This window comes from Lampris incognitus, chromosome 7, assembly GCF_029633865.1.
Source record: "Lampris incognitus isolate fLamInc1 chromosome 7, fLamInc1.hap2, whole genome shotgun sequence".
Taxonomy (NCBI): domain Eukaryota; kingdom Metazoa; phylum Chordata; class Actinopteri; order Lampriformes; family Lampridae; genus Lampris; species Lampris incognitus.
The window spans coordinates 59722767-59794855 of NC_079217.1; the positions used below are offsets into that span (position 1 = coordinate 59722767).

General features: G+C 45.4%; 1 protein-coding gene across 1 annotated transcript; it reads right to left on the minus strand.

Moving 5' to 3' along the window:
• Positions 1-2932: 2932 nt before the first annotated feature.
• LOC130115295 (uncharacterized) lies at positions 2933-36906 on the minus strand. Its single transcript, XM_056282904.1, has 9 exons — positions 36403-36906; positions 27278-27342; positions 25474-25568; positions 22992-23211; positions 20514-20638; positions 18306-18417; positions 6373-6574; positions 5237-5575; positions 2933-3071 (listed from the first exon to the last, which is right to left on the minus strand). Exons 1-9 carry the CDS (start codon positions 36516-36518, stop codon positions 2933-2935), a joined length of 1413 nt encoding a protein of 470 aa, XP_056138879.1. The 5' UTR covers positions 36519-36906.
• Between the last annotated feature and the right edge of the window lie 35183 nt (positions 36907-72089).

Here is a 72089-nt window from a genome sequence, read left to right on the forward strand (position 1 = left end):
GGCCACCATCTTTTCCAAAGTGGATTTGGTGCGGGGCTACCACCAGGAACCGGTCCACCCTCGGGATGTGCCCACGATAGCAGTCATCCCGCCGTTTCGACTCTTCGAGTTCCTGCGGATGCCCTTCGGCCTCAAGGGGGCAGCGCAGACGTTCCAGCGGCTGCTGGACTCTGTGCTACAGGATATGCTGTTCTCGTTTGTTTACTTTGACGACATTCTCGTGGCCAGCGCGTCAGCGGAGGAGCACCTGACGCACCTCCGGCAGCTGTTCGAGCGGCTCAGTGCACATGGACTCATAGTCAGCCCAGCCAAGTGCCAGTTCGGCCTGTCGTCCATCGACTTCCTCGGCCACCGCGTCTCCCCACAGGGAGCCGTTCCGCTTCCCGCCAGAGTGGACGCCGTCGCCAGTTTCCCACGCCCCCGCACTGTGAAGTCCCTGCAGGAGTTCTTGGGCATGGTGAACTTTTATAACAGGTTCATTCCCCGCGCAGCTCACCGCATGCGGCCCTTGTACAAGGCCCTTCGGGGCAAGAAAGTCAAGGGCAAGATAGACTGCTCCCTGGGGATGGACGAAGCTTTGGACGACGCCAAGGCTGCGCTGGCCAACACCGCTTGCTGGTGCACCCGTCCCCCACCGCCGCGGTTGCCCTCACGACTGACGCCTCTGACTATGTGGTCGGGGCAGTGTGCGAGCAGTGGGTGGGCGGTGCTTGGCAGCCCCTTGCCTTCTTTAGCAAACAGCTTAAAGAGAACGAGAGGAAGTACAGCACTTTCGACCGGGAGCTCCTGGGTCTCTTCCTCGCCACCCGACACTTCAGGTTCTTGTTGGAAGGCTGCCGTTCTACCGCCTTTGTCGACCACAAGCCGCTGACATTTGCCATAGCCAAGACCCCCGAGCTATGGTCCGGGCGCCAACAGCGTCAGCTCTCTGCCATCTCGGAGTTTAACACGAACATCCGACATGTGGCTGGCAAGGACAACTTGGTCGCCCACTGCCTCTCCCGTGCGGTGGCAGCGTCCATTCACTTGGGACTCAATTACGCTGCCATAGCTGCAGACCAAGCCACTGACGTGGATATCCAGGCCTATCGGACGGCCCCTACGGGGCTGCGGTTGGAGGATGTGGTATTTGACAGCGCCAATGCCACACTCCTCTGCGACGTTTCCACAGGCCAGCCCGCCCCATGGTGCCCACCAGCTGGCGGCTCCATGTTTTGGATGTTATCCATGGCCTTTCCCACCTGGGTGTGAAGGCGTCCACTAAGCTGGTGGGGACGAAGTTCATCTGGCCCGGCCTCAGGAAGGACATCAAGACCTGGGCTGACTCCTGCGTGGCGTACCAGTGTTCCAAGGTACACCGTCATACCAAAGCCCCCTTGGCCCCATTTCTGGTGCCCGAGAGGCGTTTCGACCATGTGAATGTGGACCCGGTCCCCCTCCCACCGGTTCATTCACCTTCTCACCATGGTGGACAGGACCACCAGGTGGCCTGAAGCTGTTCCCCTGCCATCGACCACGTCTATTGAGGTGGCCCGAGCGTTCATCGGGTCCTGGGTGGCCCGTTTTGGCACTCCGGCTGACCTCACCTCCAACAGGGGCCCGCATTTCACATCCGAGCTCTGAACTGCAGTCGCGGAGGGGCTGGGGGTGAAGCTCCACCACACCACGGCGTACAACCCGTAGGGCAACAGACTTTGTGAGCAGTTTCATTGGTCTATGAAGGCCGCTCTTCATGCCAGCCTCACAGACAGCAACTGGGCTGACCGCCTCCCGTGGGTCATGCTCGGCCTTCGCTCCACCCCCAAGGAAGACTTACAGTCCTCGTCTGCTGAGCTGGTTTACGGCCAGCCGCTGCGTGTCCCGGGGGAGTTTCTCCAGGACGCCGTGGCCTCCTGGTCTGCAACTTCTCATCAGGCTGTGGCTCAGGATGGTGCCAACGCTTTCACTCCAATCCCTAAATCTCACCACTGCCTCACTCAGTCCTATGTCCCCAAGAATCTGCTGTCGGCCAGGTACATCTTCATCCACCACGACAGCCATGTACCCCCCTGCAGCCCCCCTACGACAGGCCCTTCCGCATCCTGGAAGGGGGGCCTAAGAACTTTGTGGTGGACATGGGGGCAAGCTGAAGCGGGTCTCGGGGACTATCTCAGGCCTGTCCATTTGGACTTGGGTGGGCCGGTCGAACTGGCCCTGCCCCCACAGGGTGGACGCCCCCCCCTTTTCGGGCCCTCGGCCCAGCCTCGGCCCCTGCCCCCGCCCCCATACCCTTTCAGCGCAGCTGTTTTGGCCGCCTGGTCCGCCCCCGAGATGTTGACTGTTTCACTGGGGACTGTTCGCCTGTTGGCTGTTTGTGTTTCATTAAGAACTGTTGTGTTACATTACTGTTTTGCATTTTTTTGTGATGGTGAATCCTGGCGGGGCCTGTGTGGTGATACACAATGGAGGATAGATTGACCAGGGGCTGCTGCTCCTTTAAGGAAAACGTTCAGAGTTATGACGTAGGCACGGTTTAGCGTTTCCCAGGAGGTGGAACCATGTTTTCGAGAGCCTAGCCATTAGCTTGTTGCCACAAAAGACTGTGCTGTATCTGTGTTGTTTTGTGTGGCGAGTAAACGGAATTAACTCGACTCAATCTCTCCGTCTCCTCATTCCTGCACTCCCACAATATATATATACATAAGTGTATATATATATATATATATACACAATATTTTATCATATTATAATCTAGTTTCTTCAAGTGCAATCCCTTTGGGATGTAGGAATGTATTAAGAGAGACACAAACACACACACACAAAGCTATAAGTCCAATTTCCTCCCCTTGATTGGGAAGTTCGTCTTACAACACACACACACACACACACACACACACATACACACACGCTTTCTCTCACAAAATCACTCCCCCACACACACAGACCCTTCCAGCTATTCTGTATCATCTTCCTGAACGAGTCCTGTCTCTTCGAGGACAGTGTTGACCGCAAGGATCAGGCGGTCACTGTAACCAAGCAGTCGGCTATCATACATGAGCTGGTCTGGAGTCAGCTTGGTCTCCATCGGTGTTCTGGAAAGGAGGGAAATAAAGCTTGATTACTGCACTGCGATATGTATGCACTGAGTGTACCAAACATTGGGACCAGTACAGCCGTTTGTACTGTTGTATTTGGAACACTGCCCCCACAGGTAGAACAATGTAAATGCAAGAGAAATTCACTACCTTCAACAGATTGGTAGTTCTAGAAACACAAATCGCAGTCTATTATGATACAAACAACGAGATAACACTTTCATCATTCATAAACTTTACTACCTACTTGATGTGATTGTAGAGTGATCTGAATTAACTTACTTACATATCTACCAAAACCATTACTTGATCATGCAGATTCAGTTTGCTACAGCACCAATCATCTAGTTGTAGAAGTTGGACATCCACTGTATTTCATTTAGTGAGTGCTTTTATTTTTTTGGACCCCCCCCCCTTTTCTCCCCAATTGTACCCGACCAAATTACCCTACACTTCGTAGCCGTCCTGGTCGCTGCTCCACCCCCTATGCCAATCCGGGCAGCCAATGTTTTTTTCCTAGGATGAATCCCGAAACTTCCCGCCCTCAGGCGCTGGGATTGGCCAGATCTACCTGTCAGTCAACTTTCTGGATTCATCCTAGGAAAAAAATATTCGCTTACCGTACACACACACACACACACACACACACACACACACACACACACACACACAGTTAAGTTGGCAGTTAGCTTGGTTGCAAACGTGGCTAATGGCTAATGTAATCGGGTGAAATATGTCCACACTGAAAGCGATAAATATGTTCACACTGAAATCGATTAGTTAGGACTGCATCAGTTTTCAATTGCTCATGTCTGAGGAGATGTAACTAGAGGGCGCGCTGGGGGCTCTCGTCATTAATACAGTTGATGAAGAGCCAGCAGCTGTCCTGTATTCATTTCTACCCCTGTTCCAGGTAAGGAGGAAAACGGTGTGTAGTTGTTAATATGTCGAGGTGTGTTTTGTTGAGCAGTGTTTGGAAGTGTCTATTACTGGCGCCGAGTGCATGACGTGTGCTTGACATGAGCACGTGATCGTGGCATGCTGCTGGTGCAGAATACATGGTGTGTGCATGACGTTGGTGCATGATCGAGGCATACACAGTGTGCGCATCTTCACTCCTGCCGCGTGTGTGCACGCGTGTGAATGTATTCTTGTGTGCACGTCTGAATTTATGTGTTATATTTGCAGGCGCAGTAGCTAAATAGCATTGTTTTAGGTTGGGATTTGTATTTTGGGTCATTAATATGATTAATACAGTTGATGAAGAGCCAGCAGCTGTCCTGTATTCATTTCTTCCCCTGTTTCAGGGGCATTACACTAACAGTTAGCTAGCAAACGTGGCTAGGGTTAGGGTTAGGGTTAGGGTTAGGGTTAGGGTTGTTGCACGTCGCATCGGCCTTGACTGACAGGCAGATCTGACCAATCCTAGCGCCTGAGGGTGGGAACTTTCCGGATTCATCCTAGGCAAAAAAGATTTGCATTCGGGCAGGGCTGCGGGCTACCACATGGCTCCTCCGATACATGTGGAGTCACCAGCCGCTTCTTTTTACCTGACAGTGAGGAGTTTCCCCAGAGGGACGTAGCGTGTGGGAGGATCACGCTATTCCCACCAGTCCGCCCCCCCCCCCGCGAACAGGCGCCCCGACTGACCAGAGGAGGTGCTAGTGCAGCAACCAGAACACAGACCCGCATCCGGCTTCCCACCCGCAGACACAACCATTTGTGTTTGTAGGGACATACGACTAAGCCGGAGGTAACACGGGGATTCGAACCGCCGATCCCCATGTTGGTAGGCAATGGAATAGACTGCTACGCTTCCCGGACGCCTTGGTGAGTGCTTTTATGCAAGACACGTTAGATGCTTAATTATGGTGGGTGGCCCTATCAGAAAGGAAGCCCTAACCCTAGCCATGCGAGTGCCATATATATATGACCAGTTCATCCACGGAAACCTCCTTGATGGGTCATTGTCTAACTTTCCATAAAGTGTTAGTAAGTCGTTGTCGTTCCTGTTGTAAAATTTAGTGTGCAGCATTAAATAGAATGGAAAGTGACTAAATGAACGGATGAAACCTTTATTGCGCTGGAGGGAATTTGTCTTGCGTGCGCACACACACACACACACACACACACACACACACACACACACACACTTCCAATACCTTGTATGGTACATGTGTGCAATGTCGCCGCTAACCCAAACGTGGCCCTTCTGTGAGCTCAGCAGGCCATGGACAGTGGGGCGGAACACAGCTCGGGGGTTGATTATCATCTTAAAGTTGCTGTGAGTCCACTGGTTGACGGGTTCGTGGTGCAGGTGTGCCAGGATGTTCACGCCGGGCACATCCTTCCAGGCGGGGCAGCAGCCATGCGGGAGATTGGGGGACAGCGAGGACGGGGGAGGAGGGAGGCTGGCGGTGACAGGAAAAACGCTGTTCTTGAACAAGTAACCGAAGTCGGAGCCAAGCTTTTGCTCCAGAAGAGGAAGCAGCTCCCCCCAGCTGGAAGAATAAAGATGTCATCCCAATTACCTGAAATACTCATTTAACTCGTGATATACCTGTTGTGTTTGTCTTTCTGACTGTCTCTCGACCCCCCCCCCCCACACACACACAGCCGGCCCAAGACTTTTTGAGGCCCTAAAAAAAATGTAATTTTCAGTCAGATTGAAAATCAGTCAAATGACCCTTTAAATCAAGCTAACAGGGCGTCCGGGTAGCGTAGTGGTCTATTCCGTTGCCTACCTACATGGGGATGTCTGTGAATGTTCTCATACATGGGGATCACCGGTTCGAATCCCCATGTTACCTCTGGCTTGGTCGGGCATCCCTACAGATACAATTGGCCGTGTCTGCGGGTGGGAAGCCGGATGTGGGTATGTGTCCGGCTTCCCACCCGCAGACACGGCCAGTTGTGTCTGTAGGGATGCAAGACCAAGCCAGACGTAACACGGGGATCTCGACAGTTCGAATCCCCGTGTTGGTAGGTAACAGACTAGACCGCCACGCCACCCGGACGCCCCGACATTAATAGATTTTAAGTAAATATTGGCAAAATTGTAAATAGCAAAAATCTAAAGATAAATTGCCTACTCTAGCTTTAAGGGAATGTGTTGAACCAACATCTGACAATCAGTTCAAACAACCCGAGTTACACTCAGGTTGGTGGCCATGGGGCCCGAAGCCGCCACTTCCTTAACTTATGTCTTGATTCGGCCCTGCAAACGCGCGCACACACACACACACAAAACACGCACACGCACACACACGCACACGCACACACATATACAGAAGACTACCTGTCCACCGTTTGTGGCAGTATGAGCTCATCCATATCGTGGAGGGCCAGGTATTTGGAGCGGTACATGTATCTGTAGACGCAGTCAGTCAGGGCAGGGATCTGACCATAGTAGTGCATCTGACCGGGGCTGTACTGAGGCTGCCAACCCCTAGACACATTCATCAGGCTGGACAAGTGCCATGGAATCACCTCCACAAGACCTGGTAGCATGTAACCACACAAAAAAACACAAAAAACAAAACAGAGAAACATCAGCAAAACAAATAGTACTTTTCTTGGAGAGAATGTGTGGAATAACTGAAAGCATTGGAAAGGTGTTTACTACAGACATGTGAAAAGCCAATCCTGAGACCTAACATTACATTTTAATGGCAAAAACTCACAGCGAGAAGATTTTGTGTTGATTTCTATACAGGCCATTCCATATGCAGAAATAACCAAGTAGCATACAAGTAAAACTTACTGGTTAATAGATGAGTAAAATAGGGTCTTTTCTATATCTCTGGTTTGTTTCCTTGTCATTATAATGTGATGTTAAATATAATCCACATCAAACACTGTATGGGATACATACACACGTCACATTGTACCAAACAGTGTTGTGAATCCTTTGTATCACAGGGTAAATAGTAATTATGTGTTAAACTGGAATATAAGGTCAATGTTGGACATCCTGCTGAGTAACATAACCACAGTAAATATAATACTACATCTGTTTAAGTACATAAAACCCTGAACGTTGTTTCACATGTGCATACTTCAACACCGATTAGAAAGACCAGTTAAGACAAAGGAACAGCTGATCACGTGACTATATTCCCACTTCATATTTTTTGTTTGTCAACGGAGTTTCCATGAACCATTTGGTTCAACAACTCAAACGCAAAAACCACCTCAAGTGAGCGTTAAGAATGTTTTGCAATAGGACATCCAGGCAGCGTGGCGGTCTACTCTGTTTGTAGCTAACCCAATTCTAAGTTTAATTCTAAAGAGATTTCCCTGACGAACAACCACTTATTCATATTATTGCAGGTCTAATGTTTTAAATATGTATTACAGTATTTCCTGTTTTGTTTGCTTTGAGTGACTTTTATTCTGAAATTACGAATTGATTCTTAGTATTTCCTATTGCGAACGAAAGAAGGAACATTAACGGTGAAATGAAATCTCATTAAGTCAAATTTTATTGTATTAGCACCCTCCGAAGAGGCACAAGGTTAGTGCTCTTTGTATTGTATTGTTGTGTTTTTGTGCTTTGATGTAATTTTGAAGCCTTAAGGAACTTCATAGCTCCTCTAAGTCGAGTATCTGTTAACAGATGTGAGCTAATGTTAAGCTAGGGTAACGCTTGAAGCTACATGACTAGGTAGTTAATGTATTTCTGTTTGTGCTATATATTTAGCTCTTACGGTGGTTTGGAGTTTTTAAATTAATGAAAAATCATCAGTTGAAGTGTTGGCCATCATGTGGTGGGGCTGCTACAGTAAGAGCTTGACCTGCACCTGCTACATCACGCTGCCTATGTAATACAAGGACCGCACGGCACAGCACACAAAGCGCAGTGGGTTGCAGCACGTTGTGTGATGGTCAAGGGAGACGGTAAGGACAGCATACAGCTACACGCAACTGGATGACAGTACGGAACAGATAAATAAGCTACAAACGGAAATACAAGAAAGTGGAAATTTACTGCACCAAGGGGAATGTGAAGACATGTTTAGACAGGAATTAAAGGAGATAAATGAAAGCAAGGAAAACCGACTGGGTGAGCTTCAGCATGAAATGGATAATGATGACCTAACTTTACCAAGACGTTCAGAACGTCCTCCCAAGCTCACGGAGAAAATGCTAGCTTACCAAAGGGAGGAACTAAGTAAAAAGGAAAAAAGACTGCTTAGCCCGTATGAACAATGGAAAATTCAAATCAGAGCGTCCAAAGAAAATTTAAAGAAAGACATATCAGAACGTGAATTGGCTACCATGGCAGACACCATCGAAAAAGGAATGAATGAAGTCATGAAAATTTATGAGAGCAAGTTACACCAATAAGAGAGCGAGTTACACCAGCCACTGAACTTGGACACAAAATTGATGCATGCGAGGCTGTAAGTAAAGACATTGTGGAAAATAGCCTTGGAACGCCTATTAGCTGGTGAGTTTGATGAAGCATTCGAAAGGCACCGTCTTCGTCAGCTACGAGCCCATGGCTATGCTCACTCCATATATGGTACTGCCTCTAAGTCAGGAGCTAGTCAGCGCTCTGAATCCATGAGCACAGCTGCAAAAAAGGGCTGAGGCAGCTGCAGAGCTTGCTGCAAAAGAAGCACAATACAAAATAATGCAAGAAGAAAGAAAGCAGAAACAAAAAATAAGAATGATGGAAGAACAACATAGAAAGGAGATAGACATACAGCGATCTGAATTACAGCGTCTACAAGCAGAAAAGGACATGGAGGCTGTTCATGCTAGACTGGGGATCTATAACCGAGAAATCAAGCGGCAAAGTGGTAGTCAGCCCATACAACAGAATAACAGACAGCTTACTTTCAATGCACTCATAGACCATCAAAATCCTCGCATTGATAGGCCATCGCCCCCTACTGATGTATCCTACCTGGCCCAAGCAATTCAAGAAAACATGGCCACAAATAGACTCCCAATTCCAACTCCCACAGTGTTTAATGGCGATCCAATTCACTACATCGAATGGAAAGCCTCATTCAAATCTCTTATGACCAAAAGAATATTTCCTTGGCCGATAAGCTCTATTACTTAAAGAAATACATCAGTGGCCCTGCTCATAAATGCCTTGAAGACACTTTTTATAGAGATGATAATGAGGCATACAGAGATGCATGGAATAAGCTCAACCAACGCTATGGTCAGCCTTTTATCATACAATGAGCTTTCAGAGACAAGCTGTCAAAATGGCTGAAAATACAGCCCAAAGATGCAGAAGGCTTACGAACATTTGCTGATTTCCTGAATGCCTGTCTACAAGCCATGCCTCATGTGAAGGGCCTAGAAATATTAAATGACTGTGAAGAAAACCAAAATCGGATGCATAAAGTTCCTGGTTGGGTGGCATCCCGTTCGAATCATAAGGTCACAGTGGCACTTATGGATGGTAAAGAGTTTCCCACCTTCAAAGACTTTGCTAACTTTGTCACCCTCGAAGCAGAGATAGCATGCAACCCAGTTACTTCCCTACATGCTCTTCACTCATCTAATTCATCTTATGACAGAAGAAGCACAAAGGAATCAAACCCAGTGTCTTCAGCATCCAAACTGCTGTAAATGGTGACAAATCAATATCAAGCGATGGAAAATCAAGACTTCCATGAATGTGGTGCAAAAATGTCAAACAACTAACCAACTGCCCAGACTTCACAGAAAAGTCCTTAAATTATCGACGAAAGTATGTGAAAGAAAATAAGCTTTGTTATGGGTGTCTAAAACCAGGTCACAGTGCCAAGGAATGTTGTCACTGCCACACTTGTGATGTATGCAAGGGAAGACACCCCACCTGTCTCCACAATGAGAACTACAGAGGGTGTGAAGGTAGAGAAGGTCCTGTATCCACTGTGAACTCAGCTTCAAGCACTCCAGATTAAATTATGGCACTCAACGTCAACAGAGGGGATCAGTCATGCAGCACTTCTATGATCGTTCCTGTGTGGGTGCATGGACACTGACCCATCAAAAGAACAGCTTGTTTATGCATTATTGGACACTCAAAGTGACAGCGCATTCATCGACAATGAGGTGAGCAATGAATTACAAGCAAATACCCAACCTGTGAAGCTGAAACTTACCACTATGCTTGGAGAGAGCATGATCATGAAGTGTGAAAGGGTATCTGGACTCAGAGTGAGAGGCTACAATTCATGCATCCACATTGAGCTTCCTTCTACATATACAAAAGACTGCATTCCTTGGAACCGTGATCATATACCCACTCATGAAACTGTAAGAAGATGGCCTCATTTAACAGCAATTGCTGATAAAGTGCCACCCCTCCTCACCTGTGATGTTGGACTCTTAATTGGGTTCAACTGTCCCTGAGCATTAACACCCAGACAGGTATTAGCCGGAAAAGACAATGAGCACTATGCCACCCTTACAGATTTAGGATGGAGCATTGTGGGCTGCTCAACACCAAGCTTAGATGGAACAGACACCAGCCTGTGTCACAAAGTCTCAGTAAAGGAACTGCGTCCAGTAACACCAATGGATGTGATCAGCACCCTGGAGTCAGACTTTAAAGACATCAAAGGAGATGACAAAACAGTCTCGCAAGAGGATCTAATTTTCCTGGGCAAACTAAATGATGAGGGACATTATGAGATGCCTTTACTCTTTAAGCAACGGCCACACTTACTTGATAACAGAAAACTAGCTGAAATCAAACTCAGCCATTTACGCCGGAAGTTTTGCAGAGATGAGAAATACAAGAAGGACTACACGACATACATGAAGGAAATCATAGAGAGAGGTGATGTTGAAGAAGTGAAAGAAGATGGAATAACAGCTGAACGATGGTACATCCGTCATCATGGCATGTACCACCCTGAAAAGCCTGACAAGCTGTGTGTTGTATTTGACTGCTCTGCAAAGTGTGGCGGCATTGGCCTCAATGAACATCTTCTTCCAGGACCAGACATGATAAACAACCTCACCGGTGTTCTTCTACAGTTCAGACGGCATCCTATAGCTCTTATGTGTAGCGCTTTCTTGGTATCACCTTACCTGAGATACAGCGCCCTGGGTCCTTTAACATAAACCTTGTCTTGTTTTTATGTAGGTTACCCCTTAAAGGTAAGTAAAGTATTAATTGTCTGCCAACTTAAGATATTATGATGCAAATATATTTTAAACTTTAACCTTATCCCTATAAAATCCTATACTGTTAACTCTTTTAACCCACTCTATTTATTACATATTTATTAACAGGACAATGAGAAAAGTGAAAGGACCTTTCATGAAGATGTATTATTTATTCACAATAGAAAATAATAAATGAAATGAAAATACACCCCTTTTTAGTGTTCTTTTAAGGCACCAAGGAGTTTCACTCAACAACAAAAATATAGGCACTAACCCTTTAAACCTGTATTCACAATTAAGAAACATTAATAATCAATTTGCATGAATTTACATTCACAATGAACACTTGACAGAGACTAACAACAATTAAGTATTCACTGGTGTGGGCCCACTTAATAAAAATAAAAACAAAAGCCGGCAATAAACAAATAAACAACCCCGTTGCAGGCCTGATGGGAGCTGGGTTTGAGCACTGTAACCGTGGGTGACTCACCCCTGATGAAAAGTCAAATGCCTCTGCCCTTTAATGTCCGGTGACGGCCTTCTCACGTCATCTGCTCCGGCGATGACTATGGTGAAGAAAAATCCACCTCGGTCCTAGAGGCAATGAAGCGGGGAAACAGTGGAGCTCCCTCGTTGCCAAAGGTGCAGCCGTGCTTTCCCGGTCACATGGTGCGCTGTCTGGTGACGCTGTGTCCAGCCTCAATGTTCGCGCATGCAGGGTTAGCATACATTAGCAGGGGCGCTAACTAGCCACTAAGTAGCATGTGGCAGTATACACTTGACGAGACTAGCTCCAAAAACTCATGCTACAGGTTAACAAGACTGCAGTGACATGTTAGCTGGCAGCTAAACATAATATCAGCAGTCAAAACTCTAAGCAAAAAACAACTTTAGGGGATAATACACTCAAACCCTCATGGCCGAGTGCCAGCAGGCTTTCGTCTCCCCTCCGCTCTCTCCGCATGGCCCGTTAGCCCCGCCCCCCAACTGTTGTGAGGCAACATACTTAAAGTGACATAGACTTTTGGTGTAGAAATTATGGGATGTCTACTACTATGTACATATTAACTGAAACTTAACTCTGGTGTATTTACACCGGGGTTACATATGTATAATATAGAAAAAATGTTTCATCAGTTCCATGTGCCAGACCAAGATCGCAATTACTTATGTTTCCTGTGGTGGAAAGATGGAGATGCAAGCATACAACCTCAGGATTACCGAATGAAAGTCCATCTTTTCGGTGCAGTGTCATCCCCTGGCTGCGCGAATTATGGGCTGAAGTACCTACAGACTCTCATACCCAGTAGGATCGAAGTTTATGGCAAGAGACTTTTACGTGGATAACAGAGTCACAAGTACGGATACCGTGAAAAAGGCCATTCAGTTGGCACAGGAGGCAAGAGAAATATGTGCCAAGGGTGGTCTCCATCTCCACAAATTTGTCTCAAACAACCATGCTGTCCTAGAGAGTATACCCCCATCAGAGCGGGCGACAGATGCCAAGACAAAGGATTTGACTTTCTCCAACACACTAGTAGAGCGAGCTCTAGGGATTCACTGGAGCATAGACAGGAATACTTTCAGATTCAACAACACTTTGACAAACCAACCAGGGACACGTAGAGGCATATTGGCTACTGTCACAACAATATTTGACCCTCTTGGCTTCCTTGTGCCATATGTCCTTACTGGGAAGAAGATCCTACAAGAAATGTGCCGTCAAGGCGTTGGCTGGGATGAACCCCTACCAGAAATTTTGAGGCCCTGGTGGGAAAGCTGACGACATGACTGCCAACCTAGAGAAGATATATATATAGCTCAATATTACATACCTGTCGATTTTGGAGAAGTCATTGAAACAGAGTTGCACCGCTTTTCTGATGCAAGCACAAGCGGATATGGGCAGTGTTCTTATCTGAGAGTCAAGAACCAGAGAGGGGAGATTCACTATTGTCTGGTGATTGGAAAGGCCCGTGTTTCTCCCACCAAATTAACTACAATACCAAGGCTGGAATTAACCGTAGCAGTGGTTTCAGTTACTGTCAGCAATATGCTCAGAGAGGAGCTTAGTTGTGCGAATGTGAAAGAATACTTCTGGACAGAATCCAAGGTAGTGTTGAGCTATATAAATAACGACTCAAGGTGCTTTCATACTTTTGTCGCCAACAGGGTCCAGAAGATCCGTAATAGCACAAACCCCCAGCAATGGCATTATGTTCCCACGGATAAGAATCCAGCAGACGATGCATCCCGGGGAAGAATGGTGAATGAGCCGCTCAGATCCAACTGGTTCAGAGGTCCCATGTTCCTCTGGGAAAGTGAGATATCTATACAAGAGGATGTGGTACCAGATCTGGCTGTAGGAGATCCAGAGATCAGAAAAGCTCAAGCACTGCAGACAAAGGCATCAGAAACATTCAGCATTGCGGATCATCTGTCCAAGTTCTCATCATGGTTCCGAGCCACCGCAGCTGTGGCCTGCCTTGTGTGATGGGCTAAGAAAATCAAGTCACATGCCCCTACCACAATGAGTGAGCAGAAAAGCGCTGAATGTGTCATAATCAGAGATCTGCAAGGTCAGGCATATGAGAAAGAGATCAAGCAGTTAAAGGAGGGAAGTCAAATAACAAAAAAAACAGCAAACTGTATCCCCTGGATATCTTTGTAGACACAGACGCCATTCAGAAGGTGGGAGGAAAACTCCACCATTCATCTCTCACATACTCACTCAAGCATCCCATTGTCATTCCCAAAGAGCATCATATCATAAAGCTGATAGTAGCGCACAACCATGAAAAGATCAAGCACAGGGCAAGGGCTTTAGTGCAAATGAAGTCAAATCCAATGGCTATTGGATCTCAGGTACAAGCCGAGCAGTTGCTTCATTCATTCGTCAATGTGTGATCTGTCGCAGACTCAGGAGACCTCCAGAGGGCCAAAGAATAAACGACTCACCTGCAGAGCGCGTGGAGCCCTCCCCTCCATTCACTTATTGCGGTATGGATTGCTTTGGTCCCTTTGTCACTACAGAAGGAAGGAAACAGCACAAACGACATGGCCTGCTCCATACCTACTTTTGTTCATGGGCCATCCACCTGGAGATGCTGGAGAACATGTCCACCGACGCCTTCATTAACAGCTTGCGATGCTTCATCACCATCAGAGGTGCTGTCCGTCAAATCCAGTGCAATCAAGGCACTAACTTTGTTGGTGCCAAGAATGAGCTTAAGACAGCCCTACAAGAGAGCTTGACCCTGACAGACTAAGCACATTTCTGTCACACAAGCAGTGTGACTTTGTCATGAACACACCACACTCTAGCCATGCAGGTGGCGTGTGGGAGTGCCAGATCAAGATGATCAGGAGTGTCCTGAACTCTACACTATCACTTTCTCACAACAGGCTCAATGACTCTGCACTACGGACACTGTTCTATGAAGCCATGACTATAGCCAACAGCAGGCCTCTCACGATGGATAACGTGATCAGTCCAGACAGCCTGGAACCCCTCACCCCCAATCACCTCATCCAAATGAAGTCCAGCCTAGCACTGCCTCCACCTGGCACATTCCCCAGAGAAGACTTATACAGAGCAAAGAGATGGCGACGTTTGCAGTATCTGGCAGAACAGTTCTGGAGCCGCTGGAAACAAGAATATCTTCACAACATAATGACAAGACAGAGATGGCACTCGCCGAGGAAAAATCTGCAAGTGGGTGATGTTGTAATGGACATTGATGAACTGTCACCAGAGGTGAGTGGAGACTTGCAAGGGTCATAGAGACTGTCAAGGGTAAGGATGGGCTCATAAGAAGAGCAAAATTCGCAATAGGAGATAAGAGACTGAGAAAGAAGGGTAAGCGTCTGGGTAAGCTTTCGATATTGGAGCGCCCAGTGAAGAAGCTAGTCCTGTTATTAGAGACTTCTTAAGCTCGTGACTTTAATGAAACATTGTCATTCTTTCTGTGAAAATTATTCGTAGTTCATGTTGTTTAATGGAACACTCATAATTTTTGGTGGGAGTGTAGCTAACCCAATTCTAAGTTTAATGTTAAAGAGATTTCCCTGTTGAACAACCACTTGTTCATATTATTGCAGATCTAATGTTTTAAATATGTATTACAGTATTTCCTGTTTCGTTTGCTTTGAGGGACTTTTATCCTGAAATTACGAATTGATTCTTTGTATTTCCTATCGCGAATGAAAGAAGGAACATTAATGGTGAAATTAAATCTCATTAAGTCGAATTTTATTGTATTAACACCCTCCGAAGAGGCACAAGGCTAGTGGTCTTTGTATTGTATTGTTGTGCGTTTTTGTGCTTTGATGTAATTTTGAAGCCTTAAGGAACTTCATAGCTCTTCTAAGTTGAGTATCTGTTAACAGATGTGAGCTAATGTTAAGCTAAGGTAACGCTTGAAGCTACATGACTAAGTAGTTAATGTATTTCTGTTTGTGCTTTATGTCTAGCTCTTACGGTGGTTTGGAGTTTTTAAATAAATGAAAAATCATCAGTTGAAGTGTTGACCATCATTTGGTGGGGATGCTACACCATTGTCTATCAACATGGGGATCGCCAGTTCGAATTAAAGCCGTGTTGCCCCCGGCTTGGTTGGGCGTCCCTACAGACACGAGCAGAAGTGGAAGCTTCGCAGCAAAGGGAAGTCAGACATCGGATGCACTAGACTACATTAGAAGTAAGCAGTTTGTTGTAATTTTTTTCGTTTTTTGCCTTTTTCATCTATTTTTTCTCGTGTGCCACGGTGTACAGAAAAGATAGCCGTGCTGTACTGTATAACATGCTCCGCATGTCTGACTTCCTGTGACGCGTCCATAGCGACAGTGATGCTGTGACATCACTCGGACGCTGCCCCATTGGCCGTGTATGTCAGTGGGAAGCCGGACGTGGATATGTGTCCTGGTCGCAGCACTAGCGCCTCCGCTGGTCGGTCGCGACGCCTGTTCGGGGGGGAGAGGGAACTGGGGGGGGGGGTAAGGTAGCGTGATCCTCTCACATACTACGTCCCCCTGGCGAAACTCCTCACCGTCAGGTGAAAAGAAGCAGCTGGCGACTCCACATGTTCGTCTGCAGCCCTCCCTGGATTGGCAGAGGGGGTAGAGCAGCGACCGGGACAGCTTGAAGATTAGGGTAATTGGCCGGATACAATTGGGGAGAAAACGGGGGGGGGGATTTTTGAAATATTGAGGAAGTTTGATTGAATTTTGCCGGTTCCATCAAGCTTTTCCAATGTGACACTCCACTTCTTTCGTCTTGTTCCCTGTTTCTCAGGGGTCGCCACAGCGGAATTTGTAGTTTCCATCTGTGATGGCAGAGCACCAATGGCGGCCGTTGTTAACCCGGGCCTTGACCAATCCGGTATGCAGCCTCGCTATGGTCTTGTTAATCCGTATACTGATTTGGGAAAATTTTACGTCTGATGTCCTTCCTGACACAACCACTAAGCCTATGGAAGGGGGCACAGGTAAAGCGCTGCATGCCATCTCAGTATTCATGGACTTACGCCACACCTGTCGCTGCTAATGTGACACTCCACAATGCCCATAATGATGTATTGATGGGAAAATGGCTATTAATGTTCAATTACAACTATCTTACTTGTGTCATGTAGTTATTTCTGTGTAATTTAAAGGGTTACTGAAGATTTGACTACAGACGGGGACTAGAGAGAGAGAGAGAGACAGAGAGAGAGAATGTTTTGTGTACAAACAAACCTATGGTGGTGCCAGGCCAACAGCCTCTACCTGAATGTCAATAAGCCCAAGGAGCTTCAGCAGTAAGGAACATTTATTTGTCATTCATTTGATGTTTGCAAGCACATGTGTACTTATGTATATACGTACATATGTGGGCTGGGGAGAAACACAGCAGTGTAACACAAAGACAAAAACACATATCCAAAACCTATAAGAACACATATATCCAAAATACAAAAAACTACAAACAAACAAACAAACAAACAAACAAACAAACAAACAAACAAATATCCAACATATAAAAAACAAAAAATCCACTGTCAAAAAAATTCCACTTTTCCAAGAGAGTGAACGCCAGCCAGGATGACTGTCAGAACTGCCGGTCTGCATGGGCTAGCAGTTAGCTTAGCCTGCCCCACTTCCGTGTCCTGTCAGACCGCCCTTGGTGTTGCCTCTTCGGGGGCAGCAGATGCTGCTCTCCCAGCCAGACACTCCTGACACACCTCCCTGAACGTCACACAATGACACCAAAAACAGTCAACGCCTGGCGAGGCCACTGCCAGACCGCCCTTGGTGTTATCAAGATTAACTTAGCTTGTTGTGGACTTTAGAAAAATGTGGCAAAAGACCTACACCCCTCTCGCTATCAGCGGGGTCCCAGAAGAAAGGGTGAGCAGCTTCGGGTACCTCAAGTGTTCACGCACTGAGGACCTAACATCAACACTTCATACAGACACGTTGATGAAAAGTGTCTGTATGAAGGCAGCATCTTTATCACCCTAGGCAACTGAAGAAGTTCAGTGTCTCCCCACAGATCCAGAGAACCTTTTATTCTGGTGCAGTTGGGAGCATCCTGGCAGGGTGCCTCACTGCCTGGTATGGGAAGTGCATCTCTCAAGACCATAAAGCCCCACAGAGCGTGGTACGGTCTGCTGAGCATTCCTGGTCCACACTCACCCCACTTATACACCAGGCGGAGCAGGACCAGGGTTCAAAGGATAGCTATGGATCCCCATGATCACAATAATGGACTTTTTAGCTGCCGCTGTCAGGCAGATGCCTCCGCAGCCACAACGCCAACACAGAGAGATTCATAAGGAGTTTCTTCCCACAGGCCATAAAGAAACTAAACCCAAATAATCAAGGACAATTATATTTGTAATACTACCGCCAGTTTTACCAATTTACTTTGCCTCGGACACTTAACTCATCCAGTCTTTTTGCACACTTGTTCTTATTTGTACATAGCATATATACGTACATCCCATTATTGTATTCATTTCTCTTGTTGCACAGCTTTGTAGTTGCCAAAAAAACAATTTCACTGCTTATTGTACTTGTACATGAAACATATAATAAACCTTTCAATCTTAGAATCTGTACCTGTGTTTTGGTAGTAGTTCAATAGCATCTGTGTGTAAGGGCTGCAGCTGGTCTTGTAGATGACCACTCGGGTAACACCCAGGAGGCGCAGCATCTCGATGCTCTGGACCAGCTGAAAGATCCACACGACAGGGTTATCACACTCCCATTCACATGACATACCTCACACACAGTGTCACACAAGGCCAGTGTCTGATGTCATGATGCAAGCTCAATAATCCAGGTAAGAATATTCCTGAAAGTTGAATCAGTTAATCATCAAACCAGCGTTCCTCCCTATCAAGGATGTGCACATTCTCATCCTTGAAAGAGTGGCCACTGGTCTTTAGATGGTGTAGACTGTGGGGTCCTGGCCTGACGTGTTAGTTCTCCTGTGATGTGTCATCCTCTTGGCCAGCGTCTGTTTGGTTTCCGCAATGTACAAGTCACTGCAATCCTCCTGGCACTTAACAGGGTACACTATATTGCTCTGTTTGTGCCGAGGGACATGATCCTTGGGGTGGACCAACTTCTGGTGCAGTGTGTTTTGGGTTTGAAAGCAACCAAGACGCAGTGTTCGAAAAATATGGGTCTCAACTGTCCCGACACTCCCACCACATACAAATACACTACTGGTTTATGCTTTGGCAGTTGTTGTCCTTCTCCTCTCTTCAATAGGCTGGTGCACTGTTTGGGCATCTTCCTGGCTTTTTTGACAAATGCCCCATTAGAATAACCACACATACCCAGGGCCACATTGAACAGGCCTTGGTTAAGTGTAAATATAGTGTACCCTGTTAAGTGCCAGGAGGATTGCCGTGACTTGTACATTGTGGAAACCAAACAGATGCTGCCAAGAGGATGACACAACACGGGAGACTTAACACGTCAGGCCAGGACTCCACAGTCTACACCATCTACATACCAGTGGCCACTCTTTCAAGGATGAGGATGTGCACATCCTTGATAGGGAGGAACGTTGGTTTGAACGGGGAGTCAAAGAGGCCATCTATGTTAAGAGGGAATGACTATCCCTGAACCGGGGGGGGGGGGGCTGAGAGTACATCTGTTGCCATCTTACAATGCTGTGATTCCCAAAACCTCTGAATATTACACATGGTCATTTTAACTCTAGTTAATGGTCACGGCAATTTGCATATGAAACCGATCACTGGTTTCGGTTGTGACGCAACTGTATTGTTTATAAGGGTGGGGATACCTGCAGCCAGTTGAGACTGATGAAGTCACTTACATGAGTGACGAAAAGGTTTCTCCCACTAAACGTTGTGTCCAGATGAATTGATTCAACATTCTGGGACAGTGTCTGAATTCATAATTGTTAATAATCACTGGCCAAAGTCTTGATGTCCTGACTGTGACTTGTAAAAGTTCTCTATTTAACCTTTTGAAATGCAGTTTATTATTTCTGCGGGGCGGGGGGGGGGGTTATGTGTTCGGTTCGGTTGTGTGTGTGTGTCTGTCTGTCTGTCCATGGCTCATCTCACAGACTGCTAGACCCATCAGCCTAAAAAAAATGTATGCCCAGTTATGAGTGTGTGAGGAAGCACCTCCCGTGGGTGCGATGATTTAAAACTTTTGAAAAATGATTGCTCTCACTATCGCCGTTCTGTTTCTCCATTCTCTCTCTAGCTCACTTGTCCAACCCTGCTTTGCATCGCTGACCGATCTGAGTCAACCGTGCGCACGCACGACTTCCATCTACGTTTGAGTCAGAAGATCGGGCAGCGATAGTGTCAACACCAATGCATTATGTATTTGGGTGGGAGTCTTGAAAGTAAACAAGAAGTAGATCGTATTTTGTAAGCCAGCAAAATCCTTCACTGCTGATCTCAGTACATGACAACTGGAGGAACACTGGATGAACCAAAAATAATTCATCTCATTCATCTCATTCGTGCAGATCTCCATCAGGCGATACGTACGTCTGGTGGATATCTGCACTCTACTGAGTGTACTCCTCTAGTTAGTATCTTTATTATCATAATAATCATTTTCATTGTGTTAATGTGTGTCCAGTTCCTGGTTTGAGCTGTCTTCTCCGATGCACAGAACATAACTATGGCAAATGTTAGAAACAAAACAACAAAATCAAGATACTACAGATCAAAACAAAACAGAACACTCAAAAGAGAAAACACTACAGAACAGAAGAACAGAAGAGAGTAGATGAATGAATGAAATAACAGAAGTAAGCTGATGGTAGTCTACCTGCAGTGTGTTGGTGAAGTCGAACATGGTTGAGAAGCAAACGGTGAAGTTGTGAGGGAAGGATTCACTCTTCATCTCCTGGTTTAACACCTCCAGGAAGACCAGCGGCTCTCCCCCACCTTTCTCTAAGAGGCCACAGAGAAGACCCAGAGTTGACCGACCAATTTCAACAATACTGACATTCGGGTTGTTTCAATGCATACATTTCTTTCTCTTCCCTATTTGTTCATGTGATGTGAGATCTAAGTATCGATGAAAGTACAAAACTGTGATGATAATAAAGTGGTCCAGCCATGTCATTATATTGCAAGGCAAGATGGCTGCAAAGATGTAGCCGCAAGGTGGCGGATGAATCACGTGCTAAAATCCCCACCATGCTTTCCCCATCTGAAAAAATGACCTCTCCCCAAATCAAATCTGTTTCTCACACAGCTAAAGTCACCAACTGATTTTTGTTCTACGAGTCAAATACTGTCTTGTGGAGGCACTCGTGAATTTTGGAGCAGTAATTTCCTCATGAGCAACGTTACCTCCTAATATTATTGCCTCCTAATATTGTTGACTCCATCCCTGTGTCAAATAAATCTGAGATACTTAATTGTGTCAACAAATATTTTATAGCCACCACCTCTTTGGCACATTACCTGATGGCATACCGCGCCAGTCATACCGCTAATACTCACACTTTCTCCTTCACCCCCTTTTCTGTTAAGGAGGTTTGTAAGGCCTTAAAAGGACCTTGACCCTAAAAACTCAGCAGGCCCCGACAATCTCCCCCCTTACTTTTTATGCCTGGCTGCAGATATTATAGCTGAACTAGTGTTGCATGTTTTTAACCTCTTTATATAATTCCCGGTGTTTAGAAAACTGCCTATGTTCTCCCCTTACTGAAAGGTGGTGATCACATGGTGTTGAATAATTACAGACCCACTTACAAGCTCTCTGTTTTAGCTAAGGTCCTTGAATGGCTGGTGAATGACGGGATCAATGAATACATGGACTTGAACAACATTTTATCTCCCCACCAGTCTGGTTTTAGGAGTAGCACAGTAAAGTAATAGCTGTCATTAAAGTAGTAAATGATATCGTGGAAGCCTTGGATGTCAAGAACTGTTGTACTGAACTTTTTATTGATTTGTCCAAGCCATTTGATACTGTTGGCCATGGCATGTCATGCCAGAGATTATCAGATATAGCAATGTCAGACCAAGCTGTTGGTTGGTTCTCAAATTACCTCACCAACCGTAAACAATGTGTGCAGTTCAGTGGTCTTTCCTTCTGCTTTTTTAATATCACCAAAGGTGTGCCACAAGGTTCAGTTCTAGGACCCACCCCTTCAATATTTATGTAAATGACGTGGGTCGAAATATTAACGTTTCTGTACATCTTTATGCTTATTGTATATTGTTTTACAAGCACTGTTGCCCTGATATTTGGACATCTGCAGTCTGCATTTGATGCTATTTAGTCGCACCTGTTCCATCTCAGACTAGGGTTAAATGCAGACAAAACCAAGGCCATGTTCTTCTCTAAAAAAGATGGTGCCAGCTGTTCTTCTCTGTATCATGTCTACCCCTATTGAGATTATGAGCACCTACAAATATTTAAGGATCACGATTGATGAAAGTATTTCTTTTAAATTTCAGAATGATTACCTTTTAAGGAAATTTAAATTAGGCTTCTTTTTAGGAACAAATCCTGTTTTCACTTTAATGCTAGGAAACGGCTTGTTGCTGCCACTTTCTTGCCTTTCCTAGCTCACTCTCTTTCATCTGTTGGATGGTGTCTATCACAGAGCTCCGAGAATCATAACCAAGTCCTAAAACACCATTGTACTCTATTATCTAGTTAGTTTGACATCATTATCCATGTGCAGAACTTTGCACTGGTATAACTTCATTTATAAATCCATCCTTGGACTGCTGCACATGTATTAACCACTTACATGTCATAAAAACGGTGCTGCCATAGCTTACACTCCCACACAGAATTTGGTAAAAAGTCCTTCTCCTACCCTGCCCCATCAACCTGGAACACACTACAGCAGCAACTGAAGCTGTCCAGCATGATTCTCCCAGGGGATTTTAAACTACTTTTATGAAATCTGGAGTGAACATCTGTGGGGGTTTACTTTTGTACATAGTATTTAACATCTGACTACCATTTTGGCACTTTTGCACAAATCAATTTTATGATTTGTGTTCTATTTTTGTCTCTGTACTGATTGTCCTGTCTGTCTGTAACTTGCTTGTTGTGTTACTACTGTTGTCTTGACCAAGTTTCTTGAGAATGAGACCCCAAGTCTCAGTGTGATTACCTGTCAAAATAAAGGTTTAGAAAATGGCTGACTGGACTGCCACCCATGTTACTACAAAATGACATCAGGCTGGGTCACTCGATATATTGTATTTTCTTATATGACAAAATTTTGTGGTTCATTGTTGCCGACCTGCCGCCTGATGTCATGTCCAGTGCTACCTTTCATAACAGTTGTGCCCACAGACGTCAGGGCAATACTAGAGGCGGTGTCACAGCTGGTTGGGAGTGGGCACATGATGTCCGCTGTTCCATATTCAAAACCAAAGTGGTCCTGGTGGACATCCACATAGCCATCTGAGACATGGAGTTGCTCCTGGCAACAGATATGGCAGCGGTATGCTACAGCCTCGCTCCTTAACACCACAGCTATAACACGGACCTGGATGATAGAGAAAATGGAAAATCAAGATGTTTCATTTGAAATTTGATTGACGAAAGGTATGAAGAAGGTTTTGTGACTTTTATTTGTTTTACTTTATCTATTGGAAACAGATTAATTCTTCAAGATATCAGTTTAAGTTTGTGCAAAAATAATCTTATTTACAGTGCCGCAGGAGCAACCCAGCCACTGGAAATGCAAAAGCCAGTGCATTGATGAAAGATAGAGATGGAAATGTGCTGACAAGCGAGGAGAATGTGTTGAGAAGGTGGAAGAAGTACTTTGAGGGGTTGATGAATTAAGAAAATGAGAGAGAGAGAAGGTTTGAAGATATGGGAATAGTGAATCAGGAAGAGCAGTGGATTAGCAAGGATGAAGTGAAGGCAGCTATGAAGACGATGAAGAGTGGAAAAGCGGTTGGTCCAGATGACATAGCTGTGGAGGCACAGAGGTGTTTAGGAGAGATGGCAGTGGAGTTTTTAACTAGATTGTTTAACAAAATCTTGGAAAGTGAGAGGATGCTTAAGGACTGGAGAAGAAGCATACTGGTATCAATTTTCAAGAATAAGGGTGATGCGCAGAGCTGTAGCAACTAAAGCTGATCAGCCACAGCATGAAATTATGGGAAAGAGTGGTGGAGGCTAGGTTAAGAGAGGTGAGTATTAGCGAGCAGCAGTATGGTTTCATGCTACGAAAAAGCACCACGGATGCGATGTTTGCTTTGAGAATGTTGATGGAGAAGTATAGAGAAGGCCAGAAGGAGTTACATTGTGTCTTTAGAGCAGGGTTGGGCAATCTTATCCAGAAAGGGCCGGTGTGGGTGCAGGTCTTTGTTCTAACCAAGCAGTTACACACCTGTGTCTCCCAATCAAGATCCTCAGCAAAGACTCTACTGGTCGATTAGTGGGATCAGGTGTGTAACTGCTTGGTTGAAACAAAAACCTGCACCCACACCGGCCCTTTATGGATAAGATTTCCCACCCCTGCTTTAGAGAACGCATACGACAGCGTGCCGAGAGAGGCCCTGTGGTACTGTATGGGGATGTAAGGAAGAGCAGAGAAGTATGTAGGAGTCTTCTTCTTTCGGCGTATTTCCTGTTCCTGATGGGTCACCACAGCAGATTTTACAGTTTCCATCAGTACCCTGTGAGGGCACAGCACCAACGGTGGTCACTGTTAAACTGGGACTTGACCGATCCTGTATGGAGCCTCGACCGTATGGTCTTCAATCCACATACTGATTTGGCAAAATTTCCTGTGGGATGCCCTTTCTGACACAACCACTTATCCTATGGACGGGGGCACAGGTAAAGCGCTGGATGCCATCCCAGTATTCATGGATTTGCGCCCATACCTGTTGCCTGTGTGGTGCAGGATATGTAAAATCAGTAAGAGCAAGACAGAATACATATGCGTGAACAAGAGGGAGGATGGTGGAATGGTGAGGATGCAAGAAGTAGAGGTGGTGGAGGAAGATGAGTTTAAATACTTGGGGTCATCTATTCAAAGTAACGGGGAGTGTGGAAGAGAGTTGAAGAAGAGAGTGCAAGCAGGGTGGGGTGGGTGGAGAGGAGCGTCAGAGGTGATTTGCGACAGAAGGGTACCAGCAAGAGTTAAAGGGAAGGTTTACAAGTTGGTAGTGAGACAGGCTACCGGATGGCAGTGAGACCGGTTTGGAAACAGTGGCACTGATGAAAAGACAGGAGGTGGATCTGGAGGTGGCAGAGGTGAAGATGCTAAGATTTTCATTGGGAGTGATGAAAATGGCCAGGATTAGGAGTGAATATATAAGAGGGACAGCTCAGGTTGGACGGTTTGGAGACAAATTGAGAGGCAAGATTGAGATGGTTTGGACATGTACAGAGGAGAGATGCTGGGTATATTGGGGGAAGGATACTGAATATGAAGCTGCCAGGCAGGAGGAAAAAGAGGAAGGCCAAAGAGGAGGTTTATAGATGTTTTGAGGGAGGACATGCAGGTGGCTGGTGTGACAGAGGAAGAAGCAGAGGACAGGAAGAGATGGAAATGGATGATCCGCCGTGGGGACCCCTAACGGGAGTAGCCAGGAGTAGAAGAAGAAGACAGTGCCACAAGTGCATGTATCTTTAGTTTGGGGGTCTGGGTTGGAATTGAACCCTTAAACCTGGAAATTCCCTACACATTGAACTACAGAATTGAATACAGGGAACGCCCAACCCTGACCGTGTTAGTGCTTTGCTTTTGTGTTAGTGCTTTTGATTTGCTTTTTTCTGGATAACTGACCTCTTTCTTGTTGGTGCGATGCTCCAGGTACGCCGACACCAGCAGTGTCTGTGTCCCATTGACCTCCAGCAGGGGCACCGTATGTTTATGTGGGGCTGAATGGGTAAAAAGCATTGAAGTGGAAAAAAGAAGACAATCCGAGATTAAACAGTAGAAAACAATAAAACAAATACGGTTATAGTCTTAGTGTAATCTGTAAAAATTTGCCTCACAGTATGTGTAAACATTGCCAAACAAAATAAGTCTACCCTGAATCCATCCCACATTAATATCTGTCAAATAACTTGTTAGCCTAACTCGTTGGCCAACCCCAGGCAACGTTCAAAACAACATAAAACCCATGCTAATGCTAACAGGAAATGTGTATGTAGTGTTTACACTGTGTAGTATGTGGATTTTGTGTACCTGAGTATCAAGCCTCAAGAATGGCTCAATGCAAACAATGACCTTTCACCTGTCTAATCCCTCGAGCTCTCCCTCTCTCAACAAACTGGCACACTCTCACGCAAACAATAACTCCATCGAAATATAGAGCTAATTCGAAGCAAAGATTTGAAAAGTTGAAAAAAATTAAAAAGACAACGTGTATTTCCATTAGGTTTTACATACAAACAATCTTCCTGTACAAGAGAGACATTTCCAACTATGCGATGGCACCGTCACTGAATACTATAGAATCATGAAGTGCCAATGATGTCAGATATACCACGATAATGTAAGACGGGAACAAGCAGACAGCAGAGCATCAACATCTCATCTGAGTTGATGTGCCAACTAGTGTACACTGGGATACAGCTGCAGGCGCTGGTGTATTTTACTGCAGTTGTTTATAGTTGGATGAAACTCTTCTTTTTTTGTGGACCGCCCCCCCCCCCCCGTTTTTCCCCCCAATTGTATCCGGGCAATTACCCCACTCTTCCGAGCCATCCCGGTCGCTGCTCCACCCCCTCTGCCGATCCGGGGAGGGCTGCAGACTACCACGTCTACTTCCATACATGTGGAGTCGCCAGCCGCTTCTTCTCACCTGACAGTGAGGAGTTTCACCAGGGGGACGTAGCGCGTGGGAGGATCACGCTATTCCCCCCAGTCCCCCTCCCTCCCGAACAGGCGCCCCAACCGACTAGAGGAGGCGCTAGTGCAGCGACCACGACACATACCCACATCCGGCTTCCCACCCGCAGACGGCCAACTGAGTCTGTAGAGACGACCGACCAAGTCGGAAGTAACACGTGAATTCGAACCGGTGATCCCCGTGCTGGTAGGCAACGGAATAGACATGACATGATGCTCCCTGTGCTCCGTGTTCTGATGCTTTAGTCGTTTTAATTTAATAGTCCTCATCCCAGTGGATGAAGAGGCGTTCTCTCTTTTTCATCTTTCATGTGATTCCACAACCCATGATGATAAATCCAGCTCTACACCTTTCAGCCAAATTATTTCTTCTCTGATGAGCATGCTAGCTATATAAGCTAGTATGCTAAAACAGCCCACTGTGAAAACACAGTACATTGAACTTTAACCAGTCTGACCCAAAATTAGGTAATTTTGACAATAGCAAAATTACGCTCAAAATATTGCAGTGCCCCTGGAATGACAGAAATGTTGGCAAATGACAAGAGATAGGGAGAGAGCTAAGGGGCAGAAGAGGTTTTAGTTCTGTCGTCACAAGAGCACGTCAGAACGGCCAGAAGAGGAAGAGCTACATAAGAATTAGATTTCAGATTTCTAAAACGTCCCTCTCAGACATGGAAAAGTACTTAAGAAGACATGGCAGGGCTGAAAAGTTTCCCAAGGTTGAGTTTACCTGATGATGCTCGTCCATATTCTGTGTGTTGGTCGGACTGAAATAGGATCTGAGCCAGCCAGGGTCTGTAGAACGGTACACATCAACACACTCATGTACAAGCACACACATTAAAGCCTCTTCATTTGACTTTGTATTCTTACAACGAATTTGTTGGCTGCGTTTAACTCATCCAATTGTATAGGAGCAGTGGGAAACTGCAGCGCCCGGGGACCAACTCTAGTTCTTTCCATCGCCTTGCTCAGGGGCAAAGGCAGGAATATTGACACTAACATGCATGTTTTTTTTGATGGTGGAAGGAAACCGGAGCACCCACAGGAAATCCACGCAGACACGGGGAGAACGCCACACAAAGCACCTGGGATGGCCTGGGGTTTGAACCCAGGACCTTCTTGCTGTGAGGCAACAGTGCTAACCCCTGGGTCACCTGCCGCCGCATGCACTTAGTTCTAACACTAACCAGGGTTTCATGTGCACCATCTGCGTGTAGGTGTGCGTGTGCAGATGGTACCAATTATACAAAGATCCAACAAAGACCTCAAAGGCAGAACTGGTAGAAGATGTCTCCAGGTCACAACAGCATTAACAGTGGATGAAGGCTGCAACAGAAGGTGGTCCCAATCGTCTTGGTTCTCCATGCCATTGGACTCTGGCCACCCCCTGTCAAGGAATGTGTGGTGGCTGCAGGTACATCAGTCGCTCCACGTACAAAGCTGTCACACCCAGGCGTCCTCCCCTTATGCGGCTCCAGGATCAGCCTCTACACCCACCTGAAGACCCAGAGGGAGGATGGTCAAACTCGATGCCGATTGACCGCCGATGATGTCGATGACCATTTATATAGGAGTCATTTATGTAGTCAAATTTATTTATATAGCCAAATTCACTAGGTAGTCCTGAAGGGCTGTACAATCAGAACAATATATATTGGGGCAGCACAGTGGCCAAATGGTCAGCACTGTTGCCTCACAGCAACAAGGTCCTGGATTCGAACCCCAGGCTGTCTCGGGTCCGTTCTGTGTGGAGTTTGCATGTTCTCCCCATGACTGCGCGGGTTTCCTCTAGGTGCTCCGGTGTCCTCCCACCATCCAAGAGACATGCATGTTAGGATTAATACTCCTGCCTGTGCACCTGAGCAAGGCAATAGGAAAAAGACCTGGAGTTGGTCCCCGGGTGCTGCAGCTGCCCACTGCTCCTATACAATAGGATGGGTTAAATGCAGAAAACAAATTTAATTGCTAGCATGGTAGCTGGAAATGTAGTTAGGTGGATGAGGTGGAATTTCATGTGACTGATGTTTCATGTATACTGCAGTGCTGTATTTAAAGGAAAGAGATTGTGGTTATTGTCAAGCCTTATTTCCCGAATGGTTGATATCCTCAAATCTAGTAATGTGCTAGTGGAGTACATTAAGGAATTATTTGGTTGTGGGATCATATGCCTATGTGAAACCATGTACGGTTGGTTGTTTCCGTTTGTATTTTCAGATACCACACACATCTATATACTTTGTACCCCTCTCCAAGTGCCAAGATAAAGTTTGCAAGCTATTATCTGCTTCCATGTCCACTCCTTAATCTGAGTCCCACTGTGGATGGATATCCACCTATAACACCAGGTGCTCACACCCAGTTTAACAAGTATATTTACAATAACAGTATACGACACCCTCTATCCTTGGACCCAAAACCCGAATGAGGGAAAAACTCCAGAATAAAAACTTTATCAAGCAATATAGTGTTATCTGATGTAATTAATATGAGTTTTATGAGGCAATGTATTTACTTTGCTCACTGGGCGTCACTGAGTGTGGCCAAGTCCTCCTAGGTGTAAACTAAGGTTCAGATAACGGTGGTTACATGACAGTGGAAGCACAGTTTTTGATCGTTTCCAAACTGTCGCCTTGTGGACATTTTGTTTGAAAATGGACATTGGATTCTTGGACAATTCCCTGGGCGCTGCACACCGCTCCTAGCTACACAGCTAGGATGGGTTATACGCAGAGAAAGAATTGCCCCACGGGGGTTAATAAAGTAGTAAAATAAACAAACAACCAAATAAATAAATAAAAACAATGTGGATTCTTGTCTTTTCATATTAATGGACATTATTGGCGAGCAATAAAAACACTGAACCGAGCTTATTGCATTTCACCTTCTGGACAGTGGTTTATTTACACAAGTACACTAGGCTACACGTCAACTAGGCTATATTCTGTCATCACAGCCCCTCAGTGGCTTGTTAATTTTTTTGAAAACCACTACATCAGACATAGGTAACTGGCAGCCAGCGAGCTGCATTCGGCCCCCATCCTGACTCAGTATTGCCCGCGGGCCAATTTCCAAATATCAATAAATTGTTGGTTTCACAGACGTCGGAAGCAAGCAGGCCATTTGACGACATTTGAAAAAGAACACAATTGTAATTATACTGTCCACTGATAGAGGGCGCTCCCTCGAAACACAAGAGGCCTGTAGCCAAGCAACTGCTTTCACGTGGTCTCATCTTGGTCACGGTGGGCCGCTTCCACAACGACACGCGGCGAGGACAGACACGAGCAGCAAAAAAGAAACCTTGCCCAAGAGAACCGAGTCTTCCAGGCAAGATGGGAAACAGAACATCTTTTACAGAATTCAAAGGCAAACCATCTGGAAACCAAGTCAGCCATGAAGGACTTCAATCTGAGTCACCACTACAATACCACACACAAAGACAAATATGCCATGTACACCGGGGGTGCCAGAGCCGCTATCATCGATGACCTCAAAAGGAAAATATACCGACAGCAGAGCCTTTTTACCAAAGCCACATCTACACAGGAGTCCTCTCTCAAGGCGTCTTATGCCGTTTCCCTTGAGCTTGCTGACGCAAAGAAACCCTTGTGAGATGGTGAAACAGTGAATCTATGTGCAGTAGAGATGGCTAAAGCTTTTGGAGATTGTTAAGTGTTGTTATTTGATGGCGCCCTTACTCACTATATTACGGTACATTCGGATGTGACGTCGCCACGTTCTCAGTGTGCGACAACTAAGACCAGCTGTATTTGCCTAAATAAATGTGCCTAACGTTAAAGGCTAAAGAGAAAACCGAGTCAAGCTTTGCTTATTCCCCATACAACAGAAGAAGATTGCGCACCCCAGCTCAACAGGTTATGGGCCCGGGCAGAGGTGGACACAAGCTAGCATTTCGGAAGAAGTTTAATGCAAAGTATTACACAGAACTTCTACCTGCTGTGTGGATCAGCTTGGAGATAAGTGAGCATTTATATCACAGAGTTTCTTAATCTGTGTTTATATTCTCGGAAGAAGTTTTACGCGACGTATTATGCGTTAGCCAATGAAGCTAACAAGCTAGCTTAGCAGAGAAAAAGTATAGCAAGCTAGTAGGCCACGGTAAAATTAGCGCGTTAGCAAAATGGCAAGCAGAGCAACAGGAGTCTTGGCACCGCAGCTTTGGTTCGACGGATCCGAAGATAAATATGAACTTTGGGAAACAAGATTCCTAGGCTGCTTACAAACTCTGAAGCTAAAAGAGACTATTTTACGTAAGCCCACCGGCGCTAGCGAAGAACAGTTAGCTGAAGACAGGAGGAAGAATGCTAATTGCTATGCTAAGCTAATAAGACTAATAGATGATAAAATCCTATCGCTGATAAGACATAAAGCCACTGATGATGGCAGGAAGCTCTGAGAATACTCAAAGAACATTATTCCGGAAAAAGCAAGCCGCGGATAATACATTTATACACGTCATTGACCAAGCTACGCATGGCGGACAACGAGAGTGTTACCGACTACATAATAAGGACGGAGAACCTCATTACAGCTCTGAGAGATGGAGGCGAGACCATGAGTGATGGACTGATCATAGCCATGATACTATGCGGGCAACCAGACTCTTTTAAGCTGCTAGCTGTCCACATAACACAAAACGAAGATAACTTTACGTTCACAGACTTTAAAAGAAGACTACGGGTCTATGAAGAGGCAGAGAAAATGAACACGGCAAGATCTACGGATAATGTGATGAAGACATGTGCAAGGCAAGGCCGAGGCCCCACCAAGACGCACGCTAGCAACAGAAAAGATGAAGATGCCATCGTGATGTGTTACAAGTGTGGAATAAAAGCGCACAAGGCAAGAAAATGTTTTCGAAAAGTGTGGTGCAGTTACTGCAAAAATAATACACACCAAGAATCCCTGTGCAAGAAAAAGAGGGAACAAGATGGTGTCAAAAAAGTCGCGGAGGAACAAAATAGCGACCAAGACCATCTCTTCAAGGCCAAGCACACAAAGAACGAGAGACCACCAGACAACGTGAAGATGAAAGGCATGATGGTGGATGCAGGAGCAACATCCCACATCGTGAATGACATCGGAAAGTTTAAAAGCTTCGACAACTCATTCCAGCCTTACACCCATTCAGTGGAGTTAGCCGATGGGACCAAGTGCAGTGGAATAGCACAACGAAGAGGAACGGTGATGATATGTCTACTCGACAGCGCCGGACGACAGCACAGACACAGCTACGGGATACACTGTACATGCCTTCATACCCACATGACATATTTTCGGTGGCAAGAGCAACAAACGGAGGGGCGACAATCACTTTCAAGAAAGGGGACAGTCGCATGGTTACCAAGGACAGTAGCAGGTTTGACATCTCTGAGAGTGGAAATTTGTATTACTTGCCAACTGTTGAGGAGAGTGTTGACCAATGTAAAGGGTGTCACGACATGCAAACTTGGCATGACATTTTGGGTCATTGTAACTATGAAGATGTACAAAAGTTACAAGGTGTAGTGAAAGGCATGGCGATAAAAGGAAGGGCAGTCAGACCAGATCAGTTATGTGAAGTGTGTACACAGGGAATATTCACCCAGATGAGAAATAGGGAGCAAGACAGAAAGGCTAAGAAACCCTTACAACTAGTCCACACTGACTTAGCCGGTCCCATGCCAACACCGAGCATAGAAGGGTACAGATATGCAGTCTTTTACAGACGACTACTCGGGTACCGTGTTGGTGTATTTTCTAAAGGTCCAAGAGTGATACAGTTCAAGCCACAGAAAGGTTCTTAGCAGACATAGCACCTTATGGAGAAGTCAAGTGTATCAGTTCAGATAATGGCACTGAGTTTACAAGCCGAGACCTCCAGGCACTGTTAACCAAGAATAGGATTAGACATGAAATGTCTGCACCCTATTCACCCCACCAAAATGACAGAGCAGAGAGAGGTTGGCGAACTCTCTATGATATGAGCAGATGCTTACTGATAGAAAGCGAGTTACTAGATAAACTATGGAACTACGCTATGCAGACAGCAGCTTATGTGAGGAACAGGTGCTAAAGCAGGCGCACAAAGAAAACGCCATGAGCTGTTCACAGGCAAGAAACCAAACATATCCAAACTGCAGAAATTTGGATCAATGTGTTTGCTTACAAGCAAGAGAAAGGGAAGCTACACTCTAGGTGCGAGCAAGGTGTTTTCATTGGCTATGATAAAAACAGCCCAGCTTCTCTAGTGTACTATCCAGACACAGAGAGGGTCCAAAAGCACAGGTTGGTGAAGTTCACAGCCAAGACAGCCAAAGAAAAGGAAACACCCGAGTCATACATAGAATATAGTGATAGGAATGTACATCCCAGGGTCAATGACAGTGAAGAAAATGTTGATGAAAATGTGGAAAATGTACCAGGTCAGGGTGTTCAGAGTGGAGTTTACCTGAACAGACTGAATGCAAACAGCCGGGCAAAGTCACCAAGACTGTAACCAGAAGGAACCCACCGCGAACCTAGAGGAGACCAGCTCACCTACAGGAATTCAAGACTGAGGATACAGAGGACAAACTGCAAACATGCGTGGACTCTTGTTACAGAGCAGTATGCGACATTCCTCAAATCTACCAGGACGCCATAGCGTCAACCAAATCAAGGCAGTGGAAAAATGCCATGAACGAGGAGATGTGATCACTGGAGGAGAACGAGACCTTCAACCTTACCCAGTTGCCATCAGGTGAACAGGCAGTGGGGGGTAGATGGGTCTACACACTCAAGTGTGACATTGATGTATCAGATATATACAAGGTGAGACTCGTAGCAAAAGGCTACAGTCAGAAACCAGGAACTGACTATGAGGAGACATTCTCACCCACAGCTGATATGACAAGTGTAAGAGTGGTCATGCAGAAGGCAGTGCAGGAGAACCTAGTCTTACACCAGATGGACGTTAAGACAGCCTATTTGCATGCACCAATTGACTGTGAAATCTATATATAGCAACCAGAAGGTTATGAGAAAAAGTCAGAAATGTGTGAAAAGCTAGTATACAAGTTGCAGAAGTCTCTCTATGGTCTAAAGCAGTCAGGCAGAAATTGGAATGCTATGTTACATACATGTTTGAGTGAAAATGGTTTTGTACAGAATCCTGCTCATCACTGTGATTATACAAGAGAAAAACATAATGGAAAGGTAATCTTGGAATACTGTCCTACTGAGCAAATGATTGCTGATGTAATGACAAAGCCAGCCACCAAGCTAAAGCTAAAGAGGTTTGCTCAAGACATGTTTGGCACTTAGAAGTACAAAGAGTGAGTTCTCATTGTCAAGGTAAAGAAGAAGACTTATCTTTTTGTTGTTGTTTTGTTTTCCAGGTAATCCAATGAGCTAAGAGCGAGTGGGGGATGTTAAGTGTTGTTATTTGCTGGTGCCCTTACTCATTGTATTACGGTACATTCGGATGTGACATCGCCACGTTCTCAATGTGCGACAGTGTGTGTTGTAAGAGTCGGTAGTAGAGAGCTAAGACCTGCTGTATTTGCCAAAATAAATATGCCTAACGTTAAAGGCTAAAGAGAAAACTGAGTCAAGTTTTGTTTATTCCCCATACGCCAGAAGAAGATTGCGCACCCCAGCTCAACAGAGATGACAACATGGCTGTGGGTGAGTTTCAGTGGCTTTCAATTGCTTCATCAGCATCAGCATATGGATGTGTGTGTGTGTGTGTGTGTGTGTGTGTGTGTGTGTGTGTGTGTGTGTTCGGTAGACTAGAAAAGTGCCATATAAAATGCAGTCCATTCACGATTTTACCATTTTGAGCTAAATGCATGTTTATTTGAAATGTCATGGAATGGGAGGGCAGTGTAGAGAAATGCACTCTACTACTACTACTACTACTACTATTACTGCTACTACTACTAATTTTGGCTGCTCCTGTTAGGGGTCGCCACAGCGGATCATCCGTTTCCATCTCTTCCTATCCTCTGCATCTTCCTCTGTCACTCCATTCCCCTGCATGTCCTCCCTTACCACATCCATAAACCTCCTCTTTGGCCTTCCTCTTTTCCTTTTACCTGGCAGCCGCATTCAGCATCCTTCTCCCAATATACCCAGCATCTCTCTTCCACACATGTCCAAACCATCTCAATCTTGCCTCTCTTGTTTTGTCTCCAAACTGTCCAACCTGAGCTGTCCCTTTAATATACGTGTTCCCAATCCTGTCCTTCTTCATGACTCCCAATGAAAATCTTAGCATCTTCAACTCTGCCACCTAGTCTCACAACCATCTTGTAAGCCTTCCCTTCAACTCTTGCTGGTACCCTTCTGTCGCAAATCACACCTGATACTCTTCTCCAACTACTCCACCCTGCCTGCACTCTCTTCACCTCTCTTCTGCACTCCTCGTTACTTTGGGCAGTTGATCCCAAGTATTTAAACTCGTATGCCTTCTTCACCTCTACTCCTTGCATCCTCGTCATTCCACTGTCCTCCCTCCCTCTCATTCACGCATATGTATTCCATCTTGCTCCTACTGACTTTCATTCCTCTTCTCTCCAGTGTATACCTCCACCTCTCAACCTGCTCCCTACTGTCGCTACAGGTCACAATGTCATCCGAGAACATCATAGTCCACGGAGACTCCTGCCTGGTCACATCCGTCAACCTGTCCATCACCATTTCAAACACGAAAGGGCTCATAGCCGATCCTTGACGTAATCCCACCTCCACCTTGAACCCATCTGTCATTCAAACCACACACCTCACCACTGTCACACTCATACACATCCTGCACCACTCCTACATACTTCTCTGCAACTCCCGACTTCCTCGTACAATACCACACACGCCCCTTCTTGGCATCCCATCATATACTTTCTCTAAATCCACAAAGACACAGTGTAACTCCTTCTGGCCTTCTCTGTACTTCCCCATCAACATTCTCAAAGCAAACATCACATCTGTGGTGCTCTTTTGTGGCATGAAACCATACTGCTGCTCGCTGATCCTCACCTCTCCTCTTAACCTAGCTTCCATTACTCTTTCCCATATCTTCATAATGTGGCTGATCAACTTTATAGCTCTGTAGAATAGAAATGTTATTCTCAGCACTTTGAAGACCAGGTCCAGGTGTATATATGAAACGACTTGCGTGAAATAAAGGCGCAGACCACATCCCCTCTTGATTCAATACGGGATGCAGCATCCTATTTTCCAATACAAGATGGCCCTGTATTATAAGGGATGGGTGGCAACCCTGGTTGACGTCCAGGAGAAGAGTTTCTCAAGGAGCTTCAGTCAGATTTTCACAACAACAGATCTAATATTTTGGATAAATTAACATTGAAAACAAATTTTCCATAGCCCTCAGGATTGACTTAAGTCCTCAATAGATGAGAGCACTCACTAATAACTACCTAATGTTAACCATGAACTTAACTGCTATTAAAAGTTAACCCTAAACTTGACCACTACCTAACCTAAACCCTAAACTAAACCACTCTAATTCTACTTACCCACTTGATAAGACTTAAATAACGCTTAAAATGTTACAATTATGAATGAATAAATGAGTCTACCGTTTGTAATGTTACTTTTTCTAAACTTAATTATTTCAACATACACAACGTTGAATTGCAGTTTTGTGTCATTATCTGAGCAAGATTGTGTGAGATGTGAACATCGAATCTCCCTACCTCTGTACCATGTACATGATTATTAACGACGACTTAATTGAAAAACCTGCCTTAAAAAAACTGCATTTGGAATGCAACCAATCAGCCTTTATTTAGGCTCCGTAGTTTAAGTTTATGTAGTAAAAGCCTCCCCCACTGTCGCAGTAAGGCCTACCTGTATAGCCAGAACAGCAGCATCACAGACAGGACGGTGAGGACAGGTATCAGGTAGATGATCCGTTTGAAGCTCCATAGTTTCAGCTGCTGGTGATAATATTTTGGATGAGACATTGTGGACCGTTTCTGTGGTGGGGGACCACAATTGCAAGACTTGGTCAAATAGTACAACCCCCCCCAGAAAATCTTGGCAGATAAGTTTTCAGTGATTTTGTCGTCCTCCTTTTCCCTCGGACAGTTCTCGCTCCACTGTTCCAGGGGAAATGCTGCGTAGTCCACCCGTCAGGTGTAATGGAAATGGAAAAACGACAACTAATATTAGCTGTGATAAATCTCTATGAGGAAACAAAATTCAAAAACAGCTGCACCCATATGATATCACTAATCCCCGTCTAACTGAGTCTAAACCTGTTAGTCCTGTGTTCATTGTTACACTTTCCCCAAACTGACTTCCAGTCAAGGCTTTTGGAAAGGTCCAGCGAGAGAACCTGTCTCTTCACATCTGTAGTCCGTCTCGTTTTTGTAGTTTCATTCAGATGGACACCTTGATGCATTCAGTGTTCCTGGTGCCAACGATGTAGCGAGTTAAAATGCTTCATCTTGCAGGACCACGTGGTTGGTCAGCTCACCTAGTGGAAAACACACACACACACACACACACACACACACACACACACACACACACACACACACACACACACACACACACACACACACACACACACACACACACACACACGTTGATTTGCTTACGCTGTACATGGGTCCATTGTGGTTTAAAGGGGATCTATATGACAGGGTATAGCAGCTAAGTGACTGCTCAAAGGTAGCAGTCAGTCAGTCAGTAAGAGTGGAAAAAATAAAAAAGGCACCACGTACTGCAGTTCCTCATCTAATATAGCCAATAACAATAACTTCCTGGCTTTTTAAAGTACAATATTTAAGATATGGTCCCAACCTTGTGGAGAGCAGACCAAAAAGGCTGTAGTTGTTACCAGAGATGCTTCCACCAAAAACTGACTTGGGGGGGGGGGATACTTACATTTCAGTTTTGTCAATTAAATGCTCCCCTCTTTTTCAAATTAAAATGAATTCATTGCATTTATATGGTATCACACACACACACACACACATAGCTCATGTGTGTATACATATATATATATATATATATATACACTCACTGGCCACTTTATTAGGTACACCTTGCTAGTACCGGGTTGGACCCCCTTTTGCCTTCAGAACTGCCTTAATCCTTCGTGGCATAGATTCAACAAGGTACTGGAAACATTCCTCAGAGAGTTTGGTCCATATTGACATGATAGCATCACGCAGTTGCTGCAGATTTGTCGGCTGCACATCCATGATGCGAATCTCCCGGTCCACCACATCCCAAAGGTGCTCTATTGGATTGAGATCTGGTGACTGTGGAGGCCATTTGAGTACAGTGAACTCATTGTCATGTTCAAGAAACCAGTCTGAGATGATTCGAGCTTTATGACATGGCGCGTTATCCTGCTGGAAGTAGCCATCAGAAGATGGGAACACTGTGGTCATAAAGGGATGGACATGGTCAGCAACAATACTCAGGTAGGCTGTGGCGTTGACACGATGCTCAATTGGTACTAAGGGGCCCAAAGTGTGCCAAGAAAATATCCCCCACACCATTACACCACCACCACCAGCCTGAACCGTTGATACAAGGCAGGATGGATCCATCTTTCATGTTGTTGACGCCAAATTCTGACCCTACCATCCGAATGTCGCAGCAGAAATCGAGACTCATCAGACCAGGCAACGTTTTTTCAATCTTCTATTGTCCAATTTTGGTGAGCCTGTGCGAATTGTAGCCTCAGTTTCCTGTTCTTAGCTGACAGGAGTGGCACCCGGTGTGGTCTTCTGCTGCTGTAGCCCATCTACCTCAAGGTTCGACGTGTTGTGTGTTCAGAGATGCTCTTCTGCATACCTCGGTTGTAATGAGTGGTTATTTGAGTTACTGTTGCCTTTCTATCAGCTCGAACCAGTCTGGCCATTCTCCTCTGACCTCTGGCATCAACAAGGCATTTTCGCCCACAGAACTGCCGCTCACTGGATATTTTCTCTTTTTCGGACCATTCTCTGTAAACCCTAGAGATGGTTGTGCGTGAAAATCCCAGTAGATCAGCAGTTTCTGAAATACTCAGACCAGCCCGTCTGGCACCAACAACCATGCCACGTTCAAAGTCACTTAAATCACCTTTCTACCCCATTCTGATGCTCGGTTTGAACTGCAGCAGATCGTCTTGACCATGTCAACATGCCTAAATGCATTGAGTTGCTGCCATGTGATTGGCTGATTAGAAATTTGCGTTAACGAGCAGTTGGACGGTTGTGCCTAATAAAGTGGCCGGTGAGTGTATATATGTGTGTGTGTGTGTGTGTGTGTGTGTGTGTGTGTATATATGTCTCTATTTAGTCTTCAGAGCTCATTCCAATGAGTAAAACTGATACTTACTGAAAATCAATAACTTGTAGAGCCACAACGTGTCCGCTCATGTCAAAGCAGCACTTGTTCCTTTAGAGCCCACACCAGTTTACAGTGATTTAACCGGTTACGTCAGTATGCCATGGCAAAATGAAACACCGATTACAACAACTGAACAACAGGACACAACAAGTGCTGGTGCCGTGAACACCTAGCAGGGGAGCGGCTCAAGCAAACAACCCTAGAGCTGTTGCGGGGTCCACGTGGCCTCGGCGTGCAATTACATGTTTGAGGAGGTGAGTGTAGGCTACAGCGTGGCTTATGTGCCAAGCAACGTCGATACCACCGAGACACATGGCGGACTCCCAGCATCGCTCCCCTTAGAACCATAAATCAAGTGTCCCGTGAAGGCGACCCTTGTTGGGATTGTACGCTCGTGCTGCATTAAAAGGATGGTAATGCGTCAGACCATCTCCTCTCAGGTACTTCATAGAGGTGGAGCGCGAGATAAGAGAAGGGCGTGTAGAGTACAGTACTTGTACTTTACTCTCTGTTTGCCTTGCTGAGCCCCTAGTCTGGGGAAGAGTTGAGAGCATTTCTTTCCAGATAAGATCTTTCTCATACAAACCATGCAATTATATGCCTGTGGTGGTTTGAATGCCCAGTTCCTCCTGGATGGCCTCAGACTGTCTGTACCATCTGGACCAGATAACAGGGCCTCCGGTTCCTCTAAACTCAGTCCGGGGTTCCTCTTTAAAGACTTTTTGAACCAATGATCCATTATCCAAACCACTTATCCTTACTCATTGTTGCGGGGATGCTGGAGCCTATCCCAGCAGTCATTGGGCAGCAGGTGGGGAGACACCTGTTTCACTCACGTTAATATGTAACACTATTAATATGTCTATCACACTGATATGGTTGATTTGCACTTTCAACCCTTCCTCTAAATAATGTTCCCCCTTAAAAGTGGAAAAGCTACTCATGTGTCTAAATGGCAGCCGGGTTAGTATGAATAGATTTATAGATGGGCCCTAAGTGTTTTCCATAGATAAAAACAAAGCCAGCTGAAAAATGAAGCTGCAAGAAAAAGGACTCAAAAGGTTCCTCTGGCAACCTTGAACTGCTGCTTAGGGAATCTTCCCTAATGAATCCACAAAATAAAAACACACATGCATATTATAAATTGCTTATTTGGTTACTTTGAATCCATTCATTCATCCATTCATCAATCAAACTGCTTATCCTGCTCTTTCTGAAAAGTAGAGGTTATAAATATTGGGCGGTGACGGCTATAACAAAACAAAGCCAGTTTATGTTGTTCTCCACGTTGAGACTGAAGCGGCTACTGAGAGATAAGCCAGGTCTGCTCTTTCAGCGGGTTGAATGAGGGGCTGTAGCTGTCGGCAGAGGGTTCCACGTACAATTACAAGACAGCTGGAAAAGTCAAACTACTGAGAAACAGCTTAAACAATTAAATTCATTGTTGAATTAATTCAATGTTCACTTAATATAGATTTAGAATTGTGGCCATTGGGTCACCGATTAAAAGATGGTTTTGAATAAATTCTAAACAACAATAATAATAATAATAACAATAAACGTATTAAACTTTTGATACCCCCATTCAGTGTTGGAATGTAACGAAGTACAAATACTTCGTTACTGTACTTAAGTACACTACCGTTCAAAAGTTTGGGATCACCCAAACAATTTTGTGTTTTCCATGAAAAGTCACACTTTTTCACCACCATATGTTGTGAAATGAATAGAAAATAGAGTCAAGACATTGACAAGGTTAGAAATAATGATTTGTATTTGAAATAAGATTTTTTTTACATCAAACTTTGCTTTCGTCAAAGAATCCTCCATTTGCAGCAATTACAGCATTGCAGACCTTTGGCATTCTAGCTGTTAATTTGCTGAGGTAATCTGGAGAAATTGCACCCCACGCTTCCAGAAGCAGCTCCCACAAGTTGGATTGGTTGGATGGGCACTTCTTGCGTACCATACCGTCAAGCTGCTCCCACAACAGCTCAATGGGGTTCAGATCTGGTGACTGCGCTGGCCACTCCATTACCGATAGAATACCAGCTGCCTGCTTCTGCTCTAAATAGTTCTTGCACAATTTGGAGGTGTGTTTAGGGTCATTGTCCTGTTGTAGGATGAAATTGGCTCAAATCAAGCGCTGTCCACTGGGTATGGCATGGCGTTGCAAAATGGAGTGATAGCCTTCCTTATTCAGAATCCCTTTTACCCTGTACAAATCTCCCACCTTACCAGCACCAAAGCAACCCCAGACCATCACATTACCTCCACCATGCTTAACAGATGGCGTCAGGCATTCTTCCAGCATCTTTTCATTTGTTCTGCGTCTCACAAACGTTCTTCTTTGTGATCCAAACACCTCAAACTTGGATTCATCCGTCCACAACACTTTTTTCCAGTCTTCCTCTGTCCAATGTCTGTGTTCTTTTGCCCATCTTAATCTTTTTCTTTTATTGGTCAGTCTCAGATATGGCTTTTTCTTTGCCACTCTGCCCTGAAGCCCAGAATCCCGCAGCCGCCTCTTCACTGTAGATGTTGACACTGGTGTTTTGCGGGTACTATTTAATGAAGATGCCAGTTGGGGACCTGTGAGGCGTCTGTTTCTCAAACTAGAGACTCTAATGTACTTATCTTCTTGCTCAGTTGTGCAACGCGGCCTCCCACTTCTTTTTCTACTCTGGTTAGAGCCTGTTTGTGCTGTCCTCTGAAGGGAGTAGTACACACCGGTGTAGGAAATCTTCAATTTCTTAGCAATTTCTCGCATGGAATAGCCTTCATTTCTAAGAACAAGAATAGACTGTCGAGTTTCAGATGAAAGTTCTCTTTTTCTGGCCATTTTGAGCGTTTAATTGACCCCACAAATGTGATGCTCCAGAAACTCAATCTGCTCAAAGGAAGGTCAGTTTTGTAGCTTCTGTAACAAGCTAAACAGTTTTCAGATGTGTGAACATGATTGCACAAGGGTTTTCTAATCATCAATTAGCCTTCTGAGCCAATGAGCAAACACATTGTACCATTAGAACACTGGAGTGATAGTTGCTTGAAATGGGCCTCTATACACCTATGTAGATATTGAACCAAAAACCAGACATTTGCAGCTAGAATAGTCATTTACCACATTAGCAATGTATAGAGTGTATTTCTTTAAAGTTAAGACTAGGCCTGCAACTAACGATTATTTTGGTAGTCGACTAATCTGTCGATTATTTTTTCGATTAGTCGACTAATCTAACGATTATTTCTTTCACACCCTCCATCTCTGCTTCCTGAGGGCGCGGATCCTCTTCCGGGCTCCAGTGCATGTTTTACCTCACATGCTTAAGTCTGCACACCTGTGAATGTCGCCCTGTGTCTCTGTCTTAACATAACACGATCCCATAGCGAATTAAAATAATGACTCATGAAACATTTGAATTTGGAACTTGTTTTGGAGCTACTTGTTTAATCAAATGCATCATCAATCATAATGAAAACTAAATAAATACATTAAATAATACAAATGAAAGTCAATGCATTATCAATCATAATAAAAACAAAGTAAATAAATTAAACAATGCAAATTAAAGTGCAAGTCAAAACGTAAAGATAATGTGCAAATAATGTTTTAAAAGTAACTCAAAATAGCAGCCTCTGCCCCAGCACCGCGGTTCTGATGGGGCTGTTAACCTGGTCCAGGAGGGGGACGTGGATCCACTCACTAGGCTCCACCATCTCCAACAGGAGGGGAGGATGAGTCAGATCAGACAGACTTGTAGGTCTTTTGTTTGCTGTGTGTGAGTGAGAGGAGCTGTGTGTGTGTATATGTGTGTCTTACTCTGATCTCATGCAGTTCATAAATGCTTTAAATTGCAGTGCAGGAACGTGAGCATGTCGACGTGCTCTGGAGTGAGGCTGGCTCTCTTCTTTGAGGCGATGTTCCCAGCTGCTGAGAAGAGACACTCAGAGGGAGTAGAAGTAGCTGGAATACACAAAAACGATGTGGCTTGTGATGCAAGGGTTGGATACTTTGCCTCATTCAATTTCCACCAAGACAGGGGACTTTCTGTCTTTGAGAGGGGCTGCTCTCCGAAGTACATCAGCACTTCATTACTGATCGCTTGGTTGCGTGCATCCTGTTCATCATTGGTCTCACTGTCACTGTCTGTTGAGTCACATCCAAGCAGTGAATCGAGAGCTGAAACAGACCTATTTGGAGTTCCCTCAGCTGAGTCTGTGGCATCCTTGTCAGCTGATGCTGCTGTGGCTTCTTCATTCCCACTGGTGTGCTGGTTATTCACAGTACTCCCATCCTTGGACTGTAGGGCCAGAGCTTGTACTTTATTCTGAACAGTAAACCTCTCCTCTGGTGTCAGGAATTTCAGTTTTCGAAATCGTGGGTCTAGTGCAGCTGCAATGATCTGTTTGCTTGGGTCATCATCTGTGATGGTGACCTCTCTTGACCAGCGTGCAGTGGTCTCCTCTGAAGCAGCCGCCTGGAAGGCCTGCACAGGAGCTGTATTATAGGCAGTGTGGGTGGACTTCAAAAGCCCTCTGACTAGTGGAGGCAGGGCGGAGACTGTCACATAGCTTTCACCACTCAAGTAGACAGTGGCACATTCAAAGGCCTGGAGAGCTTTGGCCAGTTCATCTAGCAGGGTCCACTGATCAGCTTTGAGGTCTAGGTATTGTTTCCCTCTCTTTGTTACTGCCGGGTCAGACAGAGTCGCAGTCAGTGGCCATCTCTGTTCCAGCATGCGAGTCACCATATAATAGGTGCTGTTCCACCTGGTAGAGACATCTTGGACAAGTTTGTGTTCCGGGGTCCCCATCTGTTTCTGCTTTGTCTTAAGCTTGCTTGAAGCCAGTTCGCTCCTTTTAAAGTGCTCGACGAGACACCTCGCTGCTCCCAGTGCTTTACTGATCTGAGGGTGTTTCAGTGCACGATTGATCACCAACTGTAAAGTGTGGCCTGCACAGCGGATAGACACCCACCCATGTTTTTCCTGCAAGATGTTTGCAGCCAGTACGACATTGGAGCCATTGTCATGAACAACTGCCACAATCTTGCTTGGAGGGATCTCAAACCTTTCCACAGCCTGCTCAATCCATGCAGCAATGTTGGGTCCAGTGTGCCGTTCTTCGAGTGGCATGGTTGTAAGGCAGAAGCTAGTGAGCTCCCAGTCATCACTTATAAAGTGACAGGTGATGCCAAGATATGCCTCTGTCGCGACACTGGTCCAGACATCAGTTGTCAGGGCAATCTTGTTCTTGGTTGCTTTAAGAGCATCTTTAACCTTACCAAAAGTAGCTTCATACTTTCCCTCCATAAGCTTAGTAAAATGAGTTCTGGAAGGTAAGGTGTAACCTGGATGGAATGTGGTGACCATCTGCTTAAATCCCCCATCTTCAACCATGGATATTGGTCTCATGTCATTGACGAGCATGTTGAGGATGCTCTCTGTTAAGACTCCAGCCATTTGAGGGGTGCATGAGCCTCTCTTCAGGATGAACTCATCCACACGCCTTTGCTTAGTACTAAAATAGAAAGAGAACAAAACAGAAAGCTGTATTAATTATCATCACAAGTTGTAGGCTATGGTATCAGTTTATCTTAGTGTACTGCCTAATACCAATTAAACCATTTAAATGAATAAATATCTTACAACTGAATTATTGATATGCTCCAACCCAGTCTAACTAGCTAACGCTACGACAAGCTACAGCTGATTAGAGCGCACTGTGAAAGCTAGTTGACTGTCTAGGCTACAGACAGCTCACGTTAGCACCGTGTCGTGTTTTTGCAGACTGCAGATTGACTAGCTAAGTAAGATAGCTAGCTAATGTTAGATGGTGCTAACGTTCCCCGTCTCTGCAGTCTTGCCTGCGCTTTAGCCCAAAAAGTTCAATTTTTTTCAACTGAAAAAAAAGAAACCTAGAGCTCATAGCGTAAGTTACTGCAGAGTCAGTGAATGTTAGAACCCGTTAACATTTAGCTAACGTTAGCAATCTTAACTTAGCTAGTTAATACTCCAGTCTGCAAAAACACGACACTCGGTGATAAATGACGGAGCTAAACAACTCTAAGCTGTAGTGTGCTATGCTGCAAGCTTGGTGCTGTTTAGCTAATGTTACATACAGCTCGTTGGTGGATACGCAGAATCCACATAACTGAAATAGCGTTCGCTTAGCAAGCATCACCCTTGAGACGTTCTGTTTTCCAACATGTAACTTAAGCTAACGTAAACATTACGATACTGTGGCTAACTAGCTAAACTTACCCATGATCCGAAGTAGCAATCATCGTGGCTCCAGGGTGCTTGCGTTTCAAATGCTCGTGCATCGCCGTAGTGCTGCTGTGGAATGCCAATTCGGCTTTGCATATTCTGCATTTAACTGACTTCTTTGGCTTGTCATCTGTGAAATACTCCCAGACTTTTGATAGTCTCGGTCTCGCTGGTTTTTGCTCTTCATTAGCCTCATTCGCTCTCCTTTCCGCCATCGTTCATACGCTTTCTTCTTCTCTTCGTCGTTCATGCAAAATGCAGTTATATCAGACGATGGAAGCGATACTGCCCCCAGCACTTCCTGTAGGGCATTGCAGTTACAAATGAACATTTGTGCGGTTTTGAGTTAACGTTACTGGCTCTGATTGTTTTTATACGACGCGTCGAAGCTAAAATTCTGCGTCGACGAGTTTTTATGATCGACGTCGTCGATTATGTCGACTAATCGTTGCAGCCCCAGTTAAGACTAGTTTAAAGTTATCTTCATTGAACAGTACAGTGCTTTTCCTTCAAAAATATGGACATTTCAATGTGATCCCAAACTTTTGAACGGTAGTGTACATTTTTTACGTATCTGTACTGTACTTAAGTAGAATCAATAATGCATACTTTCGACTTTTACTTAGTTACATTTTGCAGCAGTTATTTATACTTTCTACTCTACTACATTTCTACAATACGTTCCATTACATTTTATGATCAGGTTTTTTTTTTCTTCGCCAAAATGCTATCTGACCGGCGCACGTTTGTTTCACCTGCAAGTTGGTGGATCTCTCTAGCACTAAGCAGGACCATCCCGCTCTGAACGAATCAGTTATGACCCTTCCAAGAGCAGCATAGGGCACCTATAGGCTAGTTCAAGCGGCAACAACTCGCGCACTCGCGCTCACAGGCTAGTACTAGCAAACATGTCTGAAGCAACATCTGAATCAATGAACCACCCATGGCCCTATTTACAGGAATTATTTGAAATAAAAGAATCAAAAAAACGACTCGTGGAGATTCCAGTGTAAACTATGCCTGCCACGAAAAAATGAGCTGCTGGCGTTCAAGAACTCTCCTTCAAATTTGAAGAAGCATGTTGAGGTAAGCAAACTTGTATGCTATGCTATCTAGCTAGTTCTAGTACTACGCTAGTTAATGTCCCTGCTTTTGCATGTTGTTGTAGTGCTTGTTGTAGTGCTATTAATTCTGTTCTCCTCTTTCAATGTTGTATTATGTAAATTGCGTGAACACAACATCCATTGCACGCTGTCCGTCTTGGGAGAGAGATCCCTCCTCTGTTGCTCTCCCTGAGGTTTCTTCCTATTTTTTCTCCCGGTTAAAGGGTTTTTTTAGGGAGTTCTTCCTTATCCAATGAGAGGGTCTAAGGACCGGATGTTGTGTTGCTGTTAAGCCCACTGAGGCAAATTTTTAATTTGTGATATTGGGCTATACAAATAAAATTGATTTGATTTTGATTTATTCATTTTGGTGAGTACCGTGCTATTTATGCTGCAATCTAGCAAAATGTGTCTGACATATGGCAATATCAACAAAAGAACACGTTTATGGCTATTATAAATCCAGCGTAGAACTAAATGGTGGGAAGATAAAGCCAGTAGATTAGTAGACTGCTTGCTAGCAACGTCGTGGAATCTGCAGTGGTCGTGGAACAGGGTCCCGCCTGTCATATTTTGATCGAGTGAAGTGGATTCATACATTCTAGAATGTGGAATGAATCATATTTTCTTAGGTGGGCTATCCCAGAGCCATGAAAATAGTATATACCAAAGCTTGATGAATGGCAGAGTTAAGCGCAGTGATTTGCAAAGTCAAGTGTGATCATGATGCTAACCGAATTTTACAGCGAATTGACCCTTGTCACTCTTTGCAGGGCTATTTGTGTGCATGTAATTGTAGATCTAAAGCACACAATGGATTGGCAGATACTTGCGGGAGATACTGTGTAATAAAGTGTGCATAGCTGCTGTGAAAGCTTGCAATGAAATAAGAGCCATATTATTTAATAATATTTTGGGGGGCTTTAGTCAGAGATGGTGTTCTAAGTTATCCACATTTTCAATATTAGCCTAAAACTCATCAACAGTTTATGAATATTTTTTGACACTTGTATTGTAATACATTTGGACAGTAACCTCCATCATAACAGGAGAATTACGTAAATGAGTTAGAATTATCTAATTAACTAACAGTATATTGTATTTTTTTCTTTTCAGAGAAAACATGGACGTCATCTCAGCCAATACCTTCAACTGACAGCAACCGTAGTCAGGAGGAAGGGAAGCTTGCCTGCTGGTGAGAGTGCGTCAACAAGTAAGCAGCAGAGACTTCAGGACACCAAAGCCTCAAAAAAGAGCACGGATCGGGCAGTAATTAACTTTGTTGTCCAGGGTTTGCATCCCTTCGGAGTTGTGGAGCAACCAGGATTCAAGGATTTAATGCAGCATACCATGCCAAACTACACAGTGATGTCCAGAACAACAGTCAGAGCCAAAATTGAAAAAAACAACACAGGAAATAAAAGCATAAGTAAAGAAAGCGATGCAGAACATTGAATACATTGCTACAACCACTGACTGCTGGACGGCTTTTCGTGAAAGTTTTATTGGAGTGACCGCCCACTGGATCGAGCCAGACAGCCTAGAAAGATTTTCGGTTGCTCTTGCGTGCAAGAGGCTTAAGGGATCCCATACGTTTGATGACTTAGCTGCTGCCCTTAAGGACATCCATACAGAATACAACATTCATGAAAAGATCATGAGGACCACTACTGACAACGCCTCAAATTTTGTGAAGGCCTTCAGGGTTTATGGCTTCGATGAAGAACGTTTAGACGAGGGAGAGAAGGAAGATGTGAGTGACAGTGAGGAAGATTTAGATCTGGAAGAGGAGATAGAGGGTGTTGAGGTAGAAGGTCTCATGGATGAAGAGGATGGTTGTTCCGAATATCAGCTCCCTAAGCATCACCATTGTGTGTGTCATCTCCTGAACTTGATCTCAACAGTTGATTCTGCAAAAGCCAACTCATATGACGTCTACCAAAAAATGTCACGTGCAGCATTTGCAAAGTGCTCGGCGCTGTGGAACAAAAGTGCTCGCTCCTCCACAGCTGCAGAAGTTATTGAAAGGGAGTGCAAGCTCCAACTTATTCGCCCAAATGACACAAGATGGAATTCCCTCTTTCTTTCAGTGGACCGATTGCTAAGAATCATCCAGGACAGTGGAGAAGGAGCCATCAGAGCTGTTACCATTGCACTTAAAGTCCCCATGTAAGTGTTATGCTGCCAAACACATTGTCTTGTATAAACATAGTTATCATCAATATTTGCATGTAATGTTACCTAATGTTATATTTAATAACAACAGCCATCTGTGTATGTTACATATTGCATTGCCATATGACATTTTGCTTAATTTTCTATCACTGTGTAACAGGTTCAGCCCTGCAGAACTTTCCTTCTTGGCTGAATATGCTGCAACTATGAGCCCAATCGCCAAGGCACTGAACAAAATGCAGACAGAGGTTGATGTCCATATGGGATGGCTGGTGCCCACTATAACCCTCCTAATTGTGAAGCTTGACCGCCTCCTAACCTCATCCAAGTTCTGCCGGCCACTGATCTTGGAAATGGAAATAGCAAAAGCTATACCTATAAAACCACAGATAGACACCAATTTACAAACTACAGACCAATTTCATTATTGTCACAATTATCCAAAGTACTAGAAAAACTAGTTGTTGCTAGACTAGACAAATTCATTGAGAAGCACAATCTGTTGACCGATAGCCAGTACGGGTTTCGACCAAACAGATCGACATCTCTGGCGCTCATTGAATTAATTGAAGAAATAACTAATTGCATAGATCAAACAAAGTTTGCTGTGGACCTATATTTATAGACCTAAAAAAAGCCTTTGACACTATTGCTCACAACAGATTAATAGATAAATTGAAAAAAAAGGTATGGTATCAGAGGAGTGGTACAGAATTGGCTAAGAAGCCATCTTATTAACAGGCAGCAGTTTGTAATGATAGGTGAACATATGTATACTACCATAGTGACCTACTTTAGGCAGGGGAGACATTCACCATGTTGAACAGAGACTGTTCCTTTAAGACGGTGGGTTCAGGGGTTAGCAGAGGGGGATTGTGCGTAGATGCTAGGTTGAGGTTTTTGGTGGTTGTGAGCTAGCGTTTCAAGCCGCCCCAATTTATAATTGTCAACTGTACAAGTTTTGTGGAGGAAATAAACGACCCCACGGCTGTGTGGTCAAAAGGAGAAGTGGTCTCGTCTCCTTTCTGTCATCCTCTAGATTGGTGACCCTGACGTGAGCCATGGAAAATGAAGCTACCAGTGCAGCGGCAGTGGCTAACGCCATCTCACTCAAACTCCCCGACTTCTGGGAGACTGCTACGGCAGTATGTTTCACTCACATCGAGGCCCAGTTCACTATTAGGAACATCACCGTGGATGAGACCAGGTACTACTACATCATGGCAGCACTCGGAACATCTATGGCGTCATGGATATTGGGTCTGCTGCAAGCCCCACCGCCCGTGGATACGTACGGTACGATTAAGAGGCACTTGCTGCACGCTTTTGAGCTATCAGAGGTGGAGCGGGCGGGCTGGTTGTTTTTGCTGCAAGGCTTGGGAGACGGAAAGCCATCGGAATTAAAGGACAAGATGCTGACTATGCTGGGTTCATGCGACCCCGCCTTCCTTTTTGACCAGCTGTTCCTTCGTCAGCTCCCCTCACATGTCCGTGCTTCCTTGGCTAGCTCCAGGTAGTCCACCACCAGCAACTTTTGGGAGTTGGCCGCGGAGGCTGACAGGATTTTTCTGGCCAGCCAACAGCAATGTGTGGCCACTCTGCTGCCTGCCCATGCTCTTCCACCACAGCCGGTTGAGGCTGCGGGTGTCGCCGCCTCAGCAGTTTCTTGTCGGCAGCTGGACTCAGGGGGACTGTGTTTCTACCATGCTAGTGTAACCCACTTGGATAAGGAATAACCTGCAAGGATGATTAATAACCATCTAAGGTAAGTAGTAGTAACCATAGGGTAAGTACACCTCTTTACTAGGTTCGTAGGAGTCATGATTAACTGGACTGAGAAATGATAGGAGCCGGACAACCAGGATAAAATGGTAAGTAGAAGTATTTAGTGTTGTAGTTGCAACACTCAAAGGTACACATACAATTATACAATGCAATATACAATAATCCCTCAATGACCCGGGTCCTAATACAGGAAGCGCTTTTGGTTCAATAAAGAAAATAAAAATAAAAGTGTGTGTGTGTGTGTTTTTCAGAGTCCTACCACACCAGGCGTGTGGGAGATTTGTGGGGTTAGACTCAGTGTCCTACCACACCAGACGTGTGGAAGATAGTAGGTGGAGAATCTTCTCTTTCTCTTGGTTCCGAGCGGTGGCTCGCCAGTTCCTCGTCAGGCACAATCAATCATACAAAAGACCCAACCTGTATTACAAACAGGGTTTAGTCACTATATCAATTATCAATTATCAACTAACTGTACAGTAAATATTCTCACACAACTGTAACATATGCTTTCACAATTGAATAAACTCAAAATATACATATACACAGCAAATGCCTGTACACTACAAAATAATAGCCATTCAAAATAGCTACAGTCAGCTACAATGGTTTTGTAGTTCTGGCCCCTGGACTACTCTCGGTAAACGTTACACTCGAGTTCAAAAACAAACATACACAATGTTCTTCTAACATTATGAAACATACTGACATGTAAAATAACCCAAAGTGAAGACTTTCTCTTCAACCGTTTTCAAGTAAAACGCTTTTTCCAAATTCACATTATGGTGATGCTAGCTACATCTTCCAGGCTGGCTAGTTAGCTTTTCATGCTAGCTACATCTTCCAGGCTGGCTAGTTAGCTTTTCATGCTAGCTACATCGTCTGACTCACCAAGACGAACGTTTCTCACGCAGCAACGATGCAGAAATTCCACCGGAGCCTCGGTGGAAAACAGGAATGCTGGCGACGTCTCTAACTTTCATCAACTCAACTTAAGACACGAGAAGACAGGACGATTGTCTCCCCGCTGATGGACAATGGCGAATTCTTTCGTTCACTCTTTATTCCTCTCACTTTTAGCTCGAGAGATCGCGTGCGTGTTTTCTGTGGCGCGTTCTAACAATCTCGCGCACACAGCGGCTTACTGCAATGGAGGCGGGACCTCCAGATAGGCAGACGCTTCTCATTGGCTAGAAAGCAGAGCTCTACACAAATCAATCAAAACACAATATTAACCCTTTGCTGGGATAACTGGATCGCATCTAACCAGATATTACTAATAACCCATTGTGTGACTGGGTTACACTAGGTTTGGAGCCAAAGCCAAGCAATGCCGTGCACCATCCAGCTTCAGCGGAGTGGGAAAAACTAGGGCCGGTGCTCGGTAGTAGCCCTGAGCGTCGGCCAGGAAGGCAGGCTGCTGTATATTCAGGGCACATCTCCGGCCGGCGGTTGCTAGTTGAATCGGGCGCGCAGCGGAGCATCCTGCCTGCTACAGCAGCGGACACGATGGCCGGCGGATTCGCCCCCACCCCCCACCCCCACCCCCATGGATGCTGCCAATGGCACCCTCGTCAGCACCTATGGCACGAGGTATGTGGAGGTGGGTTTTGGCGCGAAGGTGTCCATTCCCCTCCTGGGCGTGGATTTCCTGCACGCTAATGGACTGCTGGTGGACATTAAAAACCGCCCCTTGATTGACGCCGTCTCCTTCTGCTCCTACTCATGTACGCTAGGCGGGTCCCATCAGCCTGTCCAATATGCTCACCACCGGGGATGAGCTTCACCGTTTGCTCGCTGAGTTTCCGGACCTCACAATGCCCATCTTCTCATCAGCAGTCACCAAGCACGGAGTGGAACACTACATCACCACTACTGCCCCTCCCCCAGTCTAAGCCCGTGCACGGTGCCTCGACCCAGCCAAGCTCACCATCGCCAGGGAGGAGTTTGCCAACATGGAGCGGCTCGGCATCGTGCGCCGCTCCGACAGACTGTGGGCCTCCCCCCTGCATATGGTCATGAAGACTAACGGCAGCTGGTGCCCATGTGGTGATTACCACCGCCTCAACAACGCCACGACACCAGACCGCTACCCCATCCCAAACATACAGGAATCCTCCGTCCACTTGGCGGGGGCGGTCATCTTCTCAAAGGTGGACCTCGTGCGCGGATACCACCCGGTGCCCGTCCGTCTGCAGGATGTGCCAAAGACGACAGTAATCACGCCATTCGGCCTGGTCGAGTTCCTGGGGATGCTGTTTGGGCTCAAGGGGATGCGCAGACCTTTCAGTGACGCATGGACTCTGTGCTGTGGGATATGCTGTTCCTGTTTGTTTACCTGGATGACATTCTCGTGGCAAGTATGTCCACAGCAGAGGACCTGGTCTACCTCCAGCAGCTGTTCGAGCGGCTCAGCCAGCATGGGCTCATCGTCAACCCGGCAAAGTGTCAGTTGGACCTGCCAGCCATTTACTTCCTCGGACACCGACTTACAAAGGACGGAGCAACCCCCCTCCCCATCAAGGTGGACGCCGTCGCCAGATTCCCACGCTCAAACAAGGTGAAGTCCCTGCAGGAGTTCCTGGGCATGGTGAAGTTTTACAACTGGTTCATTCCCCGGGCGGCTCATCTATCTCCCCCCCATATGAGGCCCTTCGACTGGTCGAAGGAGAGAAACCAGGTGTTTGAGGACACTAAGGCTACGTTGGCTGACAGCGCCTTGTTGACGCACCCATCACCAGCTGCCCCAGTAGCACTCATGACGATGCCTCAGATTACGTCATGGGGGCAGTGTATGAGCAGTGGGTGAGCGGGGACTGGCAGCCGCTCGCTTTTTTCAGCCGCCAGCTGCTCATCAGTGAGAGGAAGTACAGCACCTTCGACCGGGAGCTTCTCGGTCTTGGCATTTCTCTCGCCATCCGCCACTTGCGGTTCATGCTGGAAGGCCGCCAGTTCTCTGTGTTTGTGGACCACAAGCCGCTGACATTTGCCATGGCCAAAGCCACCGAGCTGTGGTCTAGGCACCAGCAGCGTTAGCTCTCTTACATCTCTCAGTTCACCAGCGACATCAGGCATGTTGCCAGCGAGGACAACTTCATCACCAACTGCCTCTCCCAGGCGGTGGTGGGGGCCAGCCACTTGGGACTCGACTACACTGCCATGGCTGCACACCAGGCCGCCGACACAGAACTGCAGGCCTACCAGACCGCTGACACCGGGCTGCAGTTGAAGGATGTTGTGTTCAACGATGCTGAGAACACGCTTCTTTGTGACATCCATACGGGTCAGCCCCGGCCCATGGTTCCCACTGGCTGGTGCCGTTGGGCGCCATACATGGCCTTTCACACCCAGGTGTGAAGACATCAACGAAGTTGGTGGGGGCCAAGTTCATGTGGCATTGCCTCAGGAAGGACGTCAAGGGCTGGGCAAGCACCTGCGTGGTGTGTCAGCGCTCCAAGGTTCACAACCACACCAAGGCCCCCCGGCGCCATTCCTGGTGCCCGGGAGGTGTTTCGACCTTGTCAGTGTGGACCTACTGGGACCCCTTCCCTCCTCCCATGGTTCCACCCAACTCATCACCATGATGGACAGGGCCACCAGGTGGCCGGAGACTATTCCGCTGTCATCGGCCACGTCTGACGAAGTCATCCGTGCATTCATCGGGTCCTGGGTGGCATGGTTTGCACGCCCTCTGACCTCACTTCTAACCGGGGCCCGCAGTTCATGTTCGAGCTCTGGACTGCAGTTGCCGAAGGCCTTGGTGTGAAGCTCCACCTCAACATGGCAAACAACACACAGGGCAACGGTTTGTGTGAGCGGTTTCACCATTTGAAGACCACTCTTCGGGCCAGCCTCACAGACAGCAGCTTGGTCGACTGGCTCCCATGGGTCATGTTTGGCCTGCAGTCCGCCCCTAAGGAAGACCTCCAGTCTTTGTCGGCTGAGCTGGTTTATGGCCAGCCACTGCGGGTCCCGGGGGAACTTCTCCTGGATGGCGTGGCACCCTGGTCTGCTGCCCACCAACGGGCTGTGTTCCGGGATGGCATTTTCACTTCAGTCCCAACTTCGCAGCACGGCCTCCCTCAGTCTTACATCCCCAAAGACGTGCAGTTGGCCGGGTACATCTTCATCTGGCATGATGCCCACTGTACCCCCCTGCGGCCCCCTGAGGGCCCCTCCCGCGTCCTGATGGCGGGGGCTAAGAACTTTGTAGTGGACATGGGTGGTAAGCTGGAGCGGATTTCGGTGGACTGCGTCAAGCTGGCTAACCTGGACTTGGACAGGCCAGTTGAACTGGACCGGCCCCCCTCGACGTGGATGCCCTCCCCCCCTGCCCCAAAACCGTTCAAGAGCAGCCCTTTTGGCTGCATTATTCGTCCCCCACCACGTTGATATTTTTTCTTTTAGTCATGGTGAATTCTGGGGGGGCGGGGGGGCGTGTGTAGTGACCTACTTCAGGCAGGGTAGAGGCTAGTTCCCATCGATGCAGAGAACGGAAATGGAGTAGAGAACGGTCAACTGAGCAGGCGCAAAATGCCTTTACCATGCCTCCACATGCCCACACGCATCCAGGTGCTAGGATTCTAGGAAGACCCACCCCTACTCTGCGTCTGATTAGCTAACTTTAACCCTAACCCCGCCCTAACCCTAACCTTAACCTACCCAAACAATGGAGGCAACGAGTACTTTTGCATGCTCAGTTGACCATTCTCTGCATCGATGGGAACTAGCCTCTACCCTTTAGGCAGGGGAGACATTCACCGTGTTAACCAGAGACTGTCCCTTTGAGACTGTGTGTTCTGGGGTTAGCAGAAGGGGATTATGGGTAGACGCTAGGTTGAGGTTTTTGGTGGTTGTGAGCTAGTATTTAGAGCCACCCAGATTTATAATTGTCAACTGTGCCTTTAAGTTTTGTGGAGGAAATAAACGACCTCACGGCTGTGTGGTCAAAAGGAGACGTGGTATAATCGCCTGTCATCCTCTACACTACAAAAAAGAGCCATAAAGATCACTAATAATGTAGGATATCGTCAACACAACAACGAGCTATTTCTAAAGTCAAGTGCCTTGAAATTCAGGGATTTAGTAGAATTTAACACAGCTTGACAAGACCGCCATCGGTGTTGTGCCGTCACAGGGTACCGATGGAAACTGTCGATTCCGCTGTGGCGACCCCTGGGAAACAGGGAACAAGCCGAAAGGAGAAGAGGAGTAGAATTTAACACAGCACAAAGAATGTTGAAAGCAAGAAACAACCTACTACCGAGTAATATATAAAAATATTCTCAGCTGGTGGAGGGGAATATCATTTTAGAGGGAAATCAAACTTCAAGAAATTATGTGTTCGAACAACTTTGAAGAGCGCGTGCATTTCGGTCTGTGTGGTAAAACAGTGGAACAGTCTGAGCATGGAACTCAAACAAAGTACAAAAACGACACAGTTCAAGAAGAAGTCCAAAGGGCTGATTTCCAAGAGATAGGGACGATGAAGAGTTGTTTTAGCTTTACTTATGTCCAAACGTTCCTAATTAATTTTTTTTCATTTTCCTTTATGTGACACCAACTGGATATCTGGGTTGGTTGTAGTATATGTATAGATAAAATATTTGTGTCATATATTTTTTTGTTGGGTATACATTTTTTTCTTTTCCTTTTTGTAATGTATAGTAGCTGAATGAACTTAAGAGTAGGTGAGAAGGGGTAGGACAAAACAAGTGTGCACTTCGTCCTACTGCTACATGCAATAAATAATCTGATGATAAAGACATTCTTCCTTTGTAGGAGGTTTAACTGTCCATTGATTTACAACAGAAAAAAATCACTTTTGATAAAGACTGAAAGAAAGAAGATATTGAACAAGAATTTGATTTTTTTTCTTAATAGCTAAACTAAATTTAATGTCATTCATTCATGCTTGTTATATTGTCATGCATTCTCTTTCATTTATAAGTCATAACTTACAAATTACAGCAGAAGAATTTTTTTGTGCGTTTACTTAAAACAAAGGGTTGACTTTTTTCTGCATACCACTACCAGACCCTGGAATGCATTTCCTGCTACAGTACAATTTAAATCTGGTCTCATCTTGATTTATTTCTATTTAAAGAGGGACAAATAGATACTTGGTTACATACTGAATAAGGAAAACAGTTTGGTGTGAGGATTTATTGACCACTTCAGATTATTGGCAATGGGTTATCGCTATGTTATTATTCTGCTGGTTTACATGTTTAAAATAAATCATCATTCATTCATTCATTCATTCAACTGCTGCTTAGGGAATCTTTCCTGATGAATCCACAAAATAAAACCCCAGAAATATGTACTATAAATCGCTTATTTTGTTACTTTATTTCTGGAAAAACAGAGGTTATGACTATCGGGCGGTGATGGCTGGAATAAAACAAAGCCAGTTTATTTTATTCCCCATCTTGAGACTGGGGAGGCTCCTGAGATATAAGTCAGACCCGCTCTCCCAGCGAGTTGAGTGAGGGGCTGAGGCTGTCGGCAGAGGGCTCCTCGTACAATTACAAGACCGTTTTGACAGACGGCCTAAACGATTAAATTCCTTGTTGAATTAATTCAGCGTTTACTTAATATAGATTTACAATTTTGGCCATCGAGTCGCCGATTAAAAGACGGGTTTGAATAAATTCTAAACAATAATGATAATAATTTTTTTGAATTAAACTTTTGATCCCCCATTTGAACTTTTACCACGGCTCCTAAAACCGCTTCGGCGTTCAGCTCTGGCTGGGATCAGATGATGGATTGGAGACGATGGTTTTTAACTCGTCATTCAACAAACAGTCAATAAAGCCGGTAAAGCCCGTCGGGTGTCGGTGTGCCAGGCTACACGGAAGGATAACAAGAGGGGTTTGACAGAATCTCCGCCGTCTGATATCTTGGTTTGTTAGGGTGAAGTAGTCCCGAGTGTGTGACCATAAAGGCACCAGCTAGTTTATGTCTCTACGCAAACTTTCCTCCTACCTTCCATCTGCCAGTCAGTCCCTCCAATGAAAGCACCGCGAAGAAGACGCTCCTCGCCACTCTGTCCCTCCAATGAAAGAACCGCGAAGAAGACGCTCCTCGCGGCGCTGGACGCGCCACTCTTGTGTGATGGGAAGTCGCTGCAGCAGCGGAAAAACAAGAAAGAAGAGAAGAAGAAAAAGACCGCCTTTTCTCCCGGGACATGAACACGAAGGATGAAACGCGTCGCTCCGTTAGGGGAAAAACAGCCCATCACATTCAGAGGTCCCCTGTAGACCAAAGCTGATCCGGACTAAAAAAAAAAAAGGTGGAAACTGGTGGTAACAGACCTCCTATCCGGGACAGTCGTGTGGTTTTTCTACCAGATGTTTTATTTTTCTGCAAACATCCGACGAGAGAGAAGAAACGTTCACTTCCCCCAAGCAATGGCGGCCCTGACTTATTTACCACACATTATTCGGACATGACCTCTTGGGTGAACTGGTTTTGATGCAGGTTTCCCCGCAGCATAAAGCATCAGTAGACTCGGTTTGTCTCTGGTTGATCTGCACCTGAACGATCAGCAATACAAAGTGCTGATGTGCCCTGTGGGGAGAGACTCCTCTTTGCACAACGATTCCAAGTCGGCGGAGGTAAGCTTGTAGTTCTCAATCAGGTCCTCAGGTACCACCAGTACTGCTGTTTTGGTTTTTTTTCCCCTTCCAAGTGGATGTAATGACGTTCACCTGCTGTTCCAGGCCTGAACCAAAGGTGCGCCACTCTAAAAGTGGCCACTAGGGGCGCACAACGCACAGTATAAAATGGGGGGGGGGCCAATGGTCGAATTTCAACCAATCAATCAATGAAGTTGCAATTTAAAAAAAAAACACAAACCATCAAAATTTGAGGCAACTATATTTGCTCATTTCTGTGAAGAATGTGTCCGAGCTAGACAGACATGTATTAAAATGCAATTAGTAAAGTGCAAAGTAAAGTGATTTTAACACGATCTAAGGCAGGTCTTGATGCATACTCAATAATCCAGGTAAGGAAATACCAGGAAGTTGAATCAGTTCATCTGGTATATTCAGTCTCAGCTGACTGCAGGTATCCCCACGCTTATAAACAACACAGTGGCACAACGACCCAAACCATGCCAAGTTCTGTGACCATTAACTAGAGTTAGAATGGCCATGTGTACTATTCACAGAGGATTGGTGAATAATTGCACTCTCTCAAGGATGAGGGTGTGAACATCCTTGACAGGTAGGAACGTTGGTTTGAGTCAACGAGGCCATCTATGTGAAGAGGGACCGGCCATGCCTGAACCGGGGGGGGGGGGGGCTAAGAATACATCTGTCACCATCTTACAATGCTGTAGTTGCAACTATTCCCCAGTCCTCTGTGAATAGTACACGTGGACATTGTAACTGTAGTTAAAGATCACAGAAATTTGCATGGTTTCGGTCGCTATGCCACTGTACTGTTTATAAGGGTTGGGTACCTGCAGTCAGCTGAGACTGAAGAGGTCACGTAGATGAGTGATGTAACGTTTCTCTCAATAAAGGTTGTGTCCAGATGAATTAATTCAACTTTCTGGTATGAACTAAAGCATGTTTTGCAACTAGTATGCAACTAGTATTTATACAGTATACATATTAACACATGACTGGCTGTAATGTGTGCTTCCTTTTTTCAAAAAGGAGATGTTCAAGTTGAAGTGAGTCTCCTTCCCTGGCAACCAGTAGTTCAGTATAGAAACCAGCTTTAGCGTGGGAAGTGGGTGACCGGGAGGGGTGCAGCCCCCCCCCCCACCCACAGTAGTGACAGGTGGCTGTGTAACATCTTAGACCCAACACTATGCCTAACTTTTCCTAACGTTCAAATGCAAAAAAACAACAAAAACAAAACGTACCTTTATGTTATACAGTGGACTCGGGCTGCGTGGAATGTCCATTTTTAATAATAAAGTGAGTAAACACTCCATTCCGAATCTGCTACACATGCACCTTACAAACAAAACAATGACGTCATACTGCAGCGACCGGGGGAGGCGGTCGCTTAGACTGTCGGCGGTTCCGCGCTGGAGGAGCTCAACGGCTGATGGGACTGTTAATGTTAGATTTAATATTGTGTTTTAGTGACGTGGTTATTCTTGTGTTGTGGTTTTGACTAAGTCGGAGATGGTTTACTTATAACTGACTGTAGCACTGTGACGGTGTATTGGGCACGGGACGGGAATTGCGATTAAACTGAGATCTCTGCTTCTCGACATATTCTTCCACACCGGCTCGCCACAATACTGTAGCGAGTCTATTCATCCGTGATCGTTACAGTGTAACGTGCATGGATAAGTAGACACGTTGGCCCTTGGTTAACGGGTCGGACCCTTTAATCGAGCGGTTAGCGATGTCTCCCGCGGTGCGGGAAATACGGGTTCGCGTCCCGGCTGCCGCAGTTCCTGTGGTTGCGCTCCGAATTCACTACATTTGTGTCAGAAGTGGGATACGCGCGGACGCGCTTTCTCGAAGGAGGGGGGTAGTATTATGTGCATAGGTAAGTAGACACGTTGGCCCTTGGCTAACGGGTGAAGGAGGGGGGGTTATGTAATGATCACGGATGAATAGGCTCGGTAGCCCTTGGCTAACGGGTCGGACCCTTTAGTCGACTGGTTAACGTTGTCGCTTGCGGAGTGGGAGACACGGGTTCGCGTCCCGGCTGTGGTGACGGTCTCCCAGACTGCCTCCTGAATCCGCTACAATACTTTTCGTTTTAGTTGGCAGTCCCTCTAAAACATCTTCCCGCGCGCGCGCCTGGAAACCAGTGCATCCATCCATCCAGTCATTATCCAAGCCGCTTATTCGAATTCAGGTCGCGGAGATGCTGGATCCTATCCCAGCAGTCATTGGGCGGCAGACAGGAAGACAACCTGGGAAGTCCGCCAGTCCATCACAGGGCAACGTATCTTCTTCGGCAGTCCATCGAAACGATGATGACTGTGATGCAGTTTAAGCTCGGCAAGCACACCTGAGGGCCATCAGGCCAGCATTAGAGCGACAATATCGTCCACATTTGTCACAGACGAATGTCGTTTGAGTTGGTCTGTTATGTCTTGCTTGGTGGGCCTTATCGGCTTCTTGTCTCTTTTGTTCAACAGCTGTTCTCGATCGCCTTACTGTGGAGCACCATCTCTGTCTGTCCAGGGCCACTGTCTCCCAGCTGGAATCCTCTATACTGCAGATCTTTATGTTGTGCTTAAGCACATCTTTGAAGCGTAAGTGAAGGAGTTCAAGTATCTCGGGGTCTTGTTCACGAGTGAGGGTAGGATGGAGCGGGAGATTGACAGGTGGATTGGTGCGGCATCAGTGGTAATGCGAACGTTGTACCGGACCGTTGTGGTAAAGAGGGAGCTGAGCCGGAAGGCAAAGCTCTCAATTTACCAGTCAGTCTTCGTTCCAACACTCACCTATGGTTTTGAGCTTTGGGTAGTGACCGAAAGGGTGAGATCAAGTCAAGTCAAGTCAAGTCAAGTTTATTTATATAGCACATTTAAAACAACCACAGTTGAACCAAAGTGCTGCACAAGCTTAAAATACAATATAAAATAAGTAACACATATGAATATAAAAATACATGTAAAAGTAAAATAAAGGAATTAAAATGTAAACAATAAAACACAATAGTAAAAGTATATTTCCACAATAAAATCACGGTGTCTAGCTCAACTTGAATTGAATGCCAGCGAGAAGAGGTAGGTCTTTAACCAAGATTTAAAAGTCTCTAGGGTCTGAGCAGATCTTATGTGTATTGGTAAATTGTTCCAGAGATCAGGGGCAGCAACTGCAAAGGCTCTGTCACCCCTATTCTTAAGCCTGGATCTCGGAACATGTAAGAGCATCTGGTTTGCTGACCTGAGTGCTCTGACTGGTGTATGATAATATATTAGCTCAGATAAATAAGATGGTGCCAGCCCATTTAACGACTTGAAAACAAGTAATAAAATCTTAAACTGGATCCTAAAAAAGACAGGAAGCCAATGAACGGAGGCCAGTACAGGCGTTACATGATCACGTCGCTTCTTTCCTGTCAGCAGGCGAGCAGCTGCATTTTGTACAAGGTGCAGGCGACGACTGAGCTATGCCAACATACAAAGAGTTACAATAATCTAGACGAGAGGTAATAAAGCATGAATTACCCTTTCAAGGTCATTTGAAGGGAGATAGGCCATTACTTTTCCCAGAAGTCGTAATTGAAATAAACTTGTTTTGACTACTGAGCTTATTTGTTTGTAAAAGTTAAAAGAGCTGCCAAAAATCACCCCAAGATTCCTAACAGAGGAGTGACTGTAGGAAGCTAAAGGGCCAAGAGCACTATCATAACCATCCAGCAGATCAGGCTGTCCATGTACAATAATTTCAGTCTTATTTTGATTTAATTTCAGGAACTTTAACTCCATCCATGTTTTGACATCCTTTAAACAACTCAGCAAAGCCTGTATAGAATCTCTGCTGTTTGTTTTTATAGGCAGATAGATTTGCAAATCATCAGCAAAACAATGAAAAGACATATTATGTTTTTTTAAAAATGGACCCCAAGGGCAGCATATACAATGAGAAGAGAATGGGGCCCAAAATTGAGCCTTGGGGGACCCCACAGTTAAGTGGGGCCGCAGCTGAAGAGAATTGGTCTATATGGACAGAAAAGCTTCTGTTTGACAGGTAAGACTTGAACCATTCTAGGACAGTACCTTTAATGCCTACACATAGCTCAAGACGTATTAAAAGAATATTATGGTCAACCGTGTCAAAGGCAGCAGTCAGGTCCAAAAGCACCAGAGCAGCGGAGTTCCCAGAGTCCACAGTTAAAAGAAGATCATTAAAAACTCTTAAAATCACAGAAACAAGAGGCTGAAATGCGTTTCCTCCGTAGGGTGTCTGTGCTCAGCCTTAGAGATAGGGTGAGGAGCTCGGAGTAGAGCCGCTGCTCCTTCGCGTCGAAAGGAGCCAGTTGAGGTGGTTCGGGCGTCTGATTAGGATGCCTCCTGGGCGCCTTCCTTTGGAGGTTTTCCGGGCACGTCCAACTGGGAGGAGACCCCGGGGTAGACCCAGAACTCACTGGAGGGACTACATGTCCAATCTGGCCTGGGAACGCCTTGGTAATCCCCCAAGAGGAGCTTGAGGGCGTTGCTGGGGAGAGGGACGTCCGTAGTGCCCTACTTCGCTTGCTGCCACCGCAACCTGACCCCGGAGAAGTGACTGATGAATGAATGAATGAATGATCATTATGAAAATGAAGTGACACTCGACTGTGATTTTTCATAAACTTTGTAAAATGCCACGGGGCACCCAAAAGGTTGCCGATCCCTGCCTTAGCCTACACAAAATACTGCGCAACGGCTTGCTTTAAAATATGTTTAATTGGCTAGCTAGTTAACTGTTAATTGTTCAAATCATCAATAATTCAGTCTCATTCGTGCTGTCATCCCACCGCATCCATTTCAGGGCCGTTGGACGTGTGACTTGATTTGGAGGCGGGGAGACGAACAAACACACACACACAACACGTAAGGCAAACTGTTCGCTGCTTCACATGGACTATATGCACACAGTGGTGCTGACGTAGTTCCGGTAAAATCTCTGCCAGCGTGTTCACTTCCGCTCCGCTTCCCGTGGCGTTCGTATGATTTTTGTCAAATGGCGAAAAATACGTTTTAAGTTTCAACGTACCGATAGCACGACAGCTGGCATTGCTGTGTGCCCTTGTGCCAAGCCTCCAGTAAGTACAACAAAGTACTTATACCACGCCAGCAGTACTCTCTGACTCAGACAGATACAAAAGGGGAAGAAAAACAAACGTCATAGATCACAGATGAAGTCTGAAGAGGTGAGTCCTGATTAACGGCTTGAATGTGGGCAGATCGCAGCAGTGTCTGATGTGGTTTGGCAGGGAGGTCCAAGAAGGGGGGGGGGCATTAAACGTAGCCGTTAACAGTATTATATTCATAGCAGTGATATGATTCACAGAAACTTCCATTTGGTGAACATGAGGAACCCGTTTTGTGAACCAGTCTGCACTGAACCTGCAGGATAACTTCCCCTTACCCTCCAACCGTGAGGCTTTCGGCTTTTCCTCATAGATCTGTAACAATCAGCCCTCATGGACAGTTCTCCTGTTGAACCCTTGTTTGAAACAGATTGACAATGACGTTGGAAAATGTTAACAGTGACTGACACATAGAAACATAACGTTAGCAGTAACTTATCACTACACTGGCATTGACACACACACACATACACGCGCGCACACGCACGCCTTCACCTGAAACGAGTAAAACACAGGTTAATACAAAGATACTATAAATCTTTGATTCACTATCTCCATATTCAAATGTGAGGCTGCACCCTAGATTACATCACTATTTGGTGCTCTATAGTGTCCCTAGATGATACTATTTGGTGCTCTATAGTGTCGCTAGATGATGACACTATTTGGTGCTCTATAGTGTCCCTAGATGATGACACTATTTGGTGCTCTATAGCGCCCCTTGGAAAGATTTTCTGCTGTTCGGTGGCACAGCGTAGCTGAGACGAAACAGAAGAATCGTGTTGCTTTTTGCCAGAACTGCTGCCGAGTTCCGATCTCGGCCAGAGCGTCCACGGCATAGACATATAAAGAGTAGACGCCGCATTGGCTGTTGGGGCGCGAGAAATACGGCCGCCATCTTGGACCGGTCATCCGACGAGTTGCCTCGCAGCAGAATACACGACTGAGAAAGATGCCAGAACACTGTTCAGCATATCCCTGCTCCAATCGACGGACCGTGGAAAACAGGGCTCGGGGGGTTACTTTTCACAAGTAAGATTGAACATCACTATTGGTTGTATTTTGTGAATATAATATTACTCTACTGTATTTATGTCCAACTGCGAAATCGTAGCCAGCTAGCTAGGCTATGCTCAGTGCCGGTGTTCACCCGGCTATGAACTGAGACTTTATAAGTCATATTCCATAACACTGACTTTACAACTGACAAAAGAATGCTGTTGTACAAATAAAACAATATTAACGTTACTGGTATTATACTGACCACCGAATGTTACACAGGTGGCGCAGACTGTATTATTCACATGTCATCCATCCTAACAACAGGAAGATAGGGGAGAACCGGGCCGGAAGTAACACGCCGCGAAATTAGCACAGAGCTTTTTTCCAAGGAAACAGAACAGGACGTGACGCAATTAAGTCAGTGTGTGTGTTTATAAGACCTCTCCCTTCTCCCAAAAAATTGGCGCGATACGCAGTTATTTAAAAAAGTTATAGAGCGGAAGCTGTCCTGTGACGTGTGCCGTGCGAGCCTCGTCAGAAATGCTGCTGTGCCATCGTCACGTGACGAGAGCTGCCTGCCACCTTCTAGCCCTGAAACAACGGCGGGCGGCGGCCTAGTGACCCATCACAAGGCACAGTGAAGGTCTGATTTCATTATCTTGTTTTAACAAATATTTTAATCTTTGTATATTGAAGTTGCTTTGTTCTTTGTTCTTACTTTCTCTGTTCTGTAAAGTGTCTTTGAGCGCTGTGTAAAGCGCTCTATAAATATAATGTATTATTATTATTATTATTATTATAAGGTGCTGAGAGCTGCAGAGAGGGTGATTCGCCAAGCTGCAACAAAGCAAACTCCAAAGCTGTCTACAGTCACCCACATCGTCCGAGAGGAGACTGGCACGGAGGAGGATGTTTCTCTGCTTGGGGAGACACACTGAGGAGACACAGTTTGGCATCGACAACCACCACTACAACTAGTCGTCTTTTAGTCCATGGGCCAGAGCCCAAAATTTCCTATTTCGGTACACTCAAGGTGGCAAAACTTACTTATAATTTTTGAAAGGATCCATGTCTGTAGATGATATTTTGGTATGATAATCATTCCTGAGTGGCAGCTGTATCACAGTTATCAGCTCATGAAGTTAACCACCCCTAAAGTAAATTGCATTTTAGACGCTGGTGCATATCCTGGTTTAGCCTCATGGTCAGGACATTTTTCAATGTTCTATAATATTGTCTTTGGTATCATTTTAAAGGGGACCTTCTTAGCTTTCATTCAAGCCCTGTTGTGGATATTTCTCACAAATATAGAGGTCACTTGAGCTCTTCAACCCGTCAATAACACACATCTTTCTGCAATGTTCGCCTAAACTATATACTTTCTTTTAGCCCTGTGGCATCTAGGAATATCAGGGACACAAAACACAAAAACTGGAATACTCACAGGACTGTAAAGATTCAGGAAATGTATAATATACCCATACTATTTCATTGTGTGAGGTGATTGTGAACCTTAAATTAGAAGGGCATTATTACTAAGAAACTAACTAGACCAAAGCCAGTTAGTCCATGGGTCAGACCAGACATTGATATCACCCAAGGTGACACAACTTCACTGGTGCCATTTTATTTGGTACACTAACAGAAGTAAAATAATACATGATAACCTTTCCAAATGAGCAGCTATTTCATTTTTCTTTCAGGAAACCTGTTTCTGTGCCTCTCACGATTGTGTATTTGCCCAGATTTTTACAAATATAGCATTTCAACACCCCTGGTACTGATTAGCCTAACTTAAACTCTGGGACAGTTCTTAGTTGGCCAACAACCAAGGATAACCAGTACTGTGTACTTCCATTCATTGTGCTAAGCTAGGCTAACGTGCAGCCAGATAGCTTTCTACTAAACACATATAGAGGAAACTGGTATCTATCTTCTTGTCTCACTCCGGAGAAGATTGTAAGCTAATTTCCCATAATGTTAGCATGTTCTTTTAATGTATATGTTAATATGATTAGTTAAAGTGGCTACGAGGAACTTTCATCTTGTGTTGATTTTAGCGGCCTCATGTGGACAAAATACAGCTGTTGCATAGCAACTAGGTAATGTATCTATTTGTGGCTATGTAAGATAAATAATGGTAATATGACGCTGGTGAAGCAAAGTAAACTTTGTTTTAGTAGTGTTCATACACCTAAGTTACATGTATTTGTTTGTATGTGGCACGTGAAAACTGACTGAATATGGCCACTGGTGAACAAGCAAGTTTTTACCCAATACCAAAGCGCCCACGGGTGGAGTGCATTATCCACTGTTCTGATGATACAGATAAGCTGGTTTCACTACAAAGTGTCGACTCATGGAGAACTCTGCTCAGGGCAGCTCGGATACGAAATCATGCACCAGTTTTGAAACTGGCAAAAGACATTCCTGAGGGACAGATTCCAGCAATCTACTACCACAGAAAGTGTCGCAGTATCTTCACTATGAAGCAAATTCTTGATGGCCTCCTTGCAAAAGAAAAGAAAAGTTGTGTCTCTGCTGAAGAGAAACAATCTAAGAGAGTAGCTCGACATGCTCCAAGTACATCTAGGACTTATGATGCAGAGTGCATATTTTGTCAGAAAAACAGCAAATATTCCAAGAGACAGAATACGAGAGAAGTACTGGTGCAGTGTCGAGAGCTGCGAGCTGATGCAAAGATCAGGAGTGCAGCCACAAAGAAAAGGGACAGCAGAATCCTTGCCATTGTGAGTAGAGACCTTGTAGCAGCTGAAGGGCACTACCACAGGTCATGCTATAGACTTTACACCAAAGAAGAGGTTTCCAAAGGAGAGGTTGCCAGCAATGAAGATGATGATGCTGCAGCCCAGTATGAAGCTGCTGTGAATAAGGCATACAATGAGCTGTTCCTCTTCATCAGGATGGAGCTTTTTGGCAATCCTCAAGTGATGACAATGACTGATCTCTCTTCTAGACTGGTAGCTTCAATGAACTCCCAAGGCATTGCCCAAGTCAAGGAATCAACCAAGAAGCACATAAGGCGAAACCTGGAGGGTGAGTTTGCTGGAGCCTTGCAGATATTCCCTGATGAGAAAGGAAAATTCCTCCACTATCCCGATAACTTGTCCATGAGGGAACTTGCCAAAGAAAATCAGTCTCTCAAAAGGGAGCTGCAGACCCTGAAAAGTGTCAGTGCACAAGATGTTATAGCCAAAGCAGCCATCAAATTGAGAGCAGACATTAAAAGTCAAGATGTTCCTCAAACCTGGCCGCCTGAAGTCAAACCAGAAGCAGAATGTCCTACCATTCCAGAGTCGCTCATTATCTTCCTGTACTCTCTACTCACAGGCTCAAATGATCCTGATCATGCATCCCAGAGAGTGCAGTGCCTTCTGCAGTCATTTGGCCATGACATAGTATATGCAGTGACATGTGGAAATACCAAGCCTTCCAAGCACATTGTTCTGCCATTCAGTGTCAAATCGTTGACAGGAAATGTAGAGTTGATAAACATCCTCAACCGACTTGGTCACAGTGTGTCCTATTCACAGATGGAAGAGATCAACACTGCCCTGTGTCTCCAGAAACTCTCATCATCAGGGAGTGGCATTGCCCTTCCAGCTAACATCCATCCTGGCATATTCACAACTTTAGCCTGGGACAATATCAACCGTCTTGAAGAAACTGTCAGTGGTGAGGGAACATCTCACAGAGTCAATGGGATTGCTGTGCAAGCAAAGCCAGTCAACCCACTTCCTGTCCAACCCATGCCCACTGTTCCCAAAACAAAGAAGAGAAGCATTGATGGACCCCCACCAATGTTACCAACTTACAATGCTGGACAACGGGTAGGGCCACCACAAAGCAAAAAGTCAGATGCCGATACTGCAGCCAATACTAAGCTTGCCAGAGAGAAAAACCTTCTTTGGGTCCTAGCACGCATGTCACAACAAGAAGAACAGTCAGTCAGCAGCTGGACAGGCTTCAACATCCTGACTCGAGGAGAGATGACGGTCATCCCCGACAATATAGGCTATCTGCCTACCATCAATGCTCCAGCGACACAAATGTCTACTGTCAACGAGGTGCTTAACCAGTCACTGAGCATCATGCAGTGCTTAGGCCTGAGGAAGATTGTCTGTGTCTTTGACCAAGCCCTGTATGCGAAGGCTGTCGAGATCACATGGAAACACCATGACAAGTTCCATGATATCATCGTTAGGCTTGGGGTATTCCACACCATCTGCACACTGCTGGCAATAATAGGAAAGCGTTTCCAAGATGCTGGACTCAAAGACCTCTGCATTGAGTCTGGCATGATTGCAGAAGGCTCAATTGCTGGTGTTATGGATGGCCGCAAGTACAACAGGGCAGTGCGACTACACAAGCTCCTGTATGAGGCTCTCATGCGACTGACCTTCAATGGTTTCCTGTCCTGGTTGGAAGAAACTCACAGGAATGACATGGTTCACCTGAATGAGACACTGAAGACCATTGACAGCCTTGGGAAAGAAGTCTCACAACATGCTTTGAAGGAGGTCCTCGAGAACAGCTCTTGTACACGCATCATGGATCTATTTGAAGTCTACCGTGAGTTCCTTAGAGGTGGAAACGGCAGCCTCTCAAACTTCTGGATGTCCTATTTGGACATGGTTGAAATCTTGTTGGGGCTCATCCGAGCATCCAGAGAGGGAGACTGGATGCTACACTTGGCTAGCATTCGAGCAATGATCCCATGGTGCTTTGCTTATGACAGGATGAATTATGCACGCTACCTCCCCTACTACTACGCCCAGATGTCTGAGCTGCCCATCACACACCCAGATGTGTACACAGAATTCATGGAAGGAGGCTTCTCAGTCCAACTGGGCTCCACCAATCCCTTTGGCCGAATCCCTGTTGACCAAGCTATAGAAGAAACGGTGAACAAAGACACCCAAACAGCTGGAGGGACAAAGGGATTCAGCTTGAAGCCAGGAGCTGTGACCAAATATTATCTCACAGCTGAGTATAGAAGCATGTACCTCAGACAGCTGAGAGACCTGACAGGTCAAGGCAGGTGCAAATGGTCTCATCCAGATCTACAGAGTCCAAGGATCAAGAGAGATGAAGCAGATGTCCAGTCTCTCATGGACCTTATGGAGAATAACTGGCTCAATCCTATGTCCCCTGATGAGATTGATTTGGTTAGCCTCTCCACTGGCAACATGGCTCCACCTGATGTGACCGTAGATCTCTTGAGAGCTCTTGAGAAAGGAGAAGAGGCCTACCAAGCATTCCAGCAAACAAGGTTAGATGCAGACCCACCACCTGTGAAATTCCACGACAAGATGACCAAGCAAAGTCTGAAAACATTCTCCAATGTCAGCACAAAACAAGCTCATGGAAAGAAAGCACAGGATGTGGTTCTGAAGGCAGATAGAAACCTTTTCAGTCACATGATCCTGGTGGCTGAAAGCAGGAAGGTGAATCTGAAGGATGTCCTTGCCTACCCATTGGGCCCACTACCATGGGCACTGGCAAATGCTGATGGGTCCTTACGAAAAACAAACAAGGCTGCACTTGCCAGAGAGCTTGAAAAGAATGTATCTCCTGCAGAAGACATCCCAATCCCATCTACTTCCATCATTGATGGGATGAGCCTGGTCCAAAAAATGAATGGCAACAACAAAACCTTTGCACAGGTGGCAGAGTCAGCCTTGACCCAGGTCCTCCATGAGGGAGCACAGAGTGGGAGGATTGATGTTGTTTTTGATGTCTATCACCAGACTTCGATCAAAGATGCTGAACGACTGAACCGGGGTGGAGACATCACTCTCCAGTACAAGAATCTTGCAGGGGGACACCACGTCCAGCAGTGGAGAAAATTTCTGTGCAGTTCCTCCAACAAGACCAGTCTCATCAAGTTTCTGGTGGAAGAGTGGAAACTCCCATGATACAGAGCTATGCTGCATGGCAAGGTGTTGTACATGACCTGTGAGGAAACCTGCTACAAGTTGACAGAAGATGGGTGTGAGGAAGCAGCAGAACTGCACTCCACACATGAAGAAGCTGACACCCGTCTGCTCCTGCATGCATTGCATGCAGCAAATGCGGGCTCAAAGTCAGTTATCATCACAGCTGAGGACACTGATGTCATGGTGCTTTGTCTTGGCTTCCAGAAGGACATCACCTGTCCCATCTACCAGAAGTGTGGGACTCAGAACCGCACACGGTTTGTCGACATCACCAAACTGGCAAGTTCACTTGGAGACAGCATCTGTGACAGCCTAATTGGCTTACATGCCTTCACAGGCTGCGACACTGTCAGTGCATTCGCTGGTCGAGGGAAGCTGAATGCCCTGAAGATAGTGAGAAAGCACACTTCCTGCCAAGAGACTTTTAGTCAACTGGGACAGACATGGAATGTGAGTGATGAGCTGTTCCAGAAAATTGAGCAGTTCACCTGTCGGATGTATGTTGCTAATAGCAGCACTGCTGAGGTGAACAAACTGCGTTACCAGCTCTTCTGCACCAAAAGGGGAGAGGTTGAGTCCAGCCAGCTGCCACCATGTAGAGACTGTCTCTTTATGCATGTTCAACGAGCCAACTATCAGGCAGCAATATGGAAGTGCTGTCTGCAGGCTAACCCTGTGGTGCCAAGCCCTACTGAGTATGGATGGACAGACGATGAAGGCAAGCTGGCCATTTACTGGATGCGCTCCCCACCTGCACCAGATGTGGTCTTGGAAATGCTAACATGCAAGTGTGTGCATTCATGCAAAATGCCAAGCTGCATGTGCCTGTCAAATGGACTTCCATGCACAGACATGTGCAGGTTACAGACCTGCAGTAACCAAAAACAGCAGGATGGTCCAGAACTGGACTTTGAACTTGGGGAGTCAGATGATGAGAGAAACGAGCAGTTTGATGAATGACAGTGTGATGATTCTGATGGTATTACTGTGGTAGTAGTCTATTGATGCACAGGATGTTGATTCTGGATGTAACCATATTCACATATACCCATTACCCTACCCATTACCATTACATATACCCACTAATGATATGGGATTACATGTATCATTGACTAAGTATATGTAAATGTCAATGTTGTTTAAAATATTAAAATAGTTCATTACCTCACTATGGTATTCCTTTTTATCATGTATTTTGATTGTGTATTTAAGCAAATGTATAGAGACCAGTTTGTGACCTAACTGGCTTTGGTCTAGTTCTCATTTAAGGCTCACAATCACCTCACACAATGAAATAGTATGGGTATATTATACATTTCCTGAATCTTTACAGTCCTGTGAGTATTCCAGTTTTTGTGTTTTGTGTCCCTGATATTCCTAGATGCCACAGGGCTAAAAGAAAGTATATAGTTTAGGCGAAAATTGCAGAAAGATGTGTGTTATTGACGGGTTGAAGAGCTCAAGTGACCTCTATATTTGTGAGAAATATCCACAACAGGGCTTGAATGAAAGCTAAGAAGGTCCCCTTTAAAATGATACCAAAGACAATATTATAGAACATTGAAAAATGTCCTGACCATGAGGCTAAACCAGGATATGCACCAGCGTCTAAAATGCAATTTAGTTTAGCGGGTGGTTAACTTCATGAGCTGATAACTGTGATACAGCTGCCACTCAGGAATGGTTATCATACCAAAATATCATCTACAGACATGGATCCTTTCAAAAATTATAAGTAAGTTTTGCCACCTTGAGTGTACCGGAATATCGTCTGGCCCATGGACTATTTGGTTGTGTCTGTGTTTCTCGAGATAAGGTTGCACCACATTGCAAAACTCACCTCTCTTGACCTGCAGAAAGGGAGCACGAGAAAGAAACTCTGCAAAACAGTTCTCTTTCAAGGGTTTTAGGGGTTTCATGTCAAACTTTAATTAGCAACTTTTGTTTTTTCCCCTACATTGTTATGCTACATTGTTTATATATTTATCTCTCTTTAAAATATATATGTATATCTGTATTTATTGTTATTATTACATCATACTATTGGATATAATTACGATATCATTAAAGTATTATACCGCTTTATTATACACACACAC

Excerpts from the sequence above, each read along its gene's own strand:
- LOC130115295 (XM_056282904.1), bottom strand. The coding sequence starts at position 36,518 with ATGTCTCATCCAAAATATTATCACCAGCAGCTGAAACTATGGAGCTTC. Across the intron at positions 5,576-6,372 it reads CTGCCACAAACGGTGGACAG|CTGGGGGGAGCTGCTTCCTC; the intron begins GTAGTCTTCTGT and ends TTATTCTTCCAG. Across the intron at positions 3,072-5,236 it reads GCACACATGTACCATACAAG|AACACCGATGGAGACCAAGC; the intron begins GTATTGGAAGTG and ends CCTCCTTTCCAG.